This window comes from Enoplosus armatus, chromosome 5, assembly GCF_043641665.1.
Source record: "Enoplosus armatus isolate fEnoArm2 chromosome 5, fEnoArm2.hap1, whole genome shotgun sequence".
NCBI lineage: Eukaryota > Metazoa > Chordata > Actinopteri > Centrarchiformes > Enoplosidae > Enoplosus > Enoplosus armatus.
Window position 1 is genome coordinate 13,714,598 of NC_092184.1, and position 72,089 is coordinate 13,786,686.

A 72,089-nucleotide genomic window follows, 5' to 3' on the forward strand; every position below is an offset into this window, starting at 1 on the left:
AACAACAGGTTGTAGTTTTACAGGGGGTTGTTGTCAACGTAAAGTTGCCAGGCAACCGGCCAGTCTTTATGCTAAGCTAAGCGGCTGCCGATAGTAGCTCCATATTTTATGTACAGCGATGAGAGTGGTATTAATCTTCTCATCAAACTCTCGGACACGATTGGAAAAATGGCCCAACATAATTCTGCCGCACAAAAAAAAGTGTTTTCCTGATTGTTCCTTTTTCTCTAGTTTTACTGTGTCCTATTAATTAACAATCTGAAAATCACTGGTTGAATTGCTCACAACTCACTGACATATTCAATGGGTAACAAGGTGTCCCGAGGCAATTAGATATTAAGGTTAGGAAAAGATCATGGTTTTGGTTAATTATTGAATAAGTTAAAAGTGACTTGTTGACTTTATTAACATTTAACCAAAACCACAGTCTTTTCCTAATCTTAACCAAAGTGCTCTTTTGCCTTCCTACAGTAGAAAACATATTACAATTGCATTTCCCATCAAATTGTATTTGACAAAACAAATTAGTAGTGTCTAAATATAGTTTCTGGGAGACAGGGAGTAGACATTGCTTCATTTTGAGGGGTCATAACACAAAAAGGTTGGTAACCAGTGATTTAGGTTACAGATAAAACATTGGCAATAGCTGCTTTAGTTAGAAAACCACAAAAGGACCCTGTGTTATATGTTAGAGACATTTGGCTCATTGGGGTCGTCTGTAAGTGTTGAAGAAAATCACATTTTAATAACTGTCTCACAACTCCCCTCCCTGTACTGGTGGAGTATTATCAGGCGGGAGTGGATTAGTGCAGTCTGGAATTTCAGTAACACATAGAGAGCAGAGCTCCCACCCTGTACTCGACCCCCGGCCTCCGCAACACACCCTCACTGCAGGAGACGTGAAACAACATGAAAGGGTGTGACGGATTTTCTTTTTGTTTTATTGGAATCATTTTTCACAGATAGAATTATCATTTTGTTAAGTCATCACAAAAAACAAAAAGCAAAGATTAGAGGAACTTCAACATAATTTGGGTAGCAGAAACATGTTTTTTCTGCTTCTCTTACCCGATTAATCTCCTCACGACCCCTCAGATTTAACTTGTGATCCTTTGTGAATATTTTACATGTAGTGTTTTAGCCATGCTAGCAGCGTGGCTCCATGGTAATGTTGGTTGGTCTGCCACTTTGGTCCAGATTGAAATATCTCAACAACTATCGGAGGGAATGAAATTCATGCTACCAAGATGATGAATCCTTTGGTGATCCCCTGACTTTTCCTCTAGCACAGTTGCTGTTTTTAGTGGAATATCTCAACAACTATTGGATGGATTGCCGTGAAATTTGTTTCAGTCATTCATGTCCCCCTAAGGATGAAAGTCAATAACTTGACTTATCATCTAGCGACTCCACTGGTTGCAAAAAGAATTCTGATTGTATAGAAGTCTATGAGAAAATAACTTATTTCTCACTTGATTGATTACCTCAGTAAACATTTTCCTAATGTGTTCATGGTCTCAGTCGCTAGTTTCAAGTCTTTTTCTATATGGCATCATGTTCTCAAATTATGGTCCCATTTAGAGTAAAATAGACGATAAAGCAGGGCATGCTTTAGGGCGTGGCTACGGTGTGAGGGAGATCGCTACCACGTCGACCTGTCAATCAGGATAGAGGCGTTGGGTTGTACTAAAAGACACTCTAAGGAGTCGTGCATAGTGTCTTCGGGTTCTCAGATCTCCAGCTCCACCCTCTCCTCCAAATATGGTCACTTCTGACCTGAGTCAAAAGGCTTTAAAGTGGAGGTAGAGGCATGCATCTACACAATTTCACTGAATCAAGAGCAGACATGAGTATAGATTGTACAATGGTCTTCCGACCGAGATTTGTTTCTATACAAAAATCGAACTTTGACCTTCAGTTTGATTGTCAGGTGTTACACATGGGTCTTAAAAGTGAGTCTTGAGTCAAGTCTCAATAATTTAAATTTGAGAACCCTGCAGAATATGGATAGGGACAGGCTGGGTACTCTTAAGTGACCTTGGGAACAGCATACATTTTGTTTAGTCAGAATTTAAAACAAGCTTATGTTTGGAGAGAGCGATCTGAAATGTATCAAAAGCAGACTGTAGATTTGCAATGGCCTGATTAAGAGAAGAGCCTTTGGCTTATAAAATATTATCATCAGCAAGGTTGTCTGTTGCCACTTTAAACCCACATTTAATGGATATGGTGTTACATTGTCAATGCACAGTATTTTAATCCTCATATGGCCTACCTCTGTAATCATACAACCATGTTGATGATCTTTCTCATCTCTACCATCCACCCCATATGATGTCAATTCCACATTACAGCAGTTTGAAAGAGCTGCTAGCATGACTGTAGACTCTTGGTCTTAATGTTATTCGTATAATCTTCAAAAAGGCCTGAAAGAGCTAAAATTATCACAAGAAACCAAAGCAAAGGTTACAGGAATGTGTGACAAATTACATCTAGGGATGCAGAAACATGTTCTGTTTTTCTATCCACTGGTTGGGAACAAGTGTCAGGCTTTGGTGTTTAGGTGTGAGGGGCAGTACGTTAGAGCCAAACATGCCTGATGTCGAACTATAACAAAATGATTGTCATTCAGCACTGACAGCCCCTCTATCACTCACTACAGTGGCTGTAAAAAGTATTCAAACCTCCCTGGACTTCATGTTTGACAACACTGAATCACAACAGATGTGTTTTTTCTTCTTCTTACTAATCTACAGAAGGTGAAAATAAAAACCTTTTTTGGGGATTGTTTTCATAGTGATAAAGTGACATATTGACTGGTCTGTAATCAAATTAAACATTTTCATAGAGGTTTCAAAGGTCACACATCTGAAAAAGCTGTGACTTATTTATGCATTCATCTGCAGAGTTCAGACATTTTCAAGTCCCTAACTGAGTGATTTCATTGAAACATTCAGTCACATAATTAGTCATTACATGCATTTATTTGAGAGGAACAAATTTTGCCATACATATCTTTGTGATTACCAGCACATTTCAATTAAGTTAACAAATTATTATTAAAAATTTCTAAAAATTAAAGCATAACAAACAGTGGGGGCAAACTATCCGTTGGGTGGAGATGAGCAGGAGGGTTGAATGCTGCTCCTTTTATGAAGAAAAAAAAACAAACAAACAACACACCTGCCTGCGTCTGCTTCAGGGAAAAATTCAAAGCAGGGTAAACCAGCTCTCTTTACGAACATACATGAAGGTGACATCTCATGTTAAGTTTTCCTGCCTTGCTCTGGAAAATTCAGGACAGGAGTTGGATTTGAACAGAGACATCAGCGCTTGCAGCGTGTTGTATACGATGCTGTTTAGACGGTGATATCCTTTAGTTGTCTCCGCTGTAGGAAAACACAACCACCAGCGCCCCCTTGTGGTCACAGCTTCATCCAGCAGAGTAGTGTTAAACCAACAATAAGGACTTTTGATGAGAACTATTATGTTTGCTGCTTCCCTGTGTTTGCTTTCATTACTGCACCCCGACTGCTACCATAGTCAACCATTCAATCATATTTACCTTTCCTTTCAAGACAGATTACACCCCCCCCCCAAAAAAACAAAACTAAATATTTGCTCTAGTTTGAATCTGAAATATACATCAAAAAATGGGGTTAATCTTTAAAAGCAATCCCCAAATGGAAAAGAAAAGATAAAATGAGGAGGGGGGTGAAAAAGAAAAGGGGGGAGAAATAAATCAGAAAAGGCTCATATAGCTATAAAATAAATACAAAATAACTGATTTCTCAAAGCAGCTGAACGAAAAAACAAAGACTGAAACTGAAGAGGTGAGTTTGAAGGCAACATGAATGATGAGCTGGAGAGGTGAGATGGCACAAAGCACCAGTGGAAGACTGAGGGAGGGACAGGAGGTAGGAGCGGGGAGATGATGACAAAGACCGAACTGCTTTTCTTGAAAGAGTTTAACACAACAATGGCCGGTCGAACAAAGCAATGATGGTGTCTGAAGTTGTATTTGTAAATAACTCAACCAAAAGCAGACATCTTGCTTTCCGACATTTGCAGAAGTTCTGGGTTTTTCAACTGGGAGCAAATTTACGATTCGTTTTTTTTGTTGTTGTTGTAGCGGAGGCAGGCGGGAGACAGTCGCAGCTCCTCCTCATCAGATCTGAGGGGGGACGCTGATTCCTGAGGGGCCAAAGTGAGCAGAGGATGAGAAAACAGACGAGGGGGAGGTCACTTTGGCAGAGGTCCCTTAGAGTTTTTTCTTTTTTTCCCAAAGGGGGGAGAATGGTCGGGAGAGGGGACATGGACATAAAACATTGACATTTAAACAGACACGTAATCATCCTCAGCTTCCTTGGATATAAAAGCCTTTGACAGCGACCTACTTCCACCTCTACATCAAGTGCTTAAAGCCAGCAGGTCTGCTCAGTAGGGTCCACCATCGTTATTTTGTCTTCCGACTGTGCCATCAACCCAACTTTTTCACCGTTATGTCTTTGTGTGTGTGTGTGTTGTGACAAAAACTTGAATTGCTAGTTATTTCCCAAACTACTTTGGAAATCTACACAAGACAGAAAGTAGGGCTGTGAGAAAGATCTGTGTTCTGTCTTTGGTTAGTGTTTTATCCTCCCTCCATTGTCCCCTATCTGTCTTCGTTCTCACTCACAGGCGGCTGCTTGTTTGTAAAGATTGCAGATTGACAAAATGTAGTGATAACAGGGTGATTTTATTTCTCTCTCCCACCCTCTTCCTCATACTCAATGTGCATATGTATGTGTGATTCAGTGGTTGATGTAGTATGGATGTAGAGGATTCCTTATTTGTCACAGCAAAGCTCGAGAAGTTGTGTGTCCTCTTTGTGTCTTTCCATAATTTGCTTGTTTTTTTTTTTTATTGTACAGAGCTTTGACTGTAACACCGGGTCTTCTGTCCTTTATGGAAAAGTCGTGTTCGTGGTAAAGTCAAAGAAACGACAAAAAACATTGTAGGGCAACCAGTCATGTAGCAGAGTCAGACAAACTATCTGAGTGCTGTTTTCTCCTGTCCTCATAGTCTCTGTGGAAGCAGAAGAGAGGACATAAATTAGTCCTGAATGTAGCAGAGAACATTAGTAAAACTCAATAACAGCAAACCTATTTATCCATGATTGATAAGCCATATATGACTCATGGTTGACCATCAGTGAAAAGCCACTTTGGGTGACGTTTTAAAGTCAACTGACATACAACACTCACCTTTCTAGATTTATCTCCATCTTCTTGAAGGTAAAACCCATTTTGCAGCACGTTTTGTCATTAAAATGCCACCTTGGCTGTGCAAATACATGCAAAACTCTTTCATTTAATTCTGAGGATACTACCAGCCTTATACCTCAGCTACACTGGCTGAGTGGCCCAAGCAACATGTCAGCAGAGACGCAGCAGCAGCAGTCCTCCGTCAGTGTCTACATTAGATGTGTTCAGTGCTGTGCAAGTACAAGTATTTTGGCAATGCTCACAGGCCAATATAAAAATCACTGTAGCGCATTCAAATTAGCAGAAAAGAGACGTAAAAAAAAAAAAAGGCTGACCAGACGGGTTCTAAACTACTGGAGATAAAACCAAAAGTGAGCGCAGCTGCAATGTTGTTAATAACCACTCATTGCACAGAAAAACTACATCAAGTATGGAAGGTCAACATTGAACAGGAAGTCTGTCGAAGTGTTGTAATGAGGTTTTATTTGATGGAGTTTTATATTCAGACCTACTTGTTCAGCATGAAGTCACCAATAGAGACAAAGTGATTTTGAAGAAGTTAATTCTGCAAGTCCTTGTTTCATGGAAACTTTGCTGTATGTCAACAGTATGACGATGAATCTGTCTACTTGTGATTTTCCATTGCACATACATAAAGATAAACGTTTACCTCACAGCCTCATGGTGCTTCTCTCCCCGTCTCCAAACTGGCTTCTAGTAGCAGCTCCTCCAGGTCCTGTCCACAGCTGACACTCACTACACAAGTGACACATGACACACATTACCAAACAGGATTTTCACACCCAAAACCAACTGCACATGTGACTTTATTATTCATAGATCAGCGATTACAGTGACTCACCGTGCTCCATCACACAGCTGCCGGGCTTGGGGCTTTCAGCGTCGAGAAGATGGAGGGAGAACTCGGGCTTCAGGCCGTTGGGCAGAGCTGAACCGACTACCTCGTCCTCCGGAGCCTCGGCAAAGCACTCGTCCTCGTCTGCAGAGCTCTCATCAGGCGAATCCTCCGCTTCGACTTGGGAGACAGACGCAGTTGAAGCAGGTTCTGGACTCTTTGAGGCTTCTGCTGCTGGAGGATTTGACTGCTGAGCTCCACCGTGAGTGACAGACGGTGCTTGTTGATCAGTCTGGACAGAAAGAACAGGCTCTACTTCCTGTTCATCTGCCTGTGTTTGCTGCTTTGGACATGGTTCCTCTTGGTTTGGCTGGCTGTCCTCTTCCTCTGTAAAATTGGGTTTTTCATTTTCTGACAAGTTGGCTTGTGCTTCCTGCTTCTCCTGCAGTTGGAGTGGCTCCTCTTCTTCTTCTTCTTCTTCTTCCTCCTCTGTTTGGTTCAGTGACTGGGTCTCCTCTGATGCAGATGCTAGGTCATTCTGCAGCTGTTGAAGATCAGATGTTGACGGCTTCTGCTGCATTTCTGCTGCAGGGATACTAGTATTGGTTTGATCCAGTTCATCTAACTGTTTACACTCTCCTTCTGTGCTATCAGGGGACATCACATGTCCCTCATCTTCTATAAGACCTTCCTCCTCCTCTCCTTCCACACAAGTTGGCTGATGTTGTGGGCTCTCAGTGCTCTCCATGACCTCCTCAGTGAGCTGAAATGCTACAGCCTGTACTGATGAGGAGTCTGAAGGCAGGGCTGGTGCTTGTTGACTTGGATCTGTATCTTCTGGGTCTAAAGTGCTAGCTGTGATATCTTCTGTGGGTTGACTTGTAGACTGTGGCTCTAATGTGTGGGCCTGTGTAGTATTGGGTGCAGACTCTGAGTGTGCTACAGGACTCTCTGTCAGTTTACAGTCTGTTGAAGGAGCAGATGAGCTCTCCTTCACGTCCTCCTGTTGTGTTTGTGTGGGTGTTGGAGATGAGGGCGGCTGCGTCTGCTGTGTCGTGAGCGTGTTCACGTCTAGAGGCTTCTTTGAGGCCTCTTTAGTCTGGTTTGGAGCTGCTGGTGCGTTCATCTGGAGTTGTAGCTGCTGCTGCTCAGGGGGGCTCTCCACTCGCGTTACCATGAAGATCTTATGACCCCTCCCTGGACTAGAGACAGATATACAGCGACCGGGAGATGGAGGGGTGCCGGGCGGAGCTGTGGATTCTGTGACGGTGATGCCGGAAATGACACTCGGCCCGCCAGCAGGTGAGGCGGACGGGGAAGAGGACGTACGTGAGGCACTGAGGAGGGGCTGTGCCACCCCTGTCTGGGTTTGAGGAGCAGTCTGGTTTAAGTGAGTGGAGGAGTTTGATGTGGAAGAGGACTTCGTTACCACCTCCTCTTCCTCATCCTCAGTGTCTGAGTCCGACTCCAAGATCATTTGAGGAACGCTTGTCTCAGAGCCCGCTCCTGACTGGCTGCTTGTCTGTCCTTCATTTCCTGTTGTTTCGCCTTCTTCCACTTCCTCTTTCCCCTCTTTGTTCCCTTTCTCCTCCGCTGGTGGTTCCTCCTCTTCCTCCCTGGTTCCGTCCTCTGTGGCGATTTCAGCCATGGATGCCGACTGCCTCATCTTCTGCTCTGTTTCCTCCTTCTCCTTAGCCAGGATGAAGTTCCTCTTGCAGCCATTCTGGATTTCAGCCAGCAGGGCGCGCTGGGTCTCAATGAAGCTCTTCACCTGAGAGACAAAAAAATATGTCTAAAACATGCAACAAGAATACCAGAATATACACAACTAAATCAAAGCAATGCCTGCAATCGCCTTTGAGCCAGTACCTTCCTTCAGTCTGCTGTTTTAGTCAGGAATATTATCTTCCTTTCAAAACACTATCTTCTTTAAAAAGCTATGGCTGGGGGCGCCCTGGTGGCCCATCTCTCTCTCCCCTCATTTCCTGCCATCTCTCCACTGTCATCTAATAAAAGGCATAAAATTCTATATTGAAGTTATTTTCAACAGATCCAATGAAAAGACCAAAACCAGAGTTGCATTAGTCCATCTCTCAAAACTTTCTGACTTCTCTACCCTGTCTGTAGCCCATGTGTTCCTACTGAACACATAAAGACATAAATCTTCAGTGAAGACATAAATCTTCAGTAGGAAAAACGGGTCATAGATATATACTTTCATTTTTTGGGGGATTCATTTCAACAGCTGATTTGGTACTCTATTGAGTATTTACAGCAGCAGGACAGTGTATTTGAGAGCAGTGTGGTGCACTGATGTGTTCATTCATTGTTGGTTTTAGTATTTTTAATGGGATTTGTTGACAATAAGACAAATACATGCCAACAAACGCTTATGCAGACGCCCAATAGGATAAATGTCCACGTCTGTTTTGGACTATATTCTACCCAATACCACCTTCCCCATGCCTCGTCCCCATGCTCACAGTTTCTTTCTTGGGCTCCCGGTCAAGGTCGAGACGCAGCAGAGAGTTGTTGACTTTCAGGGCGAGCGACAGGGCCATCAGTCCACCTGTCTTGATCTCGTTCTCTCGAAGGTCGAGACGCAGCAGTCTGGGGCTCTCAGCAATGAATTCAGCCACAGCCACAGCTCCTAAAGCACACATGACAGGAAGAAACAGGAGTCAAAACATGCAAGGCTGCAAAAAATCCTCCACAAAAACTGAAGCAGAGGCACACGGGCAGTAATTCCCACCTTCGCAGGACAGTTTGGTAGAAGCGAGGCCCAGTCTGAGTACAGAGCGGTTGCCAATGAGTCCGTCTTTCAGCTTGTGGACCCCTTCGTTACCCACCGAGTTATGGCCGAGGTTCAGAGTCTCCAGACTCTGGGTACATGGCTGAGGGAGGGACAGGAACAACAGAGGAGAAAGAAGAAGGGGAAACTTGAAAATGTTTTAGGAATCGGATGATTAACTAAGATTATGCTAAAATAAAGTGTAAAATGTTCACAATGTGTTTCATAGTGTTTATGAAAACTGCGTTTTATGATATGAGCCAATAATTTCCTGTAAAATATTTCATGTATATTTTATCTTTCTAACAACTACAGTATGTGTGTATGTAGTAGATTTTATATATAAATTCTGTATTTGGGATTTTTCTGGTGCGTCTGTTTCTTAACTGTAGAGAGTTTTGACATTACTGGGAGTCACAATAGATTTCCTTTCAGGACACAGTTTACTACTTAATGAGCTGATTAATCCCTCAAGTATCCTTCCTGTTAGTTACCGCTAATATGTTGACTCCCTATTTAAACTTCCCAGTGAGTGCCAGAGCTGTGCACAGCTGTGCCACTAAGTAAGAAATCTCTATTAATGTTGTCAGTGCATTGTCTTTTTCCTCCTTTTTCTCCCAATGAATCAGCAACCAGGACAGTCATGGGATGTTCTTTATCAGTATCAATGTGGGTTTTAGGCCATTTTTGAGTGTCCTGCAACATCTCACAAGTCTCAGTAAAAAACACCATGAGACTGACTTCTTGGAAGAGCTTAAAAACGTATTTCATAACCTAAAACCATGATGTGTTTCTAAAAATAAGATGACTGTTGTGTCATAACGCACAATTTATAGATCTCAGATTTAATACTTTTTGTTTAGTAACATCTTTAAAGCTCTGCCTGATCTGATCAATAGTCCTGATGATTATTTTGACATCCATTTTAATGATAAGAAACAGAAATTAAATTATCTTACATTACAGAAATACCTTTTTTTCTTAGCTACTGCTTCATGCATGAGATGCATTAGATGAACTATACAGACACATGTATGTAATAACAGCTGTATGTTACAGTTATATATTCTATAAACAGAAAAGCACATTTTGTTGATAAATCTTCACTTAATCACAATACTGTACTTTATTTTGAAAACAATAATACAATTAAAATGAAATATGCAGCTACATTCTGTGTAAAACTTAAGAGTTTTTGTAGCTGTTACATTCAGCTAAATTAATGTCATTTCATACAACAGTAACGATAAAAGAAACATGCTGCAGTTGCCACATTATAGTCATGTTTTTTAGGCCATGTTTGTAAAATTATCTGTGGTTCTATGAATATGACAAACCCGTAGCAAAACATTTGAACATTACAGCAGGAAAAAAAGTTTATCTTACTCTGACAAGACTGAGGCTGTAATGACTCAGCAGTGTCTACATTTAAACACTGTAGCACTAAAACAACAGTGAGTGTGAATATAGTGATGCTATCACTCAACAACAGACACGAGACCGATGACTTTAGTAATGGATTATCTACGCCAAGCTGCTGTGAAATCAAACCCAGATGAACTGAGAGAAACGGTGCGGCACAAAGACGAGTCCCGAGCTGACATCTGTTCACTGAGCGAGATACGACGGCACAAAATGTCCAGTGTACTTACGAGGAGCTTACGTGGAAATGTCCGGTCATATCAGATGTCAACAACACCTATCTACACAGCACATTAATCTCTCACCCACACACCTGTCACTCTCAAGTTTACATAAGGAAATCAGGTAGTGGGTTCTCTAGTGAAATGCAAATATGAGTCATCTGACAATGACACAGTAAAGGCAAAGTTCTTAATCTTTGACAAACTAAACTGACACCAGGTGTAGGAGACACTCTGCTACAGTAATAAAATGCGTAAATTTGGACGTGAGCTGAGGTCCAGCTGCCAAGCACAAACGGATATGAGGAGAAAAGAGGTATAACAAACAGCAGAGCTCTATTTTCTGATAGTCAAGTCAAGTCAATTTTATTTATATAGCCCAATATCACATATTTGCCTCAGGCTTTAGAATATGTACAGCCTCTGTCCTTAGACCCTCGATTCAGATGAGGAAAAACTCCCCAAAAACAAACCTTTTTAACAGGGAAAAATGGAAGAAACTTCAGGAAGAGCAACAGAGGAGGGATCCCTCTCCCAGCACGGACAGACATGTAGTAGATGTCATAGACCAACATAATAAAATCAAATAATGAGGAGAAAATTGAATTCTCCTTGCCTGAGCCGTTATACACACAGCCAGTGTTTTCCTCATAAAACCTCTGATAAGTGTGTGTGCAGACTGGCCTTATTGTTTGTGTGTGTGTGTGTGTGTGTGTGTGTACCAGTGCAGCAGCGAGGTAGCCCATGCCGTTGTGTGTGAGCTGGTTGTTCCATAGCACCAAAGTGACGAGGCCTTTCCTCTGCTCCTTTAGTCCTTCACACACATAGGCCAGACCTGCGATGACAAACAGAGACAGACACCAACACAGACAGAGTTAGTACATCTGTATTTAACTTATTGAAATTGAACCTAATTTGAGGGTCTGTTTGCATCGTCTTGTATTTTTTTCTTCACTTTGTATTACAGAAACCATTTTCCAAGCTGTCCTTGTAGCAAGAGGACCTCATTTACTGTAAACTGTAGCCCATATGCAGACTATTTAATGTATCTTTGCTCAATATGTGCATTGCTTATATTCTATTATGTGGCTTTCACAGCTTTATTTTGTATTACTTTTGCTGCAATGTCCTAATTTCCCCACAAGAATCAATAAACTCTCATCTTATCAGAGTCTGTGAAAAGGTATTAAAGGTTTACACACAATGAACAAATCTTTTAACAGAACAGTTCCACCTTGAGAAAACATACAAGATGATAAAACAATTATACTACTTTATGTGTTTGTGCTCTATCACTGCTGTGTACCAGAGTCTAGGATGTGGTTGTTGCGCAGGTCCAGGATCTGAATGTTGTAGTTGAACTTGAGTAAGTTTCCAAGTTGGGCTGAGTCCTGCAGGCCATTGAGCTTGTTGTCTGCCAGGTACAACTCCCGCAGGTTCATGTTCATCTTCAGAGCCGTAGCTGTTCAGAAAAATAAATGATAAAGGAAGGTGAAGGAAGAAGAACTAAATGTCAGGAACAGAAGGACTGAATTCAGGGATTATGATTCTCTGACACTGAAGGCGGGGCTGGAAAGAGAAGCCCCTCTTCTTCCCCTTGTACATCCTCTCTCATCATCCCCCATGGCGCTCTGCCCCTCTTACCCAGTAACATGAGCGGCCTTCCAGACAGGCCGGCGTTCTCCAGGTGGAGGACTGCCAGGCTGCCACTGATCCTGAGCGCTCGTGCTACAAAGGGAGCCGAATGGTCCAGCAGGGGAGTGTTACGTGCATCGAGATACTGCAGAGAGCTCGTCTGAGGGGGAAACACCAACAGAGATACAATTAATTATGTATGCTCGGATAAAACAGTCCATACAACAATCAGAAATCAGAGCAGTGTGTGAAATAATGTCCTCATTATAGTGATAATTATAATATAACACATTTATAAAGGCATAAAATTAGGTTGTCTTGTGGACTTTATGCGAGAACCTATGCAAATAGATGACCCATAACACCTGGCTAACACACACATAAACACACATGTTCCACCTCTGCATCCTCTATCCTCTAGTCAGATACCTTTGATCTTCAATCCTAATCCAGTAACCTCTTGTTACCTGTGATTACAGCTGCTGTAGTAAACCGATGACGCCAGCTGAGAGCTTCATCAGACTCCATACATAAAACAACACAACAAAGATGACATGTATGCACATTGTCGCCCAGATAGTCACTTCAGTATTGGTTTTCATCTGCTTAATCCAAAACCTCACCTCAGGGATTCAAGGACACGCACGTTAGCACATAAATATCTATTGGGCTTTGCTGAAATAAGCTACCATGACTTTTTATTGACACAAACAACCTAAAAACTGGAATATATGTGTGTATGTGTGGTGTCTCCAGGCAGCTGTTTATTAATCACCAGACACTCAATGCTTGCAGACAGGGGAAAGCCTTTTGTTACAAACACTGATCAGATGACAAATTAGCTTCTCACACAGTCATAGTTGTGATTACAGTACGACTGTGGTGCTCGTAAAATTTGTAAACACAGTTATTGTATCATTACGAACTGTGATTAAGAATTAGTTATTTCCCTCGAGGAGGGTAAGTAATGAACCGGATCTTAGAAAACAAATAAATAGGCCATAATATTAATAATAAAGACTGCAAAGTAATTTGTGGTTTGGCAGAAACAGATAAGTGTTGTTCAGTGCTGCACACTGCCAGAACAGGCAGTGAACTTAAGCCGAACCAAAATATCCACAAACTAGTAACCTAACAAACAAATGAAATTGATTGATTCTTCATTAATTGTTAATTTACTACATTTGGTTCAGGATATGTTTTTTGCCTGTATCATCTCACACTTCCTTTTACACCTTAAACTATTATACAGTATAGAAAGGTGCATGAATGAATATATAAAACTGTTCAAACTACGCAGCAGCTGTTCGTATCCATGCGTTTCTCACATATATTGCTCGAAAGGTGATATATTAATGCGTTTGCCTGGTAGCCCATTTGTATTCTTAACAGTAATAAGTGACGACTGACGTCAAAGTGCACCGTAAAGGGCACAGGCATGACTTTGGAAGAGCAAGCGAGGAAAGGCCGACCCTTATCTCTGAGTGCTGACAGAAAACTGCAGCGCTACAAGTTCAGCAGGAGATAAAAAACAGTGGAAAGATCGATTGTCTCCCCTGGGCACTAAGCTACAATTACAGAAGTAGAAGAAAGGACTTGACCCTAAGTCAGTTGTATTTCATGCAAACCAAAATGCATGAAATATTACTAACAGTTTGTTGTCTCCAGCGAGAAAGCTCTTCAGACCAAACACACTCAGACCCTGTTTTTATTTTACAAATGATTACTTTTTATTGTTCATCCTCACTGCCCTCTCCGAGGAAAGAAAACCTTTCTCTCGACACTGCCATCATCCTGTTTATCCTGTCAGAATTCAACCTGTAATCTCTTTATTATTTATATTGATGCTGCACTGTGGAACAGCCTTCATTCAAATATCAAGTTGATGAAAACAAGAAGGACTCTTATGAGTTTTATGTTGCTAATGGCACTATTCCTGTTCCCTTTTTATTGTTGCACTTGCTCTTCTTATTTTTTTCTTCTTATTTCTTCTCCTTTCTTATTTTTTTTACTAAACTTAATACTACTTTAGTGTCTTTGTACACGTTTTCTGTTTTTTATTGTATCTGCTGTTATATGTATCTGTTCTTAGATCCGCAGCATTGAAGGAACGCAATTTCGTTCTCCCCTGTATACTGAGCACTGGCAATAAATTCTACCTTGAACAAGGTCAGATTTTATTTTTGTTATTGACATTTTCATTGAGCTTTAAATCTATTTTTATGGTTTAGTTTGAAGTGATGTGGTTTTGTATTTAAGACACTGTATTATTTTTATGTTAAATGTTTCATGTGTCTTTTAACATCTTGGGACCATTTTGGGAAAAAAATGTGTTCTCACTTTAACATGTTGTTCCTTGGATTGGTGCGTTTTGTTTGTTTCTTTCCTATTTTTTCTCTGCAGACGAGGTGATCCACTGTAGGGGAGGACGATCTCTCACCTTTTTCATCATGTGAGCTGCGGCCTGCCATCCCCGCGTGCCGATGTGCTTGTTGAAGGAGATGTTGAGATGTGTTGCTGACTCGTAGTACTCGATCATGTCAAACAGAGCTGATGCACCCTGAGAAGCACAGAGAGAGAGAGAAAGGAGCCAAAGAGAATAGAAGAAAGACATTAACCATGATGGCATTTCAGACTAAAATGTTTAAAACAAATCTCACAGTCAGTCACAGTGTCAAAACCCTGAAAGAGATGTTACAAAATATAGTCTGGAGCAGCTGTAGTTGCCACTGTAACAGTCCGTCAGGATAGGTGAAACCTGCTGAGGTGTTTCTATGAGGGCCTCAGCTGGGGGTGAAGAGACACCTGTCTCGGCTAACGTCTACTACTGTCTACACTTGCAAATAAAACAAATCAGTGAATATTAAAGTAGTAAACATGTGAAAATGAACTGTGTGAATGTAACCGCTTTTATCTTCTAGATATAATACTGAAAGACGCTTATTTTAGAGTAAGGCTGCAACTGACTATTTTTGCTTAAAACATGACTAAAACATTTATTTGATTATCAAAAAAGTTGTAGATTAATTTTCTGTTGATTGACTAATCAACTTATAAATACGTCCATCACAATTTCCCCAGAGCCCAAGGATACGTCTTAAAACTTCTTTTTGTCTTATCAAAAGTCAAAACCCCAAAATATGTTGTTTATGATTATATTAAGACATTTGAGAAGCTGAGACCATCAAAAGCGGTGAGGTTACAGATTGCAACCAGCTGATTACCGATTACTGCTTTCCAAGCCTGTAGGAGAACGTTCAGTGGCCTTCAGGCGTATTGGCGCCACCAAATTCAAGACTTCAACGTAAAAATACGAAAGGGCCTCTCTAGAGCCAGTGTTTGGTTTGTCCGTTCTGGGCTACTGTAGAAACATGGCGGGCTCGGTGGAAGAGCGGCGGGCTCCTCCCTGTAGATATGAAGGGCTCATTCTGAGCTAACGAAAACACAAGATTCTTAGTTTCAGGTGGTTGAAATGAGAACATAATTATGAATATCATATTCCATTTCTGCCAATAGATTAACATAAATCCTGCACACTGGTCTTTTAGAAGGTTAATAGAGTATAAAAACAGTTGCTGATTCATTTTATGTTGAACAAGTAATCAGTTAATCGTAAAAGGGGTGAAGAGCAGACGCAGGACTGAACGTGAAATGTCAAGGCCAAAGTGCACTCATGTGATCAGAGCGTTTTAATCTCATTTTGGTTTTGGTGGTGCTGTGGGGGTGCACGTCTTCCATCCATCACTCATATACTGACTATGTGAAGGTGTTGATGAGAGTTGGCTGGTTATTTTGCTTTTCTGCATTTTTTTTCCATTTGCTTTCATTACATAACAAGTTATTAGCATATTTTAAAAGAAAAATTAGCTACTGGGTCTTTAGCTCTCATGTGTGGATTCTGTGTCCCTCGCGTCTTTCACTCAGCAACAATTAAAACCACCAAAATCAAAAGCCCAGTGATGATTTTTTTGATTCTGTGCAGTCAATTGTAGGACGTGACTAGCAGATTAAAATGAGTATAAGTGTGTGATTTTATCCTCTACACAGGCTGATGAGACGTAACAAAATCAGACAGGCTGTTGCATAGCGTCTCATAACCTTTTCCCCTTTGTGTGTGTGTCTGTGTGTGTGTGTGTGTGTGTGTGTATACTGGGAGACATAACTGAGTATACACAAGTGTGTTTATCTACAGGGTGGGGGAAGATGAGTCACATCCAGTCCAATAAAAGCCAGCCTGTGTTAATGCTCCCAAGCCTGCTCCTCCCCACACTTCTTAAAACATCTCTCCAAAAACTATTTTTTCTCCTTTCATCTTCCCAAATCATTCCCGACAAGATGCCACGACTGCAGATGTGAGGCTCTCCTGAATCAAGCCATCTACTGTATGTCTCCCACTCCCACTTCAAAGATGAACCCATCTTCTCACCTCCCCTATTCAATTCCTTTTCTGTGCCACCTTCCTCCATTCTCGCCTCTCCTAGCAACACTTCCTCAATATTTTCTCCTTTCAGCGTCTCATTTCATCTGAGCCCAAGGCGAGACACTTGCCTCAGACCGAGATGCTGCTCTCTGGTGACTCAGTCACTGACTCATTCAGCTACTTCATTCATATTTCCGGGACAGTGTTACATGTTGGGAGACAAAAGTGCGTACGTCACTCTGCATTTGTTTGGATTATGTGAAGCCCTGGTGTGTGTGTGCGTGTGTGTGTGTGTGTAATTTTCTAAAACAAAGATCTGCTATAAAAGTACATGTACAATATTGTTCATGAATGTAACTGCTTGCTCTTTGTTTTGTGTATAAAGAAGAAAACCTCCTGTCATCGTGTATACCAATATCTAATGCTTTTACAGGATGACAGAATGTGTTTTTCAGCACTATGTGTGATTTCAGGGGAATGATTCATGCAGGATTATAGATGCCTAAATTTCATCATATTAATGGTTATGAAAAATTGTGATCTCACTATGACACCAAATCAGAGTTGCTGTTGTCAGGTGACACTTTGTCTAATTGGTTGCAGGTGAAGTAAACTTGCACAATAATATATAATATTTGCCATCTTGTGGGGCTAAACCTATACCCTGTAAGCAATGTGAGGACACGCCCTACACAGAATAACAGCCCATCTCAGGGCTAACACAGAAAGACACCTTCTGGCCCCATTTACACCTGGTGTTAACATGTGATCTGTATCTGGATAATGACATCCGGTTCATGGGTCTTTGCATTTGCACCTTTTATTAAAATATGTTATCTCAATTGTGCTCGCATTGTGATTGGATTTTTCAATATACGAAGTAGTAAGGCGGGGTTGGAGGACTTAGTCCCAGGTCAAGAGAAGTCATTCATTCCTAAATCACTTTTAATGAGGGAAGACTTGCTAGCTACTGCTACTACTTGTAGTTTTAGCGGGGCTTGCTTAAGCTTGTGGGCCACTTATTCAATCCCTCGTGCTATATAATAGTGCTTTCCACTGAGACACTGTTATTGCCTACTAAAAAATCGTATGATCAGATTTGGTTGTTGGTAATTATGGCTCAGACATTTGTTAGATTTACAGTTTATCTGGGCTTATCCTTCTCACATGCTTAAGAAACGTATGTATACCATCACTGTTTCTCACCTAAGTACACTGTGTCTATCTTTGAGGCCTAAGAAATGTGTTGAAAGCATTTCCTTCCACATAAAACATTTGCAGAACCTATATTGCTTACATTTTGTTTACTTGCTAGCAGTCTTCTTCTTCTTCGCCTTTGTTGATGAATTGTAACACATATTTGTCTGAGTCACAGAATCTGTGTGCAGCCGCATGGGTGTCCTTGTGCGCATCCACAAAATAGGGACCAACTCTTAAAGACACTGCTCATTAGTGCTACTAGTGGTCATAAATTCCACAGGTTTCCTTAAATTCAAATTCACTTTCATGGGGGAAAAAATCAAATTGCACACTTAACTAACAGTCTGGAAGTAACATGACAGCTGCCCAAATATCCTCGAGTCCACATGTGTCTCTGAAGACCGGACTACAATCATCACACCATCTACAGCAGGAGACTGGGGCCTAAATTAATTCTGCGGTTAAAGGGTGAAAGGACAGACATGGCTTTGCCAGACAGGAATAAATTAATGAGCAGTAATTAAAGTGACCCGTCCTACCCTAAAGAAATGTATCCTGTGCGGCTCTGGCTAAAAGCAGAGCTTGTGTCTGCGTGTTATACAGTATGTAGTACAGTATATTTAGAGCTCTGTGCGACAGGATGTGGTCAGGGTCTGTGTCCCTCTGCTCCACACTACAGCACTATGCGTGTCTATAGCCGAAATGTCCCTAATGGTGTTTACACAAGTGGACATCTGGAGCAATCAGAAAACCCCTGACAAACACTCCACATCCTGCCAGAGCGGTAAGAGTGAAAAGAGGATCAGAGTGTGACTGAAGGCAGAAAGCAACAGTGAAAGAGGGTGAACGATGTGAGAAAGAGACAGGCATGAATAAGGATGAAAGATGGAAGTATGCTAACTGCACGAAATGAAGGATAGGAATGAGACAGAGACAGATTTTTAAAGACAGGATCTTCTTACATCTTCATCCAGGTTGGTCTGCTCCAGGTCTATCACTTTAAACTGGACCCTCTTCAAGATCTCTTCCAGAGACTCGCATGCTTTGTAGTCCAGCTTCTCACCTAAAGACATACACGCACATCTGGTCAGTCAAACATTCTTTAGCAGTGCATTATATGTGGTTGCATGAAATAAAGTAGATAAATTTAAAAAAAAAAGAAAGAACCTCCAATAAGAAAAAGTCTTGGTATCCGTTGATTCCCACAAGTTATATTTATAATGTTGACTATGACTGTCAGGCTGTTGTTTTGGTGCTTACCTTTTAGATCTAAGCATTCATTTCGCTGTGTCAGGTCTTTCAGTTCCTACAGAGACAAAAAGAAGCAGTGTCAGTAAGAGTCGTGTTTGTGTATTTCCCCACAGAAGCAAACTTTTAACATGTTGAAACTTTCAAATTGCACAGGAGGCGATTCAATAAATTAGTATTGAACATAAAACACAGATCTTGTGTAAATAAAGATAAACCTTCTGCAGAATATGTATGTCCCTGTGCCTTTGAGTTCTGGTACCATTGGTAAGTTTTAGCAAGTTAATGTGAATATTGAGTCCCATGACAATGATGGCAACTTTGATATTGAACAGTATATTAGATAAAGAAGGGCTCTGCCATTCCTGATACCGTTTTTCAAGTGTGTTGTTTGAGGGCAGATACTAGCAGCAAGCTGGGCCATGAGTAACTGTGACCTTTTAAACCTTGCTGGCCCGGTGCAAAAAAGAGAGGTAAAAGACGCTGGTTTTCCTTGATGACTGTACAGCCTGTTGTCTGCAGCTCACGGTGGCTGTTTCTACTACTTGCAGGAGGAAATATTTGGTTTGCATCAGCAGGAACTTAACACGGCTTCCATACGACTGAAAGCATTCAGTAAATTGAAAAATAGGTCTGATATTTTAAGTATGAACAGGTATGTAGGAGTGAAGCTAAACTCCAAACCACAGAGATTCAGTTAGAACAGGGGTATTCAACTAAAGTTCGAAGAGGTCCAGTTAGAGAAAATTTCCTCAAGCAAAGGTCCGGAACATCATAATGTCTAACCTGCGTTGTGATTTAGTGTGATATATATTGAAGTAGCCTAGTAGTTGTATCAACGTCTGCATGTAATCAACAACTGATTGTCAAATCAAATAAAGAAAGTACAATTCAAAACATTTTGACCATATTTATTGTCACTTAACATTGAACTATACAGATATATAATACTGTAGATATGTATAATGTCCTTCTCTCATTAACTAAAAGAAGGGCTGCATTTAAAAATAAAATAGAGAAAATAAATAAAATAGCTTTTGAAAAATTGTGCATCTTCAAATAAAGTGCTTAATTTTAGAAAAACAAAATAAAGTGTAGCAGCAGGTTGAGTTTTCCTTTTTCTTTGTTAACTGTTTCATGCCTTGACTTAACAGTCTCAACCAATTTCACAATAAATTATGTGTCTTCTCTCCCTCCTGCTCGCTCGTCTCTCCCTGTATCGTTCACTTGTCTTATCATCGGTCACTCGCCTCTCACCTCTCTCGTCTGTCTGTATTCAGAGTCGCAATGTTTATTGCCTGTAATGCACAGATTTGTTTGGCTGAGTAGCATCACGTGGGCTGGCGTAACACGTATGCAATTGGTCTGTGAGTTTCTTGAGCCACTAAACCAGTGCCGCAAAGACTAGAAAAGCTGCGCCGGTTAAAATAGAAGCGCCCCGTCAAAATTTAAAATCCCTTAATAATTTACTGATTATAGATCCAGGTCCATATGGGACAGCGTCTGGGTCCGGACTCGGACCGCTGTCCGCCTGTTTGTGACCCATGAGTTAGAAGGTACAAAAATGCTGAGAACCCAATGCAGTTAAAGTTTTAAAAACACCAATTTTTTTAGTCACAGGTGTTGAGCCATCAGTTTTTTTTTTTGGGGGGGGGGGGGGGGGGGGGGGCTGTACCAGGACTATCCTGTGCTATGATGACGGAAACATGGCCTTAATGTGCCTTAAACATTCAAACAGTGAGCCCATTTTATGTGCAACTTGATCCTATAAACTTAAGCATGTACAGCGGTCTGTGTTTGGTCAACTTGACCATGACATCTATCCTGTGATGTAGTCTAAACGCCACAGCATCGTAGATCAAAAAGGTGGAAAGATATTTAACCTCCTGCCCTGGTAAAACACCCAACCACCCACAGAAACACAAAAACTGCACTCGAAACTATGTACCAGCAAATCCCTCTCTCTAGTCAACTGGCTGGCCCATTCAGCATGAACTCCACAACCTCTGCCCTCACGCCACACTCCGATCACTTATCTGTGTGTGTCTGAAAATACCGATGATGGTTTAGTTGTACTGAGGCTCATGGCCTACTGCATGACTCAACAGGTCCCCAAAACATGATGAAGTTATGAGACAAATGCCACATCTAAAAAGCGAGTATTGTCATAATACAAACAGCAGGAAACACTGTGACACTAACCAACGCACTGCAGTAGTTATAAAGATAATTCAGCTGTCAAACCGACTGAACCATTCACTTCGGGTAGCATAAACAGTATTTTCTCAGTACGTTTTGTGAAATATGATTTAATCAAAAAAACTCTCTGTTCTTCAGCATCCAGAGGGTGTTAACTGTGTAAACACAAGCAGACACACATTTTGGGCAACTTAACAGGGTGACAATCTTCACCTACAATTAACTTGGGCACCTGTCAGTGAGAATGACTTTATCAGTGTAAATACCTCCCTGACAGAGCTGCCAGAACCCAAAATAGTGCATGACGCACAGTGTGCCTCTGCACGAGTGGTGGTATGGGTGTGTATGTGCGTTGTGGGTGGACTACATCAACCTACTGATTCCCTTTCTGATCTTGTTCATTAAAATCTGTGGTGACTCTTGCTATACTGTGCCTCCACATTATATCTTAGCACTGTGTTTTTTGGCCAGTCTTTGTGCTAAGTTAAGCTAACTGGCTTCCAGCTCTAGATAATATTTACTGTACAGACGTGAGCATGGTATCGATCCTCTCATCGAGCTAATCAGCTTAATTCCCAAGATGTCGAACTGCTTAAAATGCAACACACTTCATCTTTTGATGTCCATAGCACTCACCTGACACACTGCACTGTACACTGCTGCTGGTGTGTGGGCTTACATAGAAAACAATAGGCGCAGGTTTTTGACCCTGTTGCTGTACGTTGATGAACGGAAAAAAGTGTTACCAAGTTAAAGGTAAATACATCCATACAACGCATGCATCACAGCGGCTTTTTCATGAGTTTAGATAAAGTGATTAGTGAATATTTCACCCCCTGAGAAATACCTAAATATGCCAATCATGTGACACATCCCAACTTTACATGTAGATGAGTGATGTACAACGGATTGAGTGATACTAAGGTTGCAAATGATCCATCAGTTGTGTCCTACAAATGTGAACAAAAGAAGGCTGCATTTCTCAGCCACATTAGGAGATGACTTTGAAATGCTTTATCAGTCTGTTGACATATAAGACTTCAAAGGGTCCAGCCACTAAATTGGAACACGGCCTACATGACCTTTGAATGGTATCCCTAATGAGAAGGATAATATAAGGTGTCTGCGCAGCACATGGATGTTGCCAAGTCTTTTTTACTTCTGGGCGCTGAGCGGTAGGCTGCCTGTCGCAGTAGATCTCTTGCTACTTTTCCTTTTTTTTGGACTTTTGTCTACTTTACACTTTTGTGATTCTTGATTACTTTATGTCCTGAATTTCCCCTCTACGGACCAATAAAGGCTTACCTTAAAGTGTTGATGTACATGTGAAAAAGAAATTACATTAATTTACCGCATACTTCCTGTAGCAGGAAACTACCATATTCCAGATATACTGAACCAGTCTAGAGAGAATTTCTGTATATTCTGTTAAATGAATTGTGCACCCTGGCTGTGTGCGAGACATCGCATACTAGGGAAACCACTGAGGGAACTGCGGCAGCAGAAATGTGACACAAGGCTACCAAGTGTCCAGGTCTCAATATTCTGGTGGGAGTTACTGCAGAGCAGGCATTCAACATGCGGGTGCTAAATAGTGACCCTTATAAACACACAGACACACAAACAACTGCCAAAAAATGCACATAACCTGTAGGGCCCCTGGCGACTGGCGCGTGTACAGTGCAGTTGGACTTCATAAAAGAAAGCATTTACAGTGAAAGAGGGAAAAAACAGTAAAAGGCTCCTCTTGCAAACACCCCTCTCACTGGTCAGCCATTTGGTCTGACTGGCTTGTTTATGAGGCTGGTTACTGCAAGGATGACTAAGCAGAAATGAGAGGGGGCGGTAGTGGACCAAAAGACTAGAGAGCTCGGGAGGGATGGAGAGAGGCCAGACATTGCAAAGATGAGCAATCACAAAAAAAAGAAGAACACAAGGGAGGGAAGGAGGGGAGAAGGTGGGACACTTCTGTGATGACCAGAGATCCCAGGTCAGTCAACTCCCAGTGGAAATGTACCCAGACTGTAGGACTAAATGAAGCTCACAGGAGCAGCTTAGCACAGTGATGTGCATTTCCACAAGTAGCTGAGATGTTAACCAAACTCCTTTCTCTCAGCTGACCAGGCGTGTGGGGATTTCTTTGCAGAATCTCTAATGTGTTTCCATCCGGGGCTCACTTTACTTCATCACTCACACATGGAGACACACCTGCAGGAACAAATGTGCTCCAGTGGAGAAGAGGCCCAGTTAAGGGTTTATGAGTGTGTGCTGCAGCGACTTTGCGACAGGACAAACACGAGAAGGCTAGCACTGCCGACTCCTTCGTCCTGTCAGTCTGACTAGAGAAATTGAATTGGAATTGGTGACGGGACAAGAAACAGTATATAAAACAGTATATAAATGTTATCAACATTAACATGTTATTAACATTAAAATTTCCAATTACGGCTAGGGATATTTACCTAAAGTAAAGAGGCCATCAGGTCTTTATTAGACAGAGGCTCTCATTTTAACTGGCCATTATTTCATTTAATACATTCACATGAAACATATTGCTTTATCATGCATTACCATATTGTCAGCAGTCATTTCAACTCTAGGACAGTAAACCTAAGAGTTCAACTGTGTGTCAGTCTATGTTACAAACTGACAATTACATGGTCAGTTTTATCGTCTAGAGACAGGACAAACACTGTTTGTCTCCCTCAGGCCACAAAGAAACCAGAAACCTGCTCCCATTGCCTCATAAAAACTCTGCTTTACATGTACCATCCTCAAGTATCAGGTTTCAAGCATCATTAAGACTGGGTGATAAGTGGACAGTCGTTTACATCTGCTTGAGAGGGAGGTTAAAAGGCCTCTTTGTTTTCTCTGCCCATTCATTCATATTTCCTCTCCTCTTTCTGTTCCCTGGAACAAAAACACGTCTTATATTCAGTAGAAACAACTCCCACATAAGAAAAAATTTGAACATGTTAACAATCGCAATACAGATCTAGCATGTGCACCATTTCGCATACAAAGGCACGAGGTCGGCAGAAATATAAAAACAGCCCTGAGTCTTCCCCCACTGGATTTGAAGAACTGCTTATGCAGAGGGATTATGGGACACATGACTGTGCTGGCTAACCCACAAGAGAAGGCAGAAAAAAAGAAAGACATGAAACCCTCATCTGCGTGTTGGGAGCAACAAGCACTCTTGTTGAAAAAGGAAAAAGGCCCACCTCTACTGGAGCACTTGTCCCGAGTCATGACGTGGTGCGTTGTTCTGTGCCCTCAAACCACATTAACAGGCTTTTGAAGTGTTTTCACCACCAGAATAAAAGGTTTAGGATGTAATTCTTGGAGCAAAATTTTGTTCAGCCTCACGAACAGGAACCTTTACAATTACAAAGAACTTTTGGGTGGAGCTACCAGGACTTCATAGTGCTGCCATAACTCACAAGTTTCTATTAGTATACATGTTGTATAGCCCTGTGATACAAGTAGTTATTTGTACTCCAGCGGTTTTGCACAGCATGTACCCACTCTGGCCTCAGCTGGCGCCCACCCCACGTGACTAACCCTATTCAGTGTTTTGCATTTATGTAAAGTAGAATCTGTGGTCCCCTGTGTGAGACTGGTCCCGATGCTGAGACGTCCTGACCACCAGTCCAACACCATTATAACATATAAGAAATCAATATTATTAATATTTGATGAGCTGGAGCCAGTAAATCTTTGTAATATTTTACTAAGAAAATGGCTTAAAATCTTTAATCTATTAACAAAATTGTCCCTGTTAAAAATATCTATTTTTAAATATAGGATTTTTAGGAATTTTGGAGGAATTTATTAATAATATGTATTTCTACAGGAGGTTGCCCATCATTGTGTCTGCACTTGTGGTTTGCTGGGGTATCTGCAGGGGTATCTGCAGGGGTATCTGCAGGGGTATCTGCAGGGTGAGCACAAACTTTTGGGCACATTATGCTCTGCTGATGAAGCTTTTGCTATCAAAAAGCAGCCACTGGCAGCTTCATGACAGCAGTGTTTGCAGTGACAAGGACTACAGTACAGGGAAATTGGCCACATCAAATTGGAATGAAAAAGGGGTAAAAAAAAAAAAGCGGGAGCTCAGCAGGCTGGGGTTGTGATGGCTTTCCACTCTGCCAAGGGATTTAAGAGGGGATTATGATGTTCCACTAGAGGTGGCAAATAACACAATTTCAAGTAGAAATGGCACTTCTCAAATGGCATTCATGATCTTTTCTCTGACATTGTTTTCAGTGCTTCCTCATTGGGTGAAATTAATATTTTCCTTTCCCAACAGCTGAGAGTTATAAAACAGCCAAAGCTGAGACAGAAAAGAAGAAGAGAGAAAAAAATGACACAAATCTAGAGAGATTACACTCAGTTGCAAGTTTATTAACAGTCCTTAAATAAACTTTCATGAAGGTTATAATGTTCATGATTGTTGTGGAGGCTGCAGTTTGTGTTGCTGTTTAACTGTATTACATTACACAGAGAGGTCTTTCAATTATTTAGCCAACCGTCATTGAAGAAACAAAATGGGGTGGACAAAATAATAGAAACATCTGTCACTATAACACAATAAGCACCACAATCAGCTGCCTCTGAAACGACCATGAAGGAAAATCAAGACTCTCTAAAACAGTTTCAACAAAATGGTTTATTGCAGGACTGTTGCATTAGACTGCATTAGTTTTAGCTAGGTGTACCTAATAAACTAGTAACTGAGTGTGTGTCGTCAGTATTAGGCTGCAACACTGTGTGGTATGTCTGCTTGTGTGTGTTTGTGTTTAGTTGAACCTCACCTGTATCTGTTTGAGCACTTTGGGTATGGGTTTACAGTTGAGTTTCTGACAGGCTTGTTTGTAGGAAGAGAGGATCTCCTCCACCGTCACATTCTGAGCTGCAAAACACAGAAAATGACAAAAGGTCAGGATTGCTTTCATTGCATTGTTTCTTTGAACATCACCCACACACAAGTATGTCCCGATCATCTCCCCCCCCCCATGTCCTTTAATATCGTCCGATATCAGTTGATAATCTTCGTCTATTATATTTGTATTATTTTCATTTCTACATAATCCAGCTGTGCAGTGCACAGTTACATGCATTAAACCTAGTAATCCAATTTAACTATATTTCATTTTTTTTAATATATAAAAATGATGACGTGATTTTTGCTGGGGTCTGTAACAAGCATGTTCCCTTACATCTGGAGAATATGCTTTGTATGGCTGGGGCATCTCTGTAGCATTACAATGCTTCATTTACAATGGCATGTTGTGATATTTTACCTCCATAAAAAAATTGTAGCCCCTGCGATTTTGAGATTGCACTTGGTGATATTGCGATTTCGATAATATTTAGATTAAGTATTTGGCTTAATACATGCTTAATGTTTTTAATCCAAAGTGGCTCTGCTCACATCGCTTGCTGGCGCAAAATGTCATATCATTAGGTTAACTGATGCTTATTTATTTTGTGTGCTCTGCAGTTCACTCAAAGGTCACTTGCATGTGATGCTGAGGTGCCTGTACGAACGGTGCAACAAATTGAAATGATGATTTTTCTGACAGCAACCATTTGCAAAGCAAACAAACAACGAAACAATGCGTTCAAGCTGGATCTGCCCTGATGATCCTGCATATCAGCCAAGGACATTCCTCCATGACTCTTGCAAATGATCAACATAACGAAGTCTCTTTTTATATGACCCGTTGGTGTGCCTGCCTTGGGGAGTGCTCTCAGAAACTGTAACCCCTTTAAGGGCTCCCCTACTTAAGTCAGAAAAAAGGAAGTATTGTTCTTTGTGTGTGCAGGTCAGCCGCCGCTGCCATCCCAGACTGTGGTGGGGGCTAACTCCAGTCAGATGACTGGACAACATTCAAACCCACTGTTCTGGCTGAGAGACTCTGCTGAGAGATGAAGTGAGGCACTCAGGCAAAGAAAGACAGAGAAAGAATGATAGAAGTGAAGAAAAAGAAAGAAAAAAAAGGAAAGAATAGTGCATGTGTGCAGGAATTCAGAAAGATGAGGACATAAAATTTGATTAACACAAATAGGATGATATGCATTTGACCAGCATTTGCTTTTTTAGACCGTGTATAGGTAGTGTATACAGACATAAATACATTGAGTGCATGCTGATACAGACAGAAACAGCACCGATGCTTCTACTGTACTAACACCATGCGTCTTTGTGTGTGTGTGTGTGTGAATCTGACTTTTTCTGCAGTCAGCATTTTGATTCCTCTCGCCAAGGTGAGAATTTGTCTGCTTCCCTTTTCAGTTGCCTCCATCTCGTCTCCCACAACATCCCCCATCATTCTCAAGTTCATCACCTACCCATGTGTACAAGGTAGTGACAGAGGAGACTGGACTTAGCAGCATTACTAAAATGTAAAAATAATAATAAAACCTTTGTCTTTCTATACTAATAGTTTCAGTACTGCCCTGGAAGTAAACATCATGTGCTGCTCAGATTCTGAGATGGTTCTTCTGAAGTAGTCACGTGATAACTTGGTAATAGTGATGAGGTATAGGACACTGCTGGCCTGGAGCGAAGCAGCAGAAGCAGCGTGTAGATTTGGATGGTTTAATCTGTATGTCTATATGTTTGTACAAGCACAGGTCAGAATGAATAACCTGCTGGTGGGACAAAGAGTCAGTTCAAAACCTGCATGAGCAGCCATGCATGTCTGACCAACTGTGTTATTCACCGTCTCAATGAAATGTTCAGACGTCAAATCATGGCTGAGAGAGAGAGAGACTGCGGTGAGTCTGAGGTAATGGTGTGCATGTGTGAGACTAAATGAAAGAGCGAGTCAGTGCCGCATGAATACAATGTGAATGACCACAACACATCTTTCACTTGTTTTGAGACCTAAACAGCCTCTCAAACAGAAACCGGGGAGTCTTGCAGCGGGCCCTTTTACGTACTGAATGTACATGCACACTCATAAAAACTCTCATTACTAAAGCCGGCTAGATGAGGATATGCTACGTTCAGTGACAAGATATATAAACCTCTATGTAGGTTCAAGACTCAAACACTCAATGCAGTCCTTGTCACACAGACAGCAGTTTCACCTGACAGCAATGACCAGGAGGGCAAGACGTGTTGGAGGTTCATGCAAACCCCTCCAGTCCCACCCTCCACTCTTCAGGACTGACCAACCAGTAGGAGTCCTTGGTCCAGCAACAAGGATGAGAACCCTCCTCTGGCTTCAAACCTGCGAACATGGCCAATTTTGTTTGTTGACCACATGCCCAAGCCAGTGGTTTTGCTACCGGGAATCGAACCCAGAGACTTTGCGGATGGGAGTTTCACTCCTGTCATCATGTTCCCTTAACAAATTTCCTCACACTAATTACTGCTGCAATGAAGCCAGCAACCACGTGCAGCACAACACTGCTGTTAAAAACAGAACATAGTCCAAGACGGTCTTTCATTACCTTTAAGTCTTCACTTCAATCACACCAATAGTCCATGAAAACCTACTTACTTCTGCTAGGTTACGAAGGAGACTGCATGCAAAGCACTAAGAGACATATGTAAGATTGCTTCTTTACATTAATTATATACGTTCTTACTTTTAAAATGCCAGTTTATGTGTGGGAAATGGTGTATGCATTGTTTTGTGCACACATGCATCATGTTTGCATTTTGCTTAACTTGTACAAAAAACACACGTGGTACCAATAACATTTGTGCGCATTTGTGTATCTTTCCTTGTCTAAATTACTTACTAGACAACAAAGTAGGTGTCTTGAATGCAAACCCACCAGTGCCTGACTTTCACAATAACGGGTAAGAAACACCATAAATTACAGCTATCAATTGGACTAAAAAGGAAATGAAGATAAACATTTTAGCTTTGTATTGAAAAGCAGGCACAGCTACACATTAGGGTTGAGGCCTGTACAGAGACTTTGGTCAAACAAAGAGGTGGCACTAACTTTTTTAAATACGTTTCCCTGTTTTGCCAAAATTGTGATGTGTTTCTTTTGGAGAGGACTTATGACTTTTTCTTAAAGTTCTACATCTCCATTTACTCTGCATCCACTGTGTAAAGTAGTCCTTTAAATAAAAAAGGCATGTTAATAACTTGGTGTGGTGGTTTCAAGGTGAGGCTCTCCAACATGCCAGCTTCAGGGGTTTAGTTGGTAGCTAAAGCAGCTATTATATCCTGAAAATCAGTTGTAATTAAGTGCCACTCAATTAATCTGTATTTACAACTGTGCTTTATCTACAAAACAATATCTGGACACAGAACTGTGGATTTTGCATAAATGCCTCTGCTACCAAAGTGTGAGTCTTGTAAATTTGTACAGTACAGTGTGTACGTTCCAGTGAACACTGTGTCCTTGGAAAAGTGTTATTGTGCAGAGTCGCTGTGCAGCAAGTGTGTGTAAACACTTCCTGAAGGAAAGGTGGGGTTTGGGGGTGGAAGTGGGGAGGGTCCCATGCTTACTACACAGTATTTTCACACATAGCTCATTAAAAAGAGAAGGGGAGGTGAGCGAGACGGAGGCTGAATAAAAAAAGAACATGGTTCTATTTGTTTAAATGAAAAATAATATATCACCACTGTACTCAAAAGCACAGAGAGCAGCACAAGGAAGCTTGGATTGAAAAAAACTATGAGTATGTGAAAGTATGTGAAAAAAAAAGAAAAAAAAAAGACAACAAGTAAGAGCTACTCAGGACTGAAAATGCTTAGTGTTAAATAGAATTCAGATTTGTGAGCTACAGCGGTTGCCTGCATTTCTGCTTGCTCTGTCTTTGTTTTATTGCACTCCCTCCAGTGCTGCTGGTACATGTATGGAGGGAGTGGCGATGAGGAGTTACGCAGAGGGGAGAGAGAGGGAGGGGAATCGACTGCTCCAAGCAACATCTTTGTTAAGAGGAAGAAGAGAGGTGATGATATGCCCAGTCAAAAGTAAGATTACACTGCAAAAATAGAAAATCTTTAACCCACATCTTCCTTTGAGAAGACATTTAGCTACCAAGAGGAACCACTGCTCACTGAATACATCACTGCCCACCAGTTTAGGAGGGTCTGACTACAGTCTCACACACCCAAACCCACGCCCATGCCAAGAGAAGACAGGCAGCCCAGGGTGGTTCAGCTGCAATTCCTCACACTTTCCACACTCAACAACTTCTCAAATATTATTTCATGAAGTCGAGTTAAGCAGTCAGTTACACAATTTCCTTTGTTGCACTTCACCATCCTAAATGTTCCGATACCATCCCTTCGATAGACAAAACCTGCTCTTCATGTTGTACTGAAGAAAGAAGGCATTAAGGGAAGGGCTGCTGCTTGGGTTGAGATTTCAGGCGTGGAGGGGACAGGAGAGGAGAGAGAGAGAGTCCATCTCTGCTTTGACTCAATTAATCTGCTAAATGACACAAACAGGCAGCACGCCCCTTTTCTCCTTGTTATTGTTGTTGGCCACCATTCACTGTGCAACAACACACACTAAATCACTTGCTGCTGCCATCGCTGAGCTTGTGAGCAACATTTAAAAAAAAAAGAAAGAAAAGCAGAACGCTGCTACAGCAGCATCTAGCTTGCTGACTCAGATCAACAGAGTTAAATTGAGCACTGTGTGGATTTGGTTCTTGGTAAAGAACTATCTTGGTGGTGCAGATTTAGCCTTTAGTGGAGCAAAGATTTTGTGATCAATGGCGGGCTGCAAGAGAGTCACCCAACTGACATGTCAAGATAATACTGCACGGAAATTATTCAAAAACGCTGTTCATGTGACACCTCTTGCTCTCTTACGTGTTTTCCTCATTTCTAACCCTCACATACTTCCCCCTCATGACTTAGATGGAGCTGAAGGAAGTCAAAACAAAATCAATGCAATCAAACCCAGGTGGTCCTGTCATGGCAGGAGATCTGGAAATCAAAATCAGTATAATCTAGTTTGTTGGGGTATGCCCCTCCAATAAATGTATAAGGAAACCAGATTTACCTTTACAAAGTTCATCAATAAACTATGTCTGATTCAGCTCTACCGTAATAAATTATGGCTCTTTTGCATCTGTGCTGCAGTACACAGCCTGCTGGATTGGTATCTTGCGGTGAAGAAAAACTGCAGGCAACAAGGGAGGTATACCTGCCATAAATTATAAATCAATTACTTAACTGGCAGAGCTGCAACAAGTACAGGCACATACTGTATGTTGAGAGGAGAGAGCTGTACTTAAAGTATGTCAAAGCTTTTACAGTAAGGCATTGAATGTGAGCAGATGTTCAGTCAGCTGAACCTGCTTCACTTCCACACCTTAATTGTACTGGAGCTATAAAGCACAAGGTGAGGTCAAGGTTTTCAGTGACAAATTAACACGTCATTTTACTTCAACAATGGCAGGCAGGCAGGCAGGCAGGCATCAGAGCAGCAACTTTAAACAACACACCTGAGGTTAGGGTTAATCTCAGTATGAATATATTACCTATTACCTGGAAGCTACAGTATTCGTCACATTTTGATTGTCAAAAGTAAATCATCATGGGTAATTCAAGTTACAATTGTGCTAAAATAATTACTAGTCATTGTATTGATTCATTTCACCACCAAATTGCTCCGCATTCAGAAATCATAATTCACCTGAAAACAATCCAGTCATATCATCTTGTGATCACTCTATCCATGCACTTGCAACAGATAATTTTGGGTTTTCCCCATTTGTTTTTCTAATATTTTGTTGAACATGGGCAACTCCTTTCAGTATAATGCAATTCAATAAAACAATCATCCATTTTCTCAATTTCTTAACCTGATTCAGGGTCAGGTTTCAAGGGTTTGGAGCCAATCCCAGAATGAACTGGGCAATGGAAAGGGTTCCCTCTGGACAGGTCACCAATATACTCCGTCAGAACAGCTTGTTGGATGGTCGAAGGACAACCCCTCCTCCCCCTCCCTCAAAGGTGAGAATGTATGCTGGGTTTCAACTTCTCGCTCAAGCTCTCCGTTTTCATTCTTTACTCAACTGTCTCTGTCACCTTTTGTGTTTCAAACCGAGTGCAACACTATGAAAGCCTTTCAGGACTGTCTGAAAATGTGCGCCGTCATCCACATATTTAAACATTTTCGTGTCTCATCCAGCTCTATGTCAGCTGGCTTTTCCAGTGTTGCTGTTTGGCTCAGGTATAAAAACTTTAGACTTCCGTTGGTCTGACCACTTCTATAAACTGGCCTTTACATTGCATGTTTGTGTACCCGCAATATAAACACAACATTTATTCTTATGTCTATTATTCTTTTGTATTTTCATTTTATCCTGCTGTAATTTATTTGTTTTATATATTTTTGCATTTTAAATAACATTTTTGTTAAAAGGTGTTGCCTTACCCAGTACTAGTCATGTCGAGTGCATCTTACAGGCTGTGGAGTAATGTAATTTCCTTGTATACAACATACAAACAAACAGGTTCGGTAGGTCATGGCTGAGATACCAACTACCTTATCACCCTAAAGCAAGGAAAACCTCTAGGATTTAACACATTCAGATGGCAAGAAATACATCAACAAGCCACCAGAAAACCATTCAATTCCTACAAAGCTGAGCGACAAGCTTTTTGGCCAAAAATCCCATTTCTGTGATTCTTTGTTTCCCAAATGTTTTCATGAAACAAATTCACATCTACTTGACGAGTGTAAAACAGAAGAGAATTAAACAGAGAATTCAATTTCATTATGCTGTTTATTTGCAATTACTTTCAATAAAGCTACCTAATTAAATGCTGCCAATTCTTCATATCAACTCATCAAATCAATGTTTTGTCATTCATTTTTTTTATTTCAATTAACAAGGCCTAACAAGCCTCTTGCCATGTAAGTGTGACAACTGAACAAAAATGATGTACCATTATTAAAAGCAGCAGCTAAAAATACAAGCCTTCTTTTCTCCTTTGTAGCTGCACAACATCATAACATTGCTGCAGTCAAAGCCTCTTCCACTGCCCACAAAAGGTCAGAACAGATCGACCCACAGAGTGCCCACAGTTTGAGCGTGGGCTTTAGTACCAGACCCAGTTTGCTCTAGTCTTACTGGGACAGAGGAGTAGATGGGTGTATGAATGCTTGCTTAAATGTTACCATCACCACAAAAGGCTGAATATGAGATATGGATCAGAACTTTTAATTTCTCACTCCATTGTAAATGTTTACACACTGTGTTACACACAGAGAGGCTACCTTTGAAGGTAGGGCAAGAAGCTATTTACTGCATAATAAAGCAGCATAAAAAATAAAATATTGCATTTCCTAGTGCGTGTATAATGGTTTAATTAAAAAAACAAGGGGAGGAAGTAGGACTGTGAGGATTGTGAAGAGTTTGTGGTTTCACACCTGGCTAGTTTCTGCAAAAAGCAGCATGAACATCGGATTGCTAGTTCTGGAAAGTTACAAAGACATTGGGCAACACGGACACCTCCCCTTCTCCAAACATCTGAGGAGAGCTTCCCACTGCTTTCAGACTTTTTGAGAACCATCTAAAAAGGAACATGTAAGGACCCCAACTATTTTCTTAGTGAGATCTTTAAAAGCATTTTATGTTGAAGCCAAACCTTCAGGGCCTGTAAAAACATGTCATTCTTAGCTTCCAAGGTGCTGAAAAAGAGCTAGCACCTCACCTACCTAGAAGCTGCTGTCATATGAAGGTGCTAAATAAATGTAGACAACCATCATCTTACCACATAATCATCCAATGCCTGCTCTTGCTCCACATGTGTAGAACAAAATTTCATCTCAGAGATACTGTTTACTGCACAGACTCAAGGATAAAGCACAGAGAAAGGTTATCTGAATTGTTGAGAAGGCATTCAAGTGAAGTCTGACCCCATTTCTGTACATGTCAAAGTCTGTTTATCCCCTTCGGCCTTGCCATCTTTGTGGCTTCATTACACACTCAACTCACAAGAAAATAAAAGTGCAAACACACGGTCTACAGGTGCTGTGCTTTCTCACTCCAACAACAAGGAGGAAACAAGCAAAGACAAGGCAGTGTTGGCATGTGTGCAGAGGAAGACGAGATACTATTTGCAGGGACAGCCGACTGAGAGGATTCCCTTGAAAATGAACGACCTGCATAATGTCTTAAATTTCTTCCGTTTGACTGGTCTGCACACTCTAGTTTCACTAGTTAAGAATGATACAGCATACTCTTTATATAAAGAGCTTATGAAAAACGTTGGCAGTGACTGGGAATGTGGTGAAGACTGTACCAGCCTCAGTCAAGCTACTGCAGATAAACACCTGACGTGCTGCCTGCACACATCTGGAGCTGCAGAGACAGCAGGGGGTTCGGCACAGAATAATGCTAAGTTACATAACAACAAACTAAGAGAGAGGACTGTGGTCGGAAAAGGTAGTCCGTCGGTTGACTGACCTAGTTTATACTTGGACAAATTGTTATGTAGCAGCTAATACTACCCTACAACAACTGAGGACCAATCCCCTGAAAGGATAACACTGAAAGGAGGGAAAGCTAAAGTGGTAGTGGAAAGTGATAGTCACCTTGAATTGATGATTTAGACAAAATATATTAAGTTACAATATCTGTAATGAAAGGCAACGACTGAGAAACCAGTGTTGACAGGTTACACGCTCCCCAAGAGGAAATTATTCCCAGCCAGCAGTTCAAAAGCTCCAATAGAGAAGATTGGACACAGAGCACTTCACAACACGTGGAGGCCAGGTGTCCAACTGGCAGTGCTTTAGAGTTTAATACACTGTGTTTCAGCTGATGGCCAACTACTTCGGCAGTCTTCAGGTGATTTGTTGCCCTATTGAATGAAAGGTGGTTTGCACTGTCAGTCGGTTAGGTATTGTATCACTTGCGAATTGTTGCTGTCAGGTGAAAATCTTGCATATATAAAATGTCAAGTTATGCTCGGTTATTAGTTTGACATTTGTTATTAGCTCAAGAGTGGATAAATCTGAAATCACAGGCTGGATGTGATAGCTTGTAAAGGAAAAACTGAATTTTCGGACAACAGGGATATACACACAGTTGCCAGTTTATTAGGTACACCTACCTAAAACTAATGCAACATAATCTAATCTAATACAACAGTCCTGCAATAAATCCTCCCTTCTTGATGGTTATAATGAGCAGTTTGTGCTTAAACTGTTTTAGAGAGGTGTTGATTTCACTTTACAATCATTTTGGAGGATTTAGTTTGTGGTGCTGTTGAAATGCATTATATTTTACAGAGAAGTGTGTCTGTTATTTAGCCTACCCTCATTGATATACATGCAGCGGATTAAAAAAAGAATAGAAGCACCTGTCGGTAATGCAATACAATTCAACAGCACCACAAACTGCAGTTGGGCTGTATTTAAACTAAGTACAGGTGATCACAGAGAGCAGGACGAGGCAGAACGGAGGATAAAGAAGAGGATGTTTAGTTGTTTTCCTGCCATTTAAATATTTCAGTGCGAATGGACATCTACAGGATTTAGAAATTTAGCTAGCTTAGTGAGGATGTAGTCTAAAGTGAATACATGAAAATCACTTAAATTTTGAGGTAACAGTTTTCACATGACAACAGCAATGTACAAAATAACATGCCAAGCCTTTGGGCAAACGTCCAGAGATAGATGTACGTCTGTTGGAGGTGGAACACATAAGTGTCGCCAGCTCCTACTTAACATGCAAGTGCCGGTGTTCAAAATAGCCCCCCTCTCCCAGTCGCCGGTCCCGTTCCCTGCCATTTCACAGTGCTGTGCTGTGGATGGTGACAGCAGCGTCATTCACACATGACAGCTGGCTGCCTGGCTGGTCAGAGGTGGGGCAAGAAAGCAGGGACTGTGCTGCTGCTGCTGCTGTGTGCTTCTACCAGTCTGGATGACAGGACGGCAGCAGTGAGTAAACACAAGAAAAGTTCAAATTTTAAAAAGGGAGCTGCCTTCTGCTTAAAACAGGTGAGCCCAAAGGTTTACACTACCAACCTAAACACATTTACATAACCTAAATCATTGTAAATCACTGTATCAGCACAAAAAGTAAACAAAATAAATTTGATGGCTTCTAATGATGTGGCTTAAGGAATGGCAACACTTTGCAGGAGTGTAATTATGCAAAAACCCTGGAATCTATTCCAAGTAGCTGCGTGCAGATCAATAATTAACAGACCGCACTTGGGGATAGACTGAAGCAGAATCAGAAAATTGCAACACCTGCAACCCCCAGGCTTCCCACGAAACACACACATCCCACACAACACCAGTCCTCAACTGGCCTCCATGTCATTGCACTCATACAACACAGACATGCAGTATTTTAGGTTTGTTTGCACATTACTGCAGACACAGCAACTATAGCTGGACAGTGTATAATATCACAACATGTTGACTTCATGCCTTTGGCGGTGTAAGACATGTGCATCAATAGTAGCCTCTCTCCTTTGGTGTAATGAACTATGATGATGGTTAAAAAAAAACAAAAAAAAAAACAGAGCAGCCATTTTAAACAATCTCCCACATGAAACCAGGCCTGCGTCTGAGAGAGAGAAAGCTGCCGGACCAGATGGAGAGTGACATTATGAGCAAACAACACTTGTATGCTCTATTTTTAAATGAGGGGGCATTTTGTGCAATGTAGGTAATATTTGTTACTTGCAGCCTCCTCAAGGATGATAAGAAAGGAAGGAATTCCTGTTTGACGAGGACAGAAAGGCTTAGAGTGATATGCTCTACGTCTATTCTACCATTTACTATCAATCCCCAGCTTTGTTGCTAAAAATGACCATGGTTTAGGGCTACAGTGCAGACAGACACCCCACTCCAAAGGTTAAAGGGCAGAGTTCATCACAAAAGACTCATATCTACAAGGCAAACAAAGGTGCATAGACAGACAGAAATGCATATTAGATCAATGTACAAAATAGAGCTAGCCCTGGCTAGGCAGGTATTATAGTATCACAGACATATCGGCATCAGCATGTATTGTTGGTTGGAAAAAAATATATCCCAACACAGAAAAACTGCGATTTGGAAACAGTGTCATCATTACATAGTTTATCTAGCAGACGTCAGTGTTTACAATACTCTGCAACACCTGAGTAGCTGTTTGACAGCTGAGCAGATGCTGGTGGCCAGTCTACTGACAAGTAGGGACGTACCAACCAAGTTTTACTTGGTTTGAATACAGTTCTGATCAAGTATTTATGTTGTCATAGATTAGACAGCTGCACACTTAGATGCATACCTCAAGGATAATAAAATTAGTAAATCAAACTGAATTTAGGTACAATGTTCTTCATAATTTCTAATCCTTCCTACAATGATTTCATTTCATTTTCAAAACTACACCAAAGTCATCATAAATATTTCAAAAATAACACTGATAAAAAGGAATAACATGCAGAATGAACAGACTTTTGCATTGTTGATGTCTCTTGTTATACTCTACTGTTTTCTATTTCCGTACGTTCTTTGCCTCAGTGATAGTGTGAACTGAACTCACTTTATTTCTACTCATGTTTTCACTGAAAATGGGGTGTTAGTGACACCTATTTGACAGCTGGCAACTCACATTTGAGAATGTTAACTTGGGTGATTTAACACTCAAATATTTGCAGGCATGTTTTTCCCAATAGGATGAAAAAGTATCTTTGTACACCTAGTTGTAACAGACAAGTGCGTCAGAGAATATAAAACAGTCAAAATTTTAGGTCCATTTATCAAATATGCTATGTTTTGGTCAGATTACTTCAAAAACGTTTATAGTTTTTTTTCCTCTATTGGCCCAGAAAACCCAGTACTGGTCTGCCTGTAGCACAAACTGAACTAACGGCTAGGTTTTCACAGCCTTTGTCCATTCTGTACACTGAAAGCTTTGCTTATCAGTATGTAACTTGGTCCACAGCCACAACACATAACATTTCATGGGTCACAGAGCCTCTAACAACCTGGTGCCAAGTGGGCCTTGGGTCTGATGACATGAGACGGAGCTGCACGTAGGCCAAAGAGTTTGGTTGCTCGCAGGATAAACAGTCATTAATGTGAAGGAATTTGTCTGCACTACAAGTGGCAGGCTTTGACTTATTCATTCACAAAGCTGTATTACAATAAAGTTGTAGTACTTATTAGTTATTTTCTATGGCTGCTATGAAAAACTATCTTGCATCATGATCATCAGTGTTTGCAGTGACTGACTGATAAGTTTGATAAAATAAATGACTTAGCACATGCTTCCAGTATGATCCGGCATGCTTTGCTGATATAAGCCCGAGCTGCACTCAAGACTGAATTGGCCAGCCAGGGAGGAGGAGAAATATGGGAGGAGAAGCGAAGGGAGCAGGGGAAGCAACGCAGCATGTTGGGAAGTTCAGGAATCTCAGGATATGATGTAGTATTTGCCCAGGCCTGGAGGGAAAGAAAAAGTGTCCCTCAAGTCTCGATAGGGAGAGGGGAAAGGGGAAATTGAAATTAATATATTTAACTACTTTCCTTATACTGTTAAAAGGTATGCAGACAAATTTAAACTCTTGAATACAATATTACAAAGGCAGTTCTAAGAAGCACTGCTGGTCTTTTTGGTGTAAATTATAGCCTCACACATTGCACGCTAGCTGATACCATGAAACTGGCCGACGTCAATTCTGGAAAAATTAGAGTGCCATGGAAGAAATGGAAATATGACACCCGCGCTGGCTGCTATTGTTCCCCCGACTCTGTTCCCTCCTGAACCTCGGGGGTTTATTTTGAATGGCAGCTTTCTAGACTCCATTAAGTTAACTCTTGTTCAGTAGCTCATTTCGTGACCGCACTTAAACAAGATATATGTTGCTTTCTGAACATTCAATATCCATCTGACAAATTCTCCCCTCGGCTCTTCCAGCAGTAACTTATATTGTGCAAGGATGAAGCTCCAGGCTCTGTGAGCTCAGGCTGGTATGTTTCTGACAGATGACATAAGACAGAGACCCAGAGAACCTGACACTTGATCAGCAGATAAAGGGTGTGGGTAGATCATGGATCTATTGTGGCACAGTGCTGCTAACGAAGCATGAAGTGCCTTGGAGCGGAGATTCAGATACATTTAATTTCCTGGACTTTGCCTCAGACACACACACACACACACACACACACACACACACTCAGATAGCCTGTCCCATGTGCGAGCATGTCCTCAAGAAACATGGCAGAAGCAGAACATCCTCTATCAAGTGATTAACTTCACCACCATCAACTGTCTGTCTACCTCTATATCAACGGCACAATCAGTTGAACCTTTGGAACTTAAATAAACTACATGATAAATGTGCCGTGATAAATATATCCGATTCCACACTACAGCCATCTAGATATTTGACTGTTCCCAGCGCTGTGTGTTTCATACGGTCACAGAAATCTTGGCTAACTGGGTTGGAGTTGGACTTTGCCCCCATGGAGTTTGGCTAAAGATATTTCATGTCCAATTTACGATCAGACTGGCTGGTAAACTGATACAGAAACATTTAGAGAAGCAACAGGGTTATAAGGGTTGTAAGAGGCATGGATGCTACATACATGTAAATTATTTTAAGTGGGTAGAGCATAATTTACAGTTACATCTAACTAAACGCGTGAGGATAAATCGGGTGTCTTTCTGAGAGGCTGTCTGACCAATTGCAGGGGTGTTAATAGAACAATTTATATCCAGCTGAACATGGGGGTGTATTGTTTATGCATGTTAACCTTGCTGCTCTTGTGCTTCATTCTACTCCCCCTCCCCCATCTGGACATCTCGCATCACTGACCCTTGCCTTGGCCTGGCCTACATTTTTGGCTTTATACACCAGGAAAAAAAAGGACACTCAGACTGTAAGATTAGCAGTATATAAGTCCAAATAAACACAAATTTGCCATCTTCTCAGACTGTGGTTAACTGTGTAACTATGTTGACTGCTGTAACAGTACTGTGAGCACCAGTTGTCCCGCTAAGACTGTAGGTCTGTTTATTAAATGATGTCCATTGTCCACACCAGATGAAGGAGCGTGTGAGTCATGGTCAGATCATACATGACTAGCCAGTTCCTCCAAAAAAAGGATTAAACATGAAACTAAGCAGTATAACTCAATAGCTCAAGAGGAACTAGACTGTGAAAACATAAACAAAAATGTCATAAAAGACCTGGTAACAGCAAATAATCAACATTATTACACTTTAATCCAAAAGGTAATAGGGACATTCCTACATTTTTTTCTTTGGGTATTACAGTTATTGATATGCTATTAGTCAATGCATTTTTCAAATTAAAACTGCATTTCAATATATTGGTCTATATATGTTAAATTTAATCTAAAAACATTAGAAAAAGAAAAATGTGCACTAAACAAACTGTCATTTTTCACAGTAATTATTCATGTATACTAGTCTATACATAAAAACATATTCCAAACACACTTGATCTACTAAGTCATTTGATCTGGATTGGCAGAAAACACCATTGGTTTTGCACATACATTACAATCATGCACACTGGTTTAGTGTGACGTAATGTATGTTGCTTTTTAACTTGGATTATTTGTATACTTCTGTATAAAATTTCTCTACTTATCTGAATCATGTTTCTATCTTTCTCTCAGGTCCATTCTTTGTGCTGCTGTTGTGCTAATTTACCTCCTGGGGATCCAAAAAGTTACTTATCTTAAATATATGAAATTTATTGTAAAACATACGCACATTATTACATCGAAGATTAACTTTAAAAAAGGTGAATAACAATTTTGTTTTTTCATTTTGTTGCAACTTTAAAGATTGGGTTCCACAGTAAAGGCAGTGCCATATCCTGCATGAGCTTCCTTTGGATGTGTTTTCACTGAACAAACAGGAACCTACTGAAGTAAAATGGCACACCTCAAGGATCCACTGGTGGGATCCACTCACAATAAGGCATACAGCACAGGCCTGGGCCTATATTTAGATTTAAACATAGGTGTACTTTGGCTGTTGGGGGGGGGGGAAGCCAGACTGAGCCGTTGTGTTACTTATTTGACTATTTAAACTAAGAAATGAACTTCTGTTTGAAAAAGGGGCGGGGGCACAGGTGCTGCCTGAGGACTAAATAGACTGTAGTGCGATTGTGCAAGAGATGACAAGTTTTGAAGAAAGACACAAAAGAACATTCCTCTCAAAGACACTTCTCAAAGACACACCTCTCATATATCAGTGTCAACATGCACCTACTATAATCACGTTTTTACCGACAACACATGGAATATGGACCATGACAGGACACATTTTAAACCCAATCTGAACAGAGTGAACAGCTTTTTAGGATATGAAGCTTGAGAAAAACGCGGTTAAAAGTCCTATGAGAGTAAATCCTGGCAAGCCATGTTGGACTGACAAGTTCATACATGCACAATTGACAAGTAGAATAAATAGAAAGTCATTCACGCATACAGACATGCAGAAACAAACACACAATATTACCATGTCTCCAAGGGTCCTTAGGCTCCACTGCTCCAGAGACAATATCCTCATCTGAGGGAAACGTTACCCTTTTGCCACTTTGTTTGTGTTTATCGTCCCCCTCCTCCACTGAAGGGTACAGTCCAGCCTGGTCTGTGGCAGAAGCTTCTGTGCTGCTTGTCTGACTTGCATCTGACGGGCTCTCTGCCGTGCTGCCAGCTGGGACATCCTGAGATGTGGACTCTGAGTCTAAAGTATTGTCTGAGAACGATCTGACGTTTGTCGATTCAGCCTCCAACACCCCACTCTCATCGAGACTCAGGTCCACACCTATGTCCATGTCCCCACCATCATCTCCTTCTTCCACAACACACTTTGCACGATCAGTGTCCTTAAGTTCCTTCATTTCCTCCACCCCAATATTGTCCTTGTGCTGCTCATCATTAGAAAAGATCAAGTCAGTGGGATTCACCGGGGTGTCTTGGGCACTGCACTTTCTATTTCCATTGACCTCGTCAATTTCCAGTGTGTCTTGTGCCTGGTGGTTATCTTCCTCAGCTGCCTGGAGGTTGTCAGTGAGCTGAGGCATCAGGTACGTTTCGGAGGCCTCTGTGGGAACAATGTTTTGTTTTTCTGTGTTACTGTCCGTCATCAGTTCAGAGATCCGGGGGGTGACCCCTTCTGTGTTGTTGGTAGTGTTGTGATCATCGTCCACATTATTTTTTGTTTTGACATTGCACAAATCTAGACACTGCTCTTCGATATTCATGTTTTCATTTCCAGTAAAACTCAGTCTTTAACTGTGCCAGACAGCCTAGATATTGAGTTAAACAGTAACTAGAAACCAACTGACATGGATAAGCCTGTCTCTGGCCTTTGTCTCACAACAATATACGTAAATGTGCTCCTATCCTGGTCCTTTATTTACCAAATTATATTCAAGTGCAATCAGAAAATGTATTTTGACTGGTTTGTTGTACTAGGGGTGAGTTAAATTATAGTTTTCATAAACCCCAAATCACAGTTGACTTTGGCGCATCCTTAAAATTAGCTAATTAAAGTGCAATTTCATTACAAATATCAATAGAAGAAATATGTGAAATAGATACCGTTTCAGTAATTATTTATATGCCAAACTAGGCAACTTTGCTCAACTATCACCCAGGCTGGTAACCACCACTTAATAATTTCTGCCAACCCTGTTTTATTACTCCAAATGAGAACCGTCGAAAGGCTCACTGGTTGTCAGCAGCACATTGCCAACAGCATTTAAGAGCACCAGGACATCCAGTTGAAACGAACAAGTCACTCAGGGTGCCTCCATTACGCTACCAAAGTCAGATTACTGCCCGACTCCAAACCGATTCATTTGCATGAATTTGAGCGAAGTGATGTTAGCTAGCTTGCTAAAGTTGTTGCCCAACAATGACGTCCAGGCCCGTGTACGGTCGCATGCTTGCTTCTTGACGTGAGCCCGTTTGTTTCTCCCCGACAAAGTCCATTCTTCTGTGTCAAGAAAAATATTTTCCGGCTGTAGCTCCTGTCTCACCCTCTGTCGTGCATCACAACCCTCGACCAGCGGCAGCCAGAAAAAAAACAGGCGTCACACTCCGAGCAATGAGCATGTTTCGGTAGCTAACGCTAGCGCTAAGGAACCGTGCCGAAGCTACACCTGCCGGTACTAATAGTGCTGAATATTATGAGATTATAAAGATATTCCGACCGCACAGGTCTCGTAGATATCTCCCTATCCGGGAGAAGTACGTTGGACCTGTTTTTGTCTAGCGTTACCATTCGCTAGCTTGTTGAAGTCCAACAACTGTTTGTTGTTCACACGTCTTACGTCAGCACGTCGTTACCCACAGGGGTACGTTCAGCAGACGCAGTGTTACAGAAGGTTGCAAAAAACATAAAAAAGGTGAATATTTAAGGTTAAGAAGAATATTGAGGTTACAGCATCCAGTTAACGAACAAAGAGAGTGTTGCTTACTTTGATTGTAATCCCTCCACTCCCAAACATATAACTGATTTGATTATATTGTCAAATTCCACATAAATATTGTAAGTCAAAACATTTTCAAATGTTACCGAAATGAGTTTTTTCTCACTTGTTTGACTTCTAATTACAAGGATTCATTGAAAGCAATAACCAGTAAAAACGGTTAGGAATGTCTGAAACATACAGGAATCTTACTGCCAAACAAAGTTTCTGTATTATTTTATTTGTTTGATATCATATCCAACCTTCTGCCTTTTGTTCAAGTTGTGATGAATGATTGCTGGGGTGGAGTTTAAACTCTGGACCCTTTAGTTGGAATAGATACATTTCAAAATAATGTGTATTGGATACTTTCAGGGAGTATCTTTCACAGGCCAGTTAGATCTACCAGTTTACCAAATGGCATGATTCTCAAGTTGCATACTTTCATTCCTAAATGTATGCTGCTTTCTACCCTTGAATGGGAGCACCAGTATGGTACTGCACAATTTCCCCCCAGGGATTAATAACTTATTTCTGATATCAGGGAGGCTGTAGTGAAAAATAAGTTTGAGCTACAGATTTGTTGTAATTTACAATACAGGCGTTACCTGTTGGCATGCTGCATACAATTTGTTTTACAAGCAGGATGCTAAAGACTATACCAACACATCTATGAAGAGATTCTTTCCTTTAGACTGTTTCATTAAAACCAATCTCTTATTCCAACATGGGCAAGCCTTTAGTTTTGGGATACAGGTCAACTTTTTGCTGACCTTTTCTAGAGATTTCTGAAGCTTCTAAAGTCAGGGTAATTCAGATTCAGGTGCTGTCAGCAAGAACTTTTAGCCAACCAAATTATGGACTGCCATAATTCAGTGACTACCACATAATTCAAATGTTAATTAGGCTACAAAAGGATATCCTGCATTAAAGTGACACAGATTCCTAATTATCTCACTTTTGGCTGTGCTGTTATCTGCCATTTTCTTTGAGAAGGCGTCAGTGTTGGCAGACTTCCCTTCAAAAGCCAGACCAGTGTCTGCTAATGAACAGTCATTAAAAGTAAAAAAATAAATAAAAAAAAAAGTTCAGTTGGATAGAGTCTCCTTGGTCACAGAAAGTAGGAAATTATGCAAATTTGCCCAGCCCTTTCCAGCTGCCACCAAGACATGTGTATCTCTAGAAGTAAAGCAGTTTCCCCAGAAAGACCTTTGCTTACCGTTTCAGGTAATGAGACAAGCATTTCTTTAAAAAAAGTAATACTTTAATATATTAAAATTTAAAAACTTGTACATTTAGTATTAAAACTCTTGGGACTGAACATCTTTAGCAACACTGTCATCCCTGGGCGCCTTGGTCTTCTTGGGGAGTAGGCTTGCCTGGATGTTTGGGATGACACCACCCTCTGAGATCGTGACCCCTGCCAGCAGTTTGTTGAGCTCTTCATCATTTTTCACTGCCAACAAGATGTGGCGAGGAGCGATGCGGTGCTTCTTGTTGTCACGGCTAGCGTTTCCTGCCAGCTCCAGGATCTCAGCGGTGAGGTACTCCAGGACGGCTGCAAGGTACACTGCAGAGCCGTTGCCAACTCGCTCAGCGTAGCTGCCTTTCCTCAGCAGCCTGTGGATGCGGCCTACTGGGAAAGTGATCCCTGCTCTGGAAGACCGGGACACTGAAGATTTGGGTTTGGGCACAGCTTTCTTCCCACGGCCAGACATCTTTAGGCTGAGTTGAGGAATATGTAGTCCAGATTATACAGTAAAGAAAGTGAAAGGAATTCAGGGTAATTTCAAATTACCCTAAATGTTTTAAAAACAGCTGCTGTGTTTGAAATAAGGCCATAGGGGTCATAAGGTTAAATGGCTTTAAGAGCAGCCTCTTGGAACAGGTTTAAACATTAGAGCCAACACCAGCTTATAATGCACAATTTAACAACAAACTCATTCCTGTTGTGGTAGAACCACATCAAACATAAATAAATAAAAATATAACATAATAAATAAACACTAAATGACCACTCACCAGTATTCTGCACTTCCTTCACATTGACACAGCAGCTTCACACTGAAACACAGAATACTGCTTTTATATGAGTGAGGCAGTCATTTGTTGATTGCAGACACCTGGCTCCTCTGCTGTATGGAGTGACCTGATCACCTACATTTGACAACGTCACAGACTGTTTGATGTCTGCAGGAGCCCACATGTCCTCTCACATACATTCTACTGAGTGGCACGTGGAGGCTTTTGTTTCTTGATGCAAACGAGTAAGTTATGCTCTTCTGCACGAGCACACATTTTCCCCCAAGCACACAATTCATAATTAGCCAAATACCAAACACCTATGTGAACTAGATAGCCTGAAAGCTGTGAGGGAGAAATCACAATAACATGAGAACACTTGTACCTCTTAGATTGGTACACTGTGAGTGGCAGCCAGGGTTAGCTGAACATGCTGATATAGTGTTTAAATTAGTGGAGACACTCTAATTTACAAAAGGGCAGGTTAAGAGAGATTTCAAGTTAAGTTTTAATGGCAGTGAATCAATCTCCCAATCAATCAAGGATTAGTGCTCCAAAATTGTAACTGCTGTGGGTTGGATTTTAACAATTTGAGTGTAAGTATAATAGGCAGTGGCGGTATGTAACTGAGAACATCAAGTCAGGGGCAAATGTCTATTTGACATATCTTACAGTATACATTTCCTATTCTAATGGTGTCCACCTCTGCAAAAAAGAGTATTGTACTTTATACTTTGTACGAATATTTAACTCATGAACTCTGCCGTCCTCACTGTGTAAACACCTTAAATAAAATATTTGTTTAAGCTCTCTAATAGTCCTTGAGAAGCACATGTGTCTGGGCATGCTGCTGATAAGACATATATTCTTTATATACATATATATATGTATATTCTAAAACATGTAAACAGTGGCAATCAAAGTGAATATTTTGCTATAATTCACCAAACAGACAATAAGTATGCATTGTAATGCAGCATGTCATCTTCTCCATCCATTTCAATGAATTTCATCTGATAATGTGGGTTCTCTAACAGTAGATGGCAGCGCAGACCTCAGATTTAACCCAGGCTGTTGCAGTTGTGTCTTTATTTGTTTTACTCAAATGACTTACTCTTGTTGATGGAGCGCCTATAAAACCACACTTAGTGGTGTCATGATCCTTTACTTTATGATTAGGTGCTTGACTGTGTCTGTCTCCCCGAGTGCTTGATGTGCTTACCAACTAACTGCTTGGGGGAGTGATGACTCATCTCCTACCTCTGTGTACAACACAGTCTCAAGTGTTTCATTACAGCACACAGAAACAGATGAATGGGGATTATTCAGGTTTCAAGATCTCAAAGGGAACTGACGACTAGTAACCCGAACTTGGTAGCCCATGTTTTTATTTGTGTATGAATTATTTTTGTTTCATTGTTATCGCTAAGCATCAAAGTTCATTCTTCACCTTGGACAAAATAATCCTGAATCAGAGTTTTCAACCATAGTAGTCTTCTAGCTTGCGGCAAGCTCAGTGGCTCTTTATATTTCAGCCATAACATTTGTTTAGCATGTCCATCGTGCATATCACCTAAGCTCGCATTTAAATCAATCCATCCCCATGACAAGTGAACAATCTCCATCTCCTGATGAAGACCGTGTGATATGGTTGAAAGCCCCAGAAAAGCTAGCAAGTTGACATTGAGTTGTTTTGTCAAACTACTGATTAAATTTTTATTTAAAAGTTTTATTGGATGGACAGATGTTCATGAATAAAGTTTAGTGCATAAAGGAGCAAAAAGACCTATGTCTAATTGGAGAACATACACAGGTTGTTAATGAGTGTTGACATTTCATATGAAACTTTAATTCATTTAAGATACACTCTCTTCTATCTGTTATGTTTCACGTGTGTTTGTAAAGGCCCCTAAAGCAGTCGTCAGGACTAATTTTTACGGCACCAAACCAGGATTTAAATGCCAGTGGCTCACTTGAACTGAGCAGAATGGACAAAGACGACCTCCCCTTGCTGAGCTGAGAGTAAATATGTTAACGTCACACTGGAAGCGCCCTCAGCCACATGTTTTTTCAACATTCTTTCCCATTTTCTTTTTGCTTTAATGCAAATGACTGGTGGCTCTGTCATTGTCAACATCCTCATTACCAAATTTGAAGGCAACCAGCTTCGTTCTTTGTACCATTTGCCTTCTCCCCCATGTACCGACAGTGAGAGATGAGAGAGAGAGAGAGACATTTTGACTGTTCAGATTCACTTTAAAAGATGGCAAAGGGCCAATCGCAGAGCAGCGGGAAGACAAATTAAGCGGGGACCTTCCCAGCAGGTCGTCCTTGGACAGATTGGATGTGATTCTATTCAACCTCTCAACATCCTCACGACACGAAGAGGACAGGACGGGCCTCACAAGCTGTCACAGAGCAGTTCCCAATACATATCTCTGCAGCCTGACTTTCAAGTATGTAAAGTATAAAGCCAGTGCACCCATTGAGCTGGTTCCTAACACAATTTATTTGCACTCAGTGGAGACTAAGTCCGCGTATAAGCTGTGGTTTTTCATCATGCGAGTTGTCATCGTTGAAACAAGCCATTTGTTTTTGTGCGGTTCTCCTGAGAGTCTTCGTCTGGATAAAGGTTGAAGGCGCTCTGTATTTATTAGCAACAGTGGCTACTAACACTGAAATTTGCAGTCTGCTGCCGAGTGAGGAGAGGAGATGAAAGGGAGAGCAGAGGAAGCCATGAAATGATCCAAACACACGATTAAACTCAGAGATTGAAGGCAAAACCAGACACCAAAGCCCTTTACAAGAGTTCTTTTATATCTGCTAACTCACAATAATTTAAGTAAGACAGTTCATCACTCAAAATTGATTGCTGAATTTACAGGCAGGTCTTTTTCTCTGTCTTTGCATCAGACAGGTGGACAGATAAACAGTGAAGGCAGCCTCGTGCTCTCTTCAGCTGACACACGGAGGCCTCTTCCTCTTTTCCCTGCGCAGTAATAAATCTGTAGATGTGGCTTTTAGGAGGATTGTGCTGTTACTTTGACTACTAGTTTTTCCCCTTTCCTCAGCTTTATGGAGATTACAGGAGACTGTGCTTGATCTTCGGAAAGCAATTGATCATCTACATGAAACAAACTCAAGGGTCAATGACTTCTTTCCTACGTGCAGACACACTTGTACCATTACAAGCACGCTTTCAAAGAGTGTTTCATATTTGAATTACCGGCAATTTTCAAAGGGAAATAACCCCACTGATAATAACCAAATCTCCAGAAAATTTTCATTGCAGCTGCTCACCTCTTTCAATGGATAATAGCCTATTCATCATCAACCACTTTTACCTCATTCATAAATTCCCAGATGACAGCGACATTAGCCTCATATGGCGCCTTGACAGCAGAGAAAGGTGTTGAATACGTCCGGCCCCTGTTGTAATTTGAAGTTAATAAAGAGACAATTAATGTGAGGTGTCCACACTGTAACTGGAGAGTGAGTCATTGTCTGAGTGGATCTACTTTAATTATGAAACCGTCTGTGTGTGTCCTGAGGTCCCAGGATCCTTAGGTGCTTAGAGTCTGTCGCCTCCTGAAAAAAATGCCTGTGAGGCTGTGATTGTTTTTCCATGACTTCTTCTGCAACAGCCTGGGCTCACTCCCATTAAGTAAAGGAGAAACAACTTTGAGAGACTGCGCCTCAATGTTATTTCCTCAGTAAAATCTTACACGTTGTGTGTGTTATGTGTCTTATGTGTAAGTTTTCATTCATATGAGCATTAATCACATTGCTTTGAAGCAGCTTTTTAAGGAATAGTTTTGGGAACAACTCTTCTACACTTCTTGGTGAGAGTTTGATGTCTGAAGATTGATGCCTCTCTTAAATTTGTTCATTCAATATTAAACTACAGCCAGCAGCAGCTAGTTAGCTTACATAAAGACTGATGCGGATTTTGGTACCTTCAGACAGAGCCAAGCCAGCTATTTCCTCCTGTTTACCGTTTTCATGCTAAGCTAAGCTAACCAGCGGCTGGCAGTAGCTTCATATTTACTGTACAAACATGGTGGTATTGATCTTCTCCTCTAACTCCCAGCAAGAAAGCAAATAAATAATAATTGAATGATAAATAATAATAATGTCAAAGTATTCCTCAAAGGATAAGAGAACACGAAAGGCCACTAAATCAACATTATTTAAGTAACCTCTGGTTTGTATCTGACCTTAATATACACAGATCACGTACTGTAAACTTGAAGAGAACAAAATTAGGCCATTAACTCTACTTAATAGCTAGGTGGACATTGTGTTAGACTTTTTTGTCAGACTAATATTTCAGTGGTCAAGAATTAACATTAAGGCTACATTTTTAGACAATTCAGTGGATTCAGCACTATATACTGGCTGATGTAAACAAAAGCAAACCACACACACAAATACACTTGTTACATACATTTTTATATTCTACTTTTTGTCATTAATGAATGACCACACCTACAGTAGGTGTACTCCCCCAATTCCTCGGCCTTGATGTGCAGGCCAACTATCCTTTCACAAACCTCCAGATCCACCAACGTACCTCTGGGATCTGGAGAAATGCTGGAGAATCCCTACAACACGTGTGATATTAGGGAACATTATACTCAGACATTAGCCCATTTAGAAAAAAGATTCAGATAAAAATGTACTCTGTACTTTTTCTTAATAAATACCAGGATGCAGAGGGCAGGGTACAGTCATAGGTTGATCCAAACTAAAAGAGTTTTCCAGAAATGGAGGTCAAATTCCCTCTTTCCGACTGGCATGCTGGTGTGTCGATTTGGGTTGTAGCAGGCGGGACGAGACCTTGTTGATCAGTTGGACTGCTGCTGGCTCTCCTCACCTCCTGACAAATGCTCGGTTGCTGCCTTACCCACCATGCAGTCTTAATCCTGCTATGGTAAAGTAATAACGTTATGCTAGGTGTGTTTCCAAAAGTAGTCCCTCCTGTGTTTACTACTATTTCTGGAAATTGTGAGTCTAGAAAGGACTCTCTTCACCTTCCTCATCTTTTGCATCATCCTACGCATCTTTTATCCTCCTCAGGTCCTCAGCCAGCTGTGATGGCTACCATATGTCCATACCACATGTCACCGGTTTCCCAATAAAAACCATTTCCCTTTTTAAACATTATGAAAACACAGGGTGGACCTCGGGAGATATAAAATCGGGTTAGGATTTGATCTGGCACTGAGCACCTGTGTGTGGGGATTGACCAGAAGAAGACAACCACCGCAAATCCACTGCCACGTCATTAGAAGAAGGGGGAAGAATGCAGGACAAAGAGATTTTCCATCATCCACCCAGCCACCCATCCGTCCATCCCACCTGTGCAAGACTCCCATTCCTCCCAGCTTTTAATTCCTCCATCTGTTTTTCTCTCTTTCCTTTCTGTCTCTCTTTCTTTTCAGCCATAACTTGTTTTGGCTCTCTGTGACATTATTCTCCACTGTATAACTCATTTTTTTTATGTAATTCTCTTCCTGTCCTCTCTCTCTCCTCCTTACACCCTTGGTACCTCATCATCCAACACACACACACACACACACATGCACACGCACGCACACACACACACACACACACGCACACACACACACACACACACACACACACACACACACACACACACACACACACACACACACACACACAGAGGCATTCACACACTTCATTTCTTTAAATATTCATTTCCGTCTGTCTGTGATGTGTTTAGGGGAGTTTCCTGTTCCCAGCCCTCCTGCTTCCCTGAGAACCGCCATGTAGGAAGTGGCAGTCCTGGCACTGGTTCCTCCTCCCCCTCCGACTGGTCACATTCCCACCTAGAGACCAACAGAGGTGGAAAGAGAGGGAAGGAGAGTGATGGACCTCTGCCATAGAGGTTACTGTCCATTTAATATTACTGGTTTCTGGATTCTGTTACAACAATTGTTGTTGCAATAGCCTTTTCCCAGACAATATCACCCTCTTTACTGCACAACCCTGCTCGCTAATAAACTCAGCGTATTACTCTATTTCACAGCTGGAGGTTTCTTTCTCTAATTCTTCTGACAGAAATAATTCCCAGGGTGTCACTCAGGAAGTTATGGCATGTTTTCCCCAATATAAACATGTGAACTTGGATTTGTGCATTTCAGACTGGAAAATATCTACTTTTTTAAACTGACGTGATGACGAATACCTAATTGTTGATTCACACGTTGACACCAGAGAATTAAAAAAACTGTCGGGACGCATAAGTTCAGAGGAACTGCAAACGCTGAGGTCTCCGGTGGTCTAAAGTGGTCTGTGTGGGTGAGAAATAGTTTGTCTAGATTAAAAATGTATAATACAAAAAGTAATAATTGACCTTATATTTATCTATCTGCATCTTTCCTTTCCTAATCTTGGTCATTGTAGTGGGAAAATACAACACATCAGTCATATCTTGTTTCCTCCTCTCCATCTGCCTTTTCCCGCTCTTCCACCATTTCATCCTTTCCACATTGTCCCATCTGGACCACACGACGCCTCAGGTCAATCCCTCCCTGCCTGTCAATACATATAAAAATAACCTGTTGCAGGATTCAGGCCTCTGTGCTGACAGCTCAAGGCTGTTCTCAGAATTGTGTTTGTTTGCATGCATGTCTGTGTATGTTTGTGTGCTTTAGAGGAAAGAACAGATGCTCTCGTAGCTTCAGGCTTGGTTTTCTCATTCTGGCTACAAACAGGCCTGTGATTTATGTTATTGTGCTGTTGCTTTGGCCAAAAGAAGACTGGAAGAGGGACGTGGGGACAGAGGGACAGACGGAAGGGCCACTGGACAGAAGAAAGTGTTAATTGCCCAATTGTGGCTTGGCAAGAGCCTGAGATGTTGACTGTTGATCCAGGCTTGATCATTGCTGGTAAACATTACCAATGTGGTTAGGGTTAGAGTAGGTGGTGGTAAGAGTAGGAAGTAGCATAAATTTAGAAATAAAAGTATGTACAAAAATATAAAAAATAAGAAACAGAAAATAAAAAATATACACATTTACAAGGAACAATAGTGAAAAGGAACAAAAGAAAATCAAACAAAAAGAGGGATAAAATAATTCTGTAAAGTGTCATTATCACTATTAACTTGATATTTAATTATACTTGAGTGCTAGCAGTTGTTGAATTAGACTGTGAATTGATTCTGTCTAGCAGCTGTTGCACAAATTATGGGGCTGTGGCCTTTCAAACATGTAATCCTCTTTGATTGACATTTCAGTAGCACACACGCTGACTGATTTTTATGAACGTTAATACAAACAGCAGCATGTTGTAGTTGCGCACTGGCCAGACAATGATTTTGTGATCTGCTGTGATTGGCAGTTATCTATTTCTTTTTTATTGCTTTACACTGTATATATCTGCATAATGGATATACTCAGACCTCCTCCTCCTGTGGTTACCATTGTCTATGATTTAATGGAGTCAACCCTCTGAGCCTTCAGTTCTGGAGCTGCTTCCTAAATAAATTAATTCAAATAGAGTGTGAGGGATGTTTATATAACATGTTTTTGGTGTTTCCATGCTGTGAGCAAACCACAATCAGGATGTCTCTTTTCCTCTCCCAATAAAACATAATACTATTTCATATTAAGTAAGAACTTTGTAACGATTTTCTCTCAATTCTACTGCCAGGCGTCTTCAAAACAAGTATAATATCGACACCTGCTATAGTGCTCATTGTTATTACAACAGGCTTTGTTGATGTCCCGTAAGCGCCCAGATGGAAATGCTCCATGGCCTCTTGTTGGCTTCTCCTCTCTTCCTTCCTACTAGCTGTTGTCACAATCTGCCAAATGTGAGGTACATAGCATCCCCACACTCACACACTCATATACTGATTCAGACCAAGTTTTGGGAATCTGCAGGGCCATGTGGTGGCTTGTTTTTATTTAAAAATGATACATGCTTCCAGTAAACCACCGATCTCGGCTGGACATCTGGTTGATGGTGAAATTGTCTGTAAAAGCTGGATTTTAAATTAAAGTGAAGTTTGTGTTTTAGTACAGCCAGAGAAAGGCAGACATTAAAAACAGAGAGAGGAGTTTTACAGCAGGCCATGAAGAATATTGTGTTTCAACAAAAACATTATTTTTAGAGCTGCCAGCCACAAACAGCCAGTTGTACCTGGCAACGGATCATTTGCTAAGCCCCGCCCCCCTCTGTTACTGCTGCTACGCCTGTCAAGCTTTATGTTCACCACATATGTAGTTTACAATGATAATGGTGGCAGGCTTACACTCGAAAGCCCTTCATTTCAGACAGAGGCACTTCTCATTTTTATCTGGCTAACATCGATTTTACCAGCTGAAATGACTCCTATCACTAGCAGATTTTATCACCTATAACTAGCCGGTATGGCACTTCATAACGTTTTCTCCACCGTAAAGGCACCATGGAGTGCACTTCATCACTTCATCACTTCATCACGCTTTCTTGCACATTGGGCCAATGCAGAGGGCACTTTGTCATTGTTTATCTACCATAGGGGCATCCAAGAGGGCACTTTTGCATGTTTTTATGACCATGGGGGCACCAGTGAATGGCTACATACATTATATAATGCAAAAAGATGTCCAGTTGATGATCCATGTAGAAGACATACAGAAGAAATTAAAAAACAGTATTGTTCTTGTATTTCAGTATCGAACATATTTATATAGCTAGTCCTATAAGTATGATCAGGAAAATCACAATATCAGAATGTTATTTCATTCTAACATAGCCCCACATTACACACCGTGGGGAAATACTACGGGCCAGTTGTGAACTGTAATTTTTTTTTTACCACCTCCTTAGTGTTGGAAGTAAGAACATTAAGCATAAAGTATGCTAATGATTGCAGCTTACATTAGAGGGTAGACAAACAGGGGTTGGGTTTTTCAAAGGCAAACCTGCCACCCAACCCCCCCAACCTTGTATCATTTACACAACACCACGCACATTGCCTCAATTTGTGGAGAAATCCAAAGCCTGACAGCCCTGCCATTTTTAATTTGTGTCACATTTTATATGTATGTGGGCGTACCAGTGAAGCTTTCTTGAGATATCGTGCAGTTCATTTAAGAATATACAGCATGCAGTCCAAATTTGTGGTTTTAGATTGGCATTCCTGTGGTCCCTCAAGAGTCTCAGCTCATCTCTTCATTTTCAGACAGAATAATTGAGTCTCCACCAGCCCACCAGTGGAGATTAGAGGGTATATATCAGTCTTTCCATCGCTTTGTCTTCATACTGTTCCCACCCTTCCTCCCTTTGGAGTTACAGCTCAGTGCTGCTGGAAACAAGCTCATAGCTAAAGGGGAAAGGAACGGAGGAAACCCTTTTCCTCCAGACGAGGCCAATGCTTTCTTCCCAATGGGTGCATAATGGTGATGTGAGCAGAGTTAGGAGGCATGTTGTCCCTTACCTTCACTTGCAGAGGGTGTTTAATGTAACACACATTATCAAGTCTTAAATAAACGACCCTCTGGGAACGTGGGAGTGTTGATGCTGCAGTGCTCCATAGGAGCTGAAGTACTATGAATTTATCATCAAGCTCTCATACAAAAATTGATCACATGACCGTTTTCCTACTACTTAGCTATGTTTAGGAAAAGGTTAAGCTGACCAATGAATCTCCACTCAAGGTCTACTTACACATTCTTGTCCTAGACATTTCTATCATATCAAATGTTTTTCACTGTTCTGAGTTTCTTTGAGACTTCTCGTCCATGTTGTGTTAAGTTAAAGGGGACCTATTATTAACTACTTCCATCATCATTCATGTGGACAGACAAATGTAACACTATGAATGCCTTCGAGGAAAAACGTTGCGTGCGCCATTATTCCTGATAACGATGTCTCGCCCCTTCTTCGAGTGGGGCCTATAAACACTTCAGATTCGACTTCAGATTTGAAGCATACCCTGGCCTTAACATGTCATGCTATTTCTGACAGATAATAGTCATTATTCACACAGCGGTCCTTGTCAGGAAAACATAAACACAGGGTGTATTCACATTACAGCAGAGCTACTCTTCAGAGATCTAAAATGTATCTGTAGTCACTGAGTTTTAATTTTCAGATGACAGTGGAACTCTCTGGCAAATCAGGCTACACAAACAGTACAAGCTAATGAAAAAGATAAAACAGCACCAGCCTTACCCTTAAAGTAAAAGGCCAATGACAGAAGGAACAGAGCAGACAAACCACAAAAAGGGGGATGAGGGTGGAGGAAGGAGAGGTGAAGAGCGGGGGGGGGGGAGAAAATGTGAGATCAGGCCCAAATCTGTGGGGAAGCGGTAGCTTGGGCCGGACGAGTTCACAGATGTTTTAAAGTGCTAATCTAATCTTTATGCCAGGCCTTCCCCCTCCTCTCTCTTTCTTTCCCCTGTTGCTGTCTCAGTTTTTTTTTCTTTTCCTCCTTTTACTTTTTTGGAGGGAGGTTGGAAAGGCTGCAGCCTGTGTTAATGCATCTCAGGAGCATCATGTACTGCTGCAGCTCGGTGATGGGCCCTAGTTATTCATGCGCCAGTTATCAGCCCTCTTTTCAGACTCAGGCACATGTGCAATTGCAATGAAGGAGTCTAGAACTGAGAAAAAGTATAATGAAAAATAACCTTGCACCAAGCTGCCTATATGAAAGGATAAAAGCGAAGTAAAGTAGCAAGAGGGGGGGAGATCGTCTTTTCTTTTTTAAGAATATCACCCATGGTGATCATTCATCAAGTTCAATCACCTTCCTTTTTTACACTCTGACACCTTATTGGTCCACAGACTTTGCCTTTTACTTAAGCTCTGCCAAAAGTGTGTTGTGTTGGTGTTATGTGGCTCTGATACAGGATGAAGGGGGATTACACTGACCTCTCATGTTTGTGAAGCTAATAAATTTTAGGCCCCACTTTGAGTTTTAACTCATTTCCTCCCCTTGTCAATCTCTTCCTTGATTTTCCCTCTTGCCTTTGCTGCCTTCCTCCCTCTTGTTGCCCGATAGGAGGGAGACTTTGTGTCAGACAGCGGCTACATTGAAATACACTGACAGCTCCCTCAGATTCAGCGGATGTACTTGCACAGGAGTTAATCTCACTCCCTAGAATTTAACAGCAAACCCAAATCCTGTGGTTTAAGCCTCTTCCGCCTGACACGCTAGGCAAGAAACAAAGAGGCCACTGCCAGAAAAATCCCCCAGGTCACAAAACCTGGAAATATAGCCAGAGATTAGAGGTACATGTGGAAGTGTGAAAAGAAATAAAGCACTGAATCATTTTCCTGCATGAGGACATGTGTTATTAGTGACTTAGGTTATGTCCATGTTGTGATTTGTTTCACTTTACTTATTGGGATGTGATTCCTCGTGGTTGAGCCTGGTGTTTGTGTCCTGTGTTATCCCGCGACAGGGCATTCCTACCACTGACTCCTGGTTGCAGACCACGTAGCACTTTGAATGTGCAAGTCATAAAATACACCATGATGAGTCCAACCTGGCAACCGCCACCGAACCTCCAATCACTCACATCTTCCTGTTGCTCTCTCTCCTTCGCCCCTGCCCCTTCTCTTTTTCTCCCTTTTCCTCTGTGTGCCGCTAAACATCTGGAGAAGAGCGATATCTTCGAAGTAAACAGACCAACAGCTGTCCACCAGCTCCTCGTATTCCCCTCGCCATCTCTCTCTTCCTTCATCACTTGATTTCTCCTTATATTTCTCAATCCTTTTCTTCACAGGCTGTGTGACAGTTCCTGTTTCAGTCATTCTGCCCCCTCCTCTCTGTTTGTTATTTGTCTGTTGGTTCATCAACGGGTAACCATCAGTGATGGATGTGTTTATCTGCTGTTACCCTGCTGGTCTGAGTGATGTGAGTGATGGGGGACACTGAGGACATAGTTTAACTGATGGTTTCAGTTAAAGGCACATTTATCTGACAGCGCTCAAATAGTTTCCTGGGAGTTTGACAAAATATTTTAAGAATAATTTCAATTTATTGCAGCTCAAGTCTTAAATTGGTAGTTTTGGCTATTATTTCGGTCAGTAATAATAACATTGTACTCACCAAGTTAATTGCTGAGAGCTGGAAATATGGTGACATTGTTAAAAAGAAGTCTGATGGGACAGTCACACAATCAGACAGGTTTTAAACAAAGGCACAGGGGTCTTTTTCACAAAGCAGGTGAGCACTGCTTACACGCAGATTGCAAACTGTGGAGTAATGTTGCTTGCAAATTTGGTGTAACTTGTTCCAGGTTAGCCAGGCTTATTTGGAAGAACTACCAAAGGCTAATGACGTAAACATCCATCGAAGTTTACATACCGACTTCCTGTTTCAACTTTGACTGACTGTCCTGTCGGTAGTGGTGCCCTGCTTTTAATAATAACGCTAGACTGTTACAACCTGTCTGATCATCTGACCAATCGTGTTTCTTACCCTGTCGGACAACCCAAGTTGTAATGAATCCGAAATAACCTTTAATGTTGGATGTTGGAGAATTAAGATGTAAATGTCGTGTTTGCTGACACATCCTCCTCCTCCCTCCAGTGATATATTTCCCTGAAAGCATGCCTCGAGTGTCGAAAGCAAATCAGAGGCGGTGAGAGATGGTAGGATCAGCAGAAAGGAGGGAAGGAATGAATGCAATTTCCATTCAAGCAGGAACAGCATCCGCATTGTGAGACACCTGTAAAAACATCATTTTTCATCGTTGAACTGTAAGGGAATGGGAGGAGGGAGGATGGAGATGAGATGAAAACATAAATGAAGAGATGGACAGACGACAGACGAGGCGTGCATGGTGTACAGACTGTTGTTGGTTCATTGACTATTTAAACTTGTATCACTTTTGATCAAGATGTTAGACGACTGGCAAGGATGAATTTTAGGACAACAGCTGGTCCTTATGTAACTGCTGCACTGCTACATCAAACGCACATGCACACTGAGTTGGAGAAAAAGAGACATCCACTCAGAGAGGCAGGCGGACGCAGCAGCCCTCCCTGACTTCAGGGGTCAGGGGTTCTGGCTCACGACACGCCTGCTTCCGGTCGGCCATGCCGGCATTTCGACGTGCTGCACCTGTCTCACTCTGCGACCCAGAGGTCCAGTTTTGCTCGTTCAGTTTCAGCGTGAGTCTGTCTTTGAAGCTCAGAGGCGAAACCCAAGACCCACGCTATCTGTTTTATGTGTTCCAGACTGAAGCCACCAACTCTGCAGCAGCAGCAGCAGCAGTAGCAGCAACTGGTAGATACATCCACATCTGCTACAGTGATTTGGGACACTATCATTTTATTGTGTGACACACTATATGTATCAAACTGCAATTTAGTGTACTTAAGGGGTTAGCATGATTGAAAACTGTTTCTGATTTCCAAAAGGGAATCTTTTGCAGCCATTAAGGGTCTGTGACCCTGGCAGTATAAGGGATGCCCTGGTACTTCTGCTGCTGGTATATCACTGTCATCTTGGCTTTTATTTATCATCGCTGTTTAAAAAAACCTGCAGGCACAAATAAAAGATTTTTCTTTTGCAGCTGTGCTTCTTTGCCAAATCCACAAATTCTCACAAATAGATCTGATGTTCTCTCATATATATATATATATATCTCAGATATATGTGGAAAAGGTTTTGGAACAAAAGAGGACATGTGTAGAGTAGCCAACAGGGTTTCCAAATGTCGAAGCCATTCTGTCTAAATATGCTTGTGTACTTTAGTGTGTACACATATGGTAAAATTTAGAATTTATTAAATAATCATACTGAACACTGTTAGTAATTCAAAACTTGCTTTAGGCAAGTATCTTGAAATGTTTCATGTGTACAGTGGGTGGGCTGCACATTTGACACGGCAGTGAGTCCAACAGCCTAACAGGGAGATGGGAGTACTGCAGTTTCTGTGGACCAGGCAGGTAGGCTGTCAGTCTGCAGGGGACACCGGGGACGAATGAGGCCGCCTCTGTCTGTGGCTTACCTCAGCTCTGTCAAGAGTGGGTGTGAAGAGTGGCAGGCCAGTCCTCATGAGCTCTGTCTACACTCAGGCTGCTCTGCACTGAACCAGGAAGCGATCCCCCTGCTGCCATCTGTGTATGACATTGCTCATCGCTCTGGATAATGCAATATTATGATACTAAATAACTTGGATGCGCTCCGAAGTGAAACTGCAACAATGTTCACTGACACATTTTAAAATCTTGACATGGAGAGCTGAACCCTGGTTCATAGCTACCATTGAGAAAATGAATCTACATAAAGTCTTTGGATTTTGCATTTCTCCAAAATGATAATCCTGGCATTGTGGGGAAGGCTTCGAAAAATAATTTAGACAATAAAGTTGCGAAGTGGGAGGAGAACATGACATACACCACAGGATCATTTTCCAGGGGATTTGTGTTTTTATGTTAAGAAACATTGAGCATATTAAAAAATAAAATCTGAAATGGGAATTCAGAGTGGGGAACTTTTCTTTGGTAGAGAGTCAAACATTTCTCTGGACTCTATGGACCTCAGTATTTCTAAAATCTTGGCTGCGGCTCTGCCGCACCATTTTTGTGAACCCTACTCTGGTTGTAATTATCTAAAAATCCCTGATAGCCGTCCACTCCTTGTGTGAAGAACTCTCTGTAATGTGAGGCATTTAGACTCCCTCCTGCTCTCCCGGTGCTTATCTGGCGTAGGCTACATCACAGATAAGCCTAGACACCTGGTCAGAAGCGCGGCCATGTGTCCGTGCAGCATGGTCACTGGGATTAACCGTCCACAGCTCCTCTGTAGCCCTCTGCATGATTTATGGTCTGAGGGAAGGTGTTCCTCAGGGCTGACTGGGTCAAGGCCGCTGCTACCCAGCCTCAAACAGACTCCACGCCTCACAAGATAAGCCTGGTCATATTCTGTCTTTGTGCTCCACAACCTCACCCTGAAGAACTCGGAGAACCAGATCACCTGTGAGGGGGAGGAGAGACGGAGAAAACGTGTTTCAAAGATAGATATGAGATAGAGGCAGTGTGCAGCCTTGATGAAATGAGAGGTCAAGGTGTGATGAGCTGGATGTGTCTCTCTGTTCCACTGAACAATATGCTATCCCCCAAACACAACAATGAAATAGCACACTGAAGTATGCTGCAATTTTAAAGATGCCAGAATACAGGTGTATCTGATCAGTCGTGTTCGTGATGTTGTGCATAACATACAAACACATAACATACCATTCACTTGCTTTTTATGTCCCCTTTCAAAGCAGCTGTAATGTCGTAAAAATTGTCCGATTCCACACGTTTGACAGGATCACAAATATATTCTTTATCAGCTTGTTCCAGCTCTCGATTGAAGCTATTTACGCAGAGTGAATATTAAAACCTTAGATGTCTTGAGCACCATTTTATACCCATTACCCCAAATTTCACTTTTGGAAACTTAAGGATCTCCTGGAGAGTTTGAAATAAACGTCTGTGGCTCTGAACAAATTTTGGCTGCACAGCATGAGTTTGTAATGACTGTCGCACCAGCAGGATTCTGAGGTTGATGACGTTACAGGGATCTTCTGGTTTCATACAACCAGCTGGGTCTTGTTTTTGTAGTTTTGGCCATCATTCCTGTCAGTAATGATACAGCAAAAACAAGGCAAGAAGCAGAGTCAGAAAATCAGACATGCTTTTAATAATCCCCTATGTTTGCTAAACAAATATGATTCCCATGTTGTAACAAACTGCAATTTCTCCTTTATGTAAAGTGCCAGAACATGGAAGTTTATTTCACATCTCAATTAATTTGTTTACAATCCAGTCAGGAGCACATAATGCCAGGGCTTAATAATCACTCCACTCACTTCATCATGACAAATGGGCCGTTTAACACCTGTTTCTAATCGAGCAACTGGGAAAAGGAGGAGGTTTGGAAGCAAAAACTGTGCAAGGATGGGCAGGTGATTGACAAATAGGCTGAGATAAAAGTGGGGCTGAAGAAGCTGTGATTTGCAAAAGGGGGATGCTGAAGGATGAGAGAGATAGATGAGTCAGGAAAGGTAAAATGGATTGTAGGTGATCGAGTGAGTAGGGGGTCATGGAGGAAAAAGGCCAGAGGTTATCACTCAACCACTAAGTGAACCATGATGTGTTACAGCTCATGAGATGAAATGTGCTGACACTAACCCAAAGTGTTATCTACCAGAACTCTGCAGAGCAGCAGAGGCACATACCATCTGTGAACATGATATCGTATGACACATCTCATGTGCACATCTTAATCTGCCTTTTTTTTTTACACTTTCTTTTCTTCTGTTTTTCTCTTCACACACACACACACACACACACACACACACACACACACACACACACACACACACACACACACACACACACACACACACACCTACACCTACCAGTGTACTCCTGAAGTGTTGAGAGGTGAAATATGCAGGAGAGGGAAGTTTAGATAGTCCCAGCTGTATGGAGCCAGCTCTTACTTTTCATGCTAAAATGGTAGCTTACAGTCCAGCTGTGTGGCCGAGTTCAAAATCTGTAAACAAAAGCTAGTCAGATCAACAAGATGTGAAGAGTTCTTTTGCAAAAACAGATAAACACCATCCTAAAATGAATAAACTAACACCAGTTTGATTGATATTCCCTTGAGTGCACAATACAAAAACAAGATTTATGAAAATTCAAAACAAACAGAGATAAATGTTTTTGGTAATGAACCCTTGATATGCAGGCGTCCATCCCCAAATCAAAGTACGGTTTTCAACAGGTGGAAATCCAGTGCAGACAATCGCCCTAGTGTTACAACTAAACGTCCACAAGTGTTCCTGCAATGCTGCTCCACAAATATGGTGTATCAGTATCAGGCCAGTAATGAGATGGTCACACTCTCCCCTATAACCACTGGGATGAAGTAAAACTGGTAACATCAAAAGAATATGCCGAAAAACTTTTTTTACACCTAAAAGATAATGTACTTTTAAGAGAAATTTTGTATCTACCGCCATGTCATCTAATGAATCTGAAGGAACCAGATTGCAGGATTCGATTAATTATCCGCAACTCTCTTCATTTATGGCAAGAAATCCTGGTAATCCTGGGAAAAGAGTGATATGTTCCTGGGAAGTAATCTCTGATCCTCCTGGGATTTAAGTAAAAAAGAGAGGATACCATGTCAGAAAAGGTTTATTGTGATTGTTTACATTCTGATCTGCAGCATCCCAGTTCATGTAGCTGCTTTGCAGGACGTTAATGGGTTATGTACAGCACTTCTGCTCCGTACTGCGCGCAAACTTCACACTTGTGCGTTTGGCGTGAAACCGAATCACATCCTGTCCCTTCCTGTTACAGGTTGTGGGGTTCACTCACCTGTAAGCTGCAGTGAGCTGGTCCATCTGGTGGTGGCTGAGAGGGCAGGGTCCAGGAATGTGGAGGTCAAAGACGCAGTTGAGTCGGTTTGACCCCTGCATTGAGGAATGACCAAAATTTTGCTCTCCTTCGTCTACCTTTTCTTTCTCTCTGTCTGTTTCCTTTGCTTTCTGCCTACATGTGTGATATGTGGCATCAGAAACATGTGCGCACTGCTCACGGGTCGTAGTGTGAAGTGATACAGTGGTTCACTGGTTTTGGCAGTAAGGATGTTCGGTGGAGATAAGACATTTGCATTTAAACCTCACTCTCAAACTCACAATTGTTTCAGTGTGAGAATACACAAATCTCTTTGGATCTTATTTCCTCCTGAACATGGCAATACGTCCACTGTAGGAAGAAGAAAAGTGAATATATAAAGTAAATATGTAAGTTTTTTTTTTAAATGCACTTGGGCCCCAGAGAAAGAAAAGCATTTCATACAAACATTTCAAAAAGGAGAAAATGGTTGATTCAAAATAAAAGCCACGTGACCGTTGTGCTGTTTGCTTTGTTTATTAGAGGTATATTGTCAAACATTTTACAAGCTGTTGCTTAAATGTTTCCATTTAGAGAGAAAAATGCAACACTGAAAAACAATTACTAAGCTCAGCAGAGAACACTTTTAAAGCCCCTGTTTGAAAGGCACTGAAGTCCCTGTTTTAATATCAGTCTTCCTTATTTTTCTTGACACATGCAGACACAACTAGCAAAGACACCTGTTGTTACACACGTCAGTAGCTACAATACATAGAGCTTTCAATTGGCTTGTTAGTTGAGCTTTTAAAGGCAACACCACTTATGTCTGCTACCAAGTGTTGTACACCAAAATGTGTGCAATGATAAGGTGGGAAGTTTAAGTAACACAGACTGTTAATTCAATACACTGAACATTTGTACGGATGTAAATCTACCATAACTTATTTCATGTGGACGGCAGGCTTTCAGTTTGCTGTATGCTCCGTTGAGTGCAGGTATCTTAAATATTTTTAAGATTAAATACACCATATTGCTGCTATTTAAATACACAATGTGTCTTTTAAGTTAGAATCGCTATTCAGTGGAATTATGTATAATCACAAGACAACCATCACTTGGATTTTCTTCACGTCTGCAAAAGGAATGTACAAAAAAAGTCTCATTTTTTAAATAATAGTGATAGTAGTACATTCAAACATTAGCATAATAGCTCCTCAGCATTATTGTTGTGGTTTTTAAATAGCTTTTGATGTAGGGGTGCTTGTAAGCGACAGTCTGTCATTACATTCACGTTCATGAAAACGGATGCACCCTACTTCTGGGTTCAAATACAGAAACAACACTGTCACACAAAGTTTAGATGCCGTGCTAGTGCCATCGTCGTATTGATAATGCTGTTGATCATCGGTAAGTCCATCAGGAAGTTACAGACTTCTGCTCCAGAGCTTAAAATGCATGTTCACGACCGCCTGCGCTGAATGTTTACCATTTTGGCTGCCCTCCGCAACAGCTAAACACATGTACATGTGCCTGTCAGACAATCGGGTGAGAGTGAGATGAGTGGCAAACACTGGAATATAGAATAGACACCTTCTGATGTTAAAGCGCTGGCTTCAATTGATGGTGTAGACAGCTGCATCATCGCTAAATGGGAAAACGTGAAAAGTAACTCCTGGCAGTCTACTTGAGTTGACCATATTTCTGCTTGCACTGCTGCCTCTGCTTTATTGTCTAATCATTTATCCTGCTGCGTGGCAGATTATGTCTGTTTCTCTCACTCTTTCTTTCTCCTGATAATGATGATTTAGCTGCTATATGCGATGCCCTTATCTCTCTCCACTCCACTCATCCTTCTTATGCTGCTACATTTGTCTCTATCAGTCTCCATGTCTGTTTGCAGTTAGCTGGCCTCTACAGTCTCTTCTTCCCACCATTCATGCTTCTGTCTTTCTTTTATTCCCTCGATGCTCCTCCGACCATTCTCTGGGTGAGCGCTCCAGCCCACTACCGGCAGCCGCAGCCCTCCACCACCATGTCCTGGTAATTCTTCAGCACCACTCGGTCTTGAGGGTCCAGGTAGAGCAGAGCGATGGGGCTGAGGGAGGTGGGGACGCAGCAGGCCCGGGGCACTGCTCCATTCACAGAGTTTACCAGAGTTTGCACCATGGCGTGGCTAGAGGAGTTCATGTGGTCGGCCAGAGGAAAGCGACACTCTCCCAGGCAGAAGAAGGCGTCGTAGCCGCTGGGCGCAATGATCCACTTGTGCCAGCCCACATCATTGAAATCTACATATAGAGGATGACGGCGGCATCTGTTACGGGAAAGGCGTTTCAGTTTCGCAGCACGACCACCATTTCTTTTCACCCTTCCACTTTCGCTCCAACTGATCCCTCCTTTACCCTCCCCCCAGCCTGGCGCTGTTTTTTTGTCCCTCCCCCAGGCTTGGTCTCTATTGCGGCCCTTGCTGCTGCTCCTGGCCCTCTCTTTTGTCCCTTTTCTCCCTCTCATCCTCTGGCCACCACCGGGGGTCCTCCTGCCATGTTTGACTAAGGGCTCTCCACGCCCGTCATGACTGTAAGTGACCAAGAGGGGTCTCTCCTGGGCCCAGCTGTGCTCGTCCTGACCCACGGACCTGCATACCCTCAGGTGTCCCTCTTTGTGTTTCCCTGCCCCCTCCTCACCTGCAGCAGAGGAGAAGTTCTGGTCAGGGAGCGAGGTGGTGCTGTTCTCAGGTCTGACCTCCAGGAGGAAGCCCAGGCTGCCAGTCCCAGAAAGGGCCTGATGGAGGAGCTCTGTATTTAGGCTAAAAGCCTCCCAGAAACCACTTGCTTTATGACTGTGGAGGCCAGCTGTAAGTAACCTTGTCTCCAGCAGTGTGGGTTCAGGGTCCTCATGGTGCTCAGAGAGGTATAGGCTTAGTCTGTGGGCCCCAGGGCCCAGGGAGGCTCTGTCACTGCGGAGGAGCCGAAGCTCAGCAGAGAGCACCCTCTCATCCTGAGGGATGGAGGAAATATTGAAGGAGATGTGCACCCTCTTATGATCCTCTGCTATGGGGCTGTCTCCAAGGGGCTCTAAGAGAAAGAGGAAGAGAGACAAGGGGGAATGGGTGTTCAGTGTGTTTTAAACTATAATTGGCTTTATTTACACTCAACAAGACACAAATGGACGCGGGCTACATTAGTCAGATTTGTCATTTGCCAGATCTTTGTGGAATGATCTCAAAAGCAGCAACATTGCCAAATTGTCTACCAAGACCAGCAAATAACTTAAGTTACCTCAAGGTACACACAAGGTACTAATTTGTACCTTGTGTGCTGTGTGTTGGTACTTAAAATTTAAGGAAGTAAAAGGTGCACCTAGCCTAGAGTTAATGGCAATAGCCATTTATGGTTGTGTGAAGTACTGTACTGGTTTTGTAGAGAGTCTTCTCCTCTTTTATGTTTTTGAATTGTACATTTTATTTATCGTATCAGACTCAAAGCTTGATGATCAACTGGGCAACCCCAGGACCCTCTGCCCCCAAAAGCCCCATGTTTACAGCATGTCAATTAGTTTTGACATTTTGATTAATTGCAACTTTGTTTTTGTGTATAAAGTACTGATACAGTACACTATCAGCTAATATGAATGTCTGAACTGTTATACTACTTTTGTAGAGACAGTTTATTCCTGACATGACCCTGCTGATTAGATTAATTGACACAAGCATGCATTCAGTGACTCGAAATCTGCTTCAGGGACCGTGTGTCAAAATCTAGCTTTATCAGTTTAGTTTATATTATCCCAACGTAATGAATATTTCTAGTAAATTACCACAAACTGGAATTAATGGGAACTTGGGGGCAACAGGGTACTTTCACAGAGGGTGGTAGGTGGGGGCCCATCAGCAAATGTTTGCCCTGGGTCCCCCTAACAGGTTGATCCAGCCATGATCAGGACTGCAGTGCAGAGTCCAAGACAACATCCCCTTCAGATATATCTGATATATCTAAGCATGCTCTCTCACATGTTTTGAAAGACTTTAGGATTGTGACAACTCTTCTTATCTGAGAGTGCACAGATGTATCTTACATAGATTGTTAAATGGTGAGCCATAAATATGATCTTTATGTTTCATCTGTGGCTGATAAAAGAATTCAACAGAATGCATAAGCAGCTTCCCTGAAGTTCAAAGGCTAAACTCAACCCAAACAATTACAATTCAGATATTTAAATGGTAGTTTTACAATCAGTAAAATAGGTTGACAGCATGGCATCCTGATGTGCCAGTGAGCTTACCATTGTGGTGAAAGCTGCGTACGGTGTTAGCTTGCTTGATGTGCTGGCTGGGGAAGCTAAATGAAGGGTCCTCCACTAGATGGTACTGCTGCTGGTGGAAGCGGTAAAGATCCAGGAGGTACCGGGGCACCGGCACTCCAGGCCGAGGGTCGGGCTGCGACTGCAGGCCCAGCCGGCTCAGGAGGAGACTCTGGATGGTCTGAGCCAGACTGGGCTTCAGGAGGGAACCAGCTGGCGGGGGCAACAAGGAGGTAGGCATGGGGGACGATGGGCCATGGTCGATCTTGCTGGTGTCTCCACCCTGGCGACCAGACGAGGCTTGAGGTAGCAGCAGGACCATGAGGATCAGGAGGTTAGCAGGGAACATGGTGGACCTGGAGGTATATATGACGGTGAGGAGAGATGATGGGAGGACAGGTGAGGTGGAGAAAAGAAGAGAGGAAGTGGTAAATAGAAGAAAGAGTGGACAAAAGCCATCTGAACATCAAGACCCCAAACTTAACCTAACCCAAACTTGTGAAGGCAGTTTGCGCAGAGTCTTTCAGTCCTTTTAAATTGAGGTGCTTTGAATTCACGTATTCGTGCACAATATGAAATTTGCAAAAGAGATAGCTCCTCTGAGATGCTTCTGGACTGTATATCATGCTTATGTCTTCTCCTTCCTGGACACACTAGTTTCTCATTAGTCTTTAGCCTTCATGTGGCATATGTTCAAGAAGTTTACTGTCCACATATCCATATGAAGTTGTTTGCTTGTTACTCCTGGCAGTTTGTTTTCTCTCTGTTAATTTATGGCGGGCTTCTTACCCCCAAGGCCCATATATCTCCTAGGACACCTAAGCAGGGGTAATTAAACAGTCTCTATCTGTAATTTAATCATGCTGTGTGTTTGTGTGAGGCAGAAAGCCTAGTGCTGTGTATGAAAGGCATCTAGCATTAATCAACGGCTGTGGACTCTAGTGACATGTGATGGAGTTGTAGAGGCTCGTCACAATGACAGATTACTAGATTTGTTTCTTGTCTCTACCTTTTCAAATCACTGGAGAATGTGTGTATTAAAATATTCATCTTTCTTTGTCTATATTAATGAGTAAAGAAGACAGAAATATTTCAATTTAAAGGTCTAATTAAATTGACCCCTAAATTACAGGTATATTTACTTACAGGAGCTTTACCTTGAGGTGCCAACTGATCGATATGCAGGCCTGATTGAATGAGTTACTGATATAAACAAACCCTCAGAAAACATTTATGACTCAGATGTGGCTGTTGTCTGATGTTGATCCTAGTATATGAACACCTGCCAGTTTAGTCTGAAATCAGGGTTGAATCCTGCATTTTGAATTTTGGTGGGAAGACGAGCCTTTTGTTTGCATTTAAATGAATTATGTTCAAAAACATTACATTGCAGCAATCACTGCTCATTGACTCTGGACTCCTGCAGGCCAGGCGTTAAATTGTTCTTTTAGAATAATATGGACATACCTTCTACAGGAATGTGGACACCTTGTCTTGCTTTGGAAAGATTAATGTATAATTAATGTATATTGTCAAAGGGAAAGAGAAGAGCGTTTCCTGTATATCAAATTTTTGGAGAGTCACAATTTTGAATGATTTGGAAGGTGTTTATATGCAATATGTTGACGTTCAGTGTCAAATAAGAATATGATTAAAACAAACTATGTTCAAAACCTAGTATTACATTTTGCCAATGCATGCAAAATGTGTGATTGCATGTGCTGCAGAACTTGTGTGTGCAATGCAATGACTTCTTTCACAGCCAAGATCTGCAGAAAAAGAGGAAAATGAAAATTAAGGAGACACAAGAGATTGGTTTCATTAGTGTTTTGTGCAGAGAAACATGTTCAATGAAGGACGATAAAGGTTAAAAGTTAAAATAGAGTGTAGCTGTGCATGCAGTGATGATGCCATGCTCCCGACAATCTGTCCCTGCTCACCTAACCAGTGTGTTTTTAATAAAGACATGGGTCCTCTTGAACCTCTATTGGTACCAAAAAATCCCTTCAGTGGGTCCCAGAGAGAGAATTATTTGCACCTATGCAGAAGTGTCCTCAAGGGTAGTGTTATGATATGAGTTCCCCACAATGCTGATGTCCCCTTCGTCCTTTAAGCTAAACTTGATTGTGTTGAGAGAGTTCAGTCTCCTTCAGCTGACTCAAAACAAATGATCAGCTTATGTCCCTCCATTGACTCAGTGCGGGAACACGACCACAGACAGGGGTCACACAATTACCACTACGACCTGGCTAACACCCTGCACCTCTGTAGTGCAGGTGTTAATAACTGCGCCAGTAATTAGAAACCAGCAAGTTAAACGGCCCTCTTGACCTGAAGAGGGTCAGAGCGGAGGAGTAAAACCGGTCAGAGACGAGATCTGAACAGCAAATGAACTAAAGTGCTACATAATAGAGTAGAAAAGACTTGAATCATGTACCCATTGTCACCCCTGGTTGGCTGGACAAGTATACATGATCCTTTTTCAAAAGAAAGTGCACCTGAATTACTGTCTATCACTTACTCTAAGAAGAACTCCATGTTTGTAGTTATCTCTTTCCTTGTCGGAGCTCTCACATATCTCCCTCCTCCATCTCTTTATCTCATCTCTCTAAGGGACAGAGAATTGATTGAGCCCTCTACAGCGAGATAACAGAGGTGTTTATGGCTGAGCGAACACATAATGACACTGTAATGTCCGCTAATCTTACCACCCTGTCAGAAAAAAAGGGTTAAAAGGAGGTCACAGGTGTGAAGGTGTGTATATTTTTATGTACGTGTGTGTTGTTCATGTGGTACGCGGTTCAAAGGGCAGGCCTGGGAAAATAAGGCACCTCCAAGCGTGGGATTGTTGCAAGCTATCCATTAAACTCTCGCAGCCCCACCCAGGGCTGTTTCACCTGAGGCAACGCAACACAGGACAATTACAGATTAGACACTGTGCTGGACAGCCTCTCCCATATGCTGTGAAGGCTTGTAAAGCAGATTAAGGACAACAACACCACCTCTCCTGTACTTTCCTCATCTACAAAACCACCCAGGTGACTCTGAGGTTCAAAGGTTCAGTCGTCACACAACAGGGTGTGTCACAGCCTGTGCGAGGCAGAGAAACACGAACGAAAAGAGAGAAAGAGGTAGCAAGGGGAGGCCAGCTTGCCCTACATCACTTTGACATACATACAGCCTCTCTGTTCTCCCTGCATGTCTGTGTTGTGACGGGTTCTGTCTAATTTAAACTGGGCGAAGAGGATCCAGGCCTAATTTAGCATCTTTATGTGTCATGTGCATCAGGGTACCGCCCACCCTGATGTTGACTCAATCCAGTTAGCTGGAAAAACTGACATTTTTATGATTACACCCCTACCAGTTCCTGCTTTTATGTCTGACTATCCCTGCCTCACTGTACTCTTTTTAGTCTTGCTCTCTCTGGCATGAATGTGGACTAATCAAATGTTCTTGGGGGAATAAAGGAGGAGAGCCGTGTGATGAATGGGTCAGGGATAAGGTGAGATGAAGGGTTGGGGCTCAGCAGCAGTGTTTATGCATCATTCCCCTGTGTGCACGCTCAGCCTATTAGACATATTAGATGTGACCTGACCCCCCCGAGCAGACGGTAGCTTGACCCTGGCGCGCGGCAGACGAGTGTCGTCGCCGGCCTGCCCCGTGTCTTTCTGAACTTGCTGATTAAAAACCTCTGACCTCCGCCGTCCGTTTCTAACTCCTGCTTTTGTCATGTTTCTCTCTCTGCCTCTCTTTTTATCTGTTTATTTCAAACCCTGCTCCCTTTCCCCTTCCTCCTTCCTCTTTGCATTCCTTGAACTTTGTCCTTTTGTTTCGTCCTTTGTGTTGTCATAGAGTATATAACTGCCTTTCTGTTTTCTCCTTCCTCTCTCTTGATTCATCCATCAATTTCCCTCTCTTCCATTTTTCTGACTTTCTCCTCAGTCTCTTGGTCTTTCTTATTAAAAATGTCTGTGCTTCTTTGCATCACCTTCCCATTCCCTAACTCCCTCTCTCCCTTTCCTTGTCATTAATGTTGCTCTTTTTTCCTAGGCCTTAAATGAATGTTGTTTTTGCGGAAGAGTGCGGCAGACTGTTGCCGGGCCAGAGGGCCGGAGTGTCACCGCAGCCGGCTGATTTATCCACCGCCGCTGTCTTCATGTTACGCCTGGTCCCTCAACTTTCCCTTCCTGTTGTTCTTCCCGTGTTTCTTTTCCCAAATTCCTCCTCTCATTCTCCCTGATCTCCCCCCTCCTTCCAGCTCTCATTTTTCTATGCTGTCGTCTCTTTCTTTCAGAACATGATATGAGCAGCGCACATGCCACAGGGTTAATTTCCTCGCTCTGAGCTTACTCAAATACTCAAAAATATGTCATGTTGGACAGCCTCATGAGCCCCAGTGTGATGTACAGTGTACAAATACACACCTGAGAACACTTCTGAGGAGACATCTGTATTCACCACCTCTCTTTTTCCACAGCAGCCCTTACACTGTGCCATATAAACTGAGCATTGCACGCCATAGTCTGTATAATTAACTGTGAGGTTATGACTGCACAATATTCCCCATGCTTACCTAGTCATTAATGCACGACTTTGAGCTGTGGAGTTAATATATAATGGGGGGCGGGGTGAAAAATGTCCAAAACAGTTGCTAGTGGAGTCATGGTTCTGCTCTCTGAGGCGTAACAGATGAAATCATTAGAACAATATTCCAGGTAGGCTGCTGTGTGGTTTTATTGGACTCTATTAGA

The 72,089-nt window shown here is 41.8% G+C and overlaps 3 protein-coding genes across 3 annotated transcripts in view; all 3 read right to left on the reverse strand.

Moving 5' to 3' along the window:
* Positions 1-2,965: 2,965 nt before the first annotated feature.
* ppp1r37 (protein phosphatase 1, regulatory subunit 37) lies at positions 2,966-43,061 on the reverse strand. The gene is made up of 13 exons (XM_070906236.1): positions 41,691-43,061; positions 26,056-26,153; positions 19,052-19,097; positions 18,754-18,854; positions 14,612-14,731; positions 12,181-12,331; positions 11,843-11,998; positions 11,259-11,371; positions 8,855-8,996; positions 8,586-8,752; positions 6,109-7,873; positions 5,917-6,002; positions 2,966-5,067 (listed from the first exon to the last, which is right to left on the reverse strand). Exons 1-12 carry the CDS (start codon positions 42,436-42,438, stop codon positions 5,926-5,928), a joined length of 3,684 nt encoding a protein of 1,227 aa, XP_070762337.1. The 5' UTR covers positions 42,439-43,061; the 3' UTR covers positions 2,966-5,067; positions 5,917-5,925.
* A 1,890-nt stretch (positions 43,062-44,951) lies between these two features.
* On the reverse strand, positions 44,952-45,368 carry LOC139285003 (histone H2A-like). Its single transcript, XM_070905422.1, has one exon. It carries the CDS (start codon positions 45,366-45,368, stop codon positions 44,952-44,954), a length of 417 nt encoding a protein of 138 aa, XP_070761523.1.
* An 18,192-nt stretch (positions 45,369-63,560) lies between these two features.
* The window catches only part of bmp16 (bone morphogenetic protein 16), a 10,630-nt gene continuing 2,101 nt past the window's right edge, over positions 63,561-72,089 (reverse strand). The window contains exons 3-4 of the mRNA XM_070905634.1: positions 67,321-67,694; positions 63,561-66,113 (exon numbers count right to left, since the gene is read on the reverse strand). Of these exons, the coding sequence (XP_070761735.1) occupies positions 65,047-66,113; positions 67,321-67,694 (1,441 nt within the window). The 3' untranslated portion in view covers positions 63,561-65,046. The remainder of the gene's footprint in view (positions 66,114-67,320; positions 67,695-72,089) is intronic.

What these genes read in the sequence shown, in the direction of transcription:
- ppp1r37 (XM_070906236.1), bottom strand. Translation starts at nt 42,438, where the DNA reads ATGAATATCGAAGAGCAGTGTCTAGATTTGTGCAATGTCAAAACAAAA. An exon ending in TAAGGACCCTTGGAGACATG is followed by an intron (nt 26,154 to 41,690) that starts GTAATATTGTGT and finishes TGTGTTTTGCAG; the next exon opens with CTCAGAATGTGACGGTGGAG. An exon ending in GCTACCTCGCTGCTGCACTG is followed by an intron (nt 8,997 to 11,258) that starts GTACACACACAC and finishes TCCCTCCCTCAG; the next exon opens with CCATGTACCCAGAGTCTGGA.
- LOC139285003 (XM_070905422.1), bottom strand. Translation starts at nt 45,368, where the DNA reads ATGTCTGGCCGTGGGAAGAAAGCTGTGCCCAAACCCAAATCTTCAGTG.